This window comes from Lolium rigidum, chromosome 1 (genome assembly GCF_022539505.1).
Source record: "Lolium rigidum isolate FL_2022 chromosome 1, APGP_CSIRO_Lrig_0.1, whole genome shotgun sequence".
In the NCBI taxonomy this organism is placed as follows: domain Eukaryota; kingdom Viridiplantae; phylum Streptophyta; class Magnoliopsida; order Poales; family Poaceae; genus Lolium; species Lolium rigidum.
The window spans coordinates 312,896,320-312,967,562 of NC_061508.1; the positions used below are offsets into that span (position 1 = coordinate 312,896,320).

Consider the following 71,243-nt stretch of genomic DNA (forward strand, 5'->3'; position numbering starts at 1 on the left):
ACCCCACCGTCTCTCCGATCCGTTGGCGTGCGAAGGGAAAAGATACGGCTGGCTTCCCAGAGCCATTATAGATCTCATGGTTAACGCGGTTTGTACGGCGCTAGAATCACCTGGACGGCATTGGTAATTAATCCTAGGGTGATATGAACCCATGCAATGGAACCTCCACCATATCAACACATACCATGGTTCCATTGCCCACCACATAGTCATATTCATAATTGTAAAATAATATTTGCTTTTCAATGCATGAGTGATAAGTATAATACTTGGCATATAGTTTGATAAAAATAATCAAATGACATGAGCAAGCGATGAACTTGCCTTTCTTGACTGCAAGATTATGCGAGGCAAAAGCTTCGATACGTGATAACTCCAAATTCTGAAATACCATCATCGTCCGGTAAGGACAATGTTTAAAGAACTGGCAAAAATGCTATAATGCATAGTATGAGATGCAATCGTCCCGAGCGTAACCTAATCTCGATGATTTAGGATGGATGAGTTGTAAAGATTTCTTTAGGGTGTGTTGCACTTTTAGGATGGTTCTCAAACAAGGTTCTTATTAGGGTTTGGTTATATTAGCATCATATACAAGTGATATAAGACATCTTAACAATCATACACATAAAGAATAGTGGTGGAATAATATATAAAGAACAGTTGTCCATTTTAGGTTACTGAGAACATGGTTGATGAGTACTTATACTATACTTCAAAAGAATAACTTTTGAAGAACATGTTGTTTAAGAAATAATGAGTATTCAAAGAAGGATTGGGGCTTCTAAGGTTTGATTGGCATTTGTACTTCAAAAGAATAACTTTTGAAGAACGAGGTTAAATAAGAATATGAACTACTATACATAGGAGCTAAGTGCTATTAGGGTTTACTAATAGGACTGGTTGGTGCTTAAGTAGAAGTGATCTACATGTAGAAAGTATTAGTAGGTTTATTACTATGGTTTCTCCTAAGCATTATATCAAAGGATGGTTATCAAGGTGTTGCTATGAGTTAGGGTTTACTATGACTTCATATTTGCTTTACCAAATAATTTCTAATAGTTTCTAAGCTAAGTGGTTTATCATTTCCTAAGTAAGGTTTAGTTGGATAGGAATATGTGATGTGATTTGCTACACAAAGTTGATACCAGGGTTTATCATTATGGTTCTACTAGGGTTTAATGATTGAGGTTGATCTTAATGGTATGGTATATAGGAGTGATGATCAATGGTGCTAACATGTGGTAACAAGCTAGGGTTTATACCTAGGTGATACTAGTGAATTATATAAGTTTTAATTAAGAATAGGAACATGAAATGATAATCTCATGTGAATTGGTTTTATGTGGGTGGATCATGAGTATGCACTCTTTGGTTGTTTATTAAGTTTCTACACTTAAAGGTGAGGTGGATATAATTATATGGGCTAAACCCCTAGGGTTTCAGGGTTGCACTAATTTAGGATGATCACATGAAATAATGAGATCAAGGTTCATGTTTATGTTAGAATTAGGGTTTCTAAATTATGGTACAACTCTACAAATGATAATTGACAAGATAGGTGTGATTACTATTTACTTTGAAACAACATTAATAATGGTTTGACATTTTATTCATGTTCACAAGAATTAATAATTAGGGTAACTCATGTTTAGGTTTAATTTAGAAATCGGGGTTTAACAATTATTAGGAGGTTTTAAAATAATTAACTTGTTAACTAAACATGTCTAAGTAAATAAGTTTTGATTTACCAAAATAATATTAGTTTATAATATTTTCTTGAGTTATTACTATTTAAAGAAAATAGAAAATAGTAATTTGCAATTAGGGTTTATGAATTACCACTAATAATTAAGCTAATGCAAATTTGGTAAATAAAATTAATCCTAACATTTTACTTAGTTATTGAATAGTTAAAATTTAATTTTGAAACTTCATTAATTATTGAATTCAAATTGTATGTTAAATAATTGAAATGGCATAATTAATAGGGTTAAAAATAAGTGAATTTTTATTTTGACACACATTTTTGTTTTATATTTTATTTGAATAGAGTTTATTTTTGTGAGCATTTTGATATATTATTCATATTTTTCTGAGTTGAAATGGATTTTATACAATTTTGCAAAGTTTCGGTGATTTTACGGAATTTATAAATAAGTGGAAATACTAAATCTACCCGGTACAGATCTAACTCTAGCAGCTGACTAGTGGGCCATAGGACACGTAGGCTGCCATGTGGGAGTGGACCAGGTCAAAGACACTCGCGGGGCCCCACGGCCACGTCACCCTTGCCGGCGGCTTGACGCCGGCGGCCAGATGGTGGGCGCGCCGCTGGTTTAGGGTTCCCGAGACGCGAGGCTAGCATATTCCGAACCCCCACACCCTACTGAGCATGATGGTGGTGGTGGTTCACCGAAGTACCCACCGGAGCATCGCCGGAGAAGACATCTGCGGCGGCGCTGCTCCGGTCAAGCGGCTAACTCGAGCTAGGGATGATGCTTGGAAGCAAGGAATAGCTCATTCGACGCGTAATCATACCCTGAGTCTTCTGAGTTGGTCGCCGAGGTGGATTGTGGACGGAGACGGCGAGGAATTCGCCATTACCGGCGAGGTGCTTGCGGAAGGGATCGATGAAATTCGTCGGCTTGAGGAGGTTGCGGCTCGATTCCTTCCTCCCAGATGCTCTACGGCGCCAGGCGCTCCTCCCCGACCTCACGGTGAGCTCCGGGGTGGCTCCAATCGTGACCTTCGTCTTCGACTCCGGCGACAGTGAATGGATGATGGTGAGGGGCAGAGAGGGTTAGGGAGTGAATGAAGGAGCTGAGATGAACAAGGACATCACGGAGGTTCTGTAGGTGGTTTTATAGGCCACGACGAGGTCGGAATCGTCACTTCACCGACGGCGACCGCCGGGATGCAATGGCAACAGTGAAGTGAGCTAGGGCGTGAATCTTGATGCTCCTGGATAGGCTCGGACGCAGAAGGATTGGGCGAGGTTACGAGGGACTCGTTGACGTCCGGCGGCGTTCTTATCCTTGTCGAGGACGTGGCCGAGCTCCTCCTCTGCGCTTGTCGACGCCGGGGAAGAAGGAGAAGAGAGCTTCTCTCCTTTGCACGATTTTTAAAGACACGAAACGGTATCGACTTGGAGCTGGGCTGGTCTTGGGCTTCGATCTTTGGGCTGCTCGAGTGCTGGCTTGGGCTGCTGCGGCTGCTTCGGTGGACGAGTAAAGTTTTCCCTCTCTTTTTCCTTTTTAAACTTTTCTATTTTATTTTCTGGTTTGAGTTTACTATTTGATTTCAAATTTGAACTCTATCTTATTTTGCAGGTCCTAAATTATTTGAGTATCAAGATAACTTAATACTATTATTTACTGCCTAGTGTTACTTTTTAAATACATATTCATTTTATTATTAGGTTGATATTGTGTGGGGTTTTAATTGAAATAGGAATGGGTTTTTATATCCATCTCAATTCCTTGTTAATTTAGGAACCAGATTCATTTCAATGGTTTGAAATTTGATAACAAGTGAATGGTGAAAATATTATTAGGTTTAACTAATGTGCTTAACAACATTGATTGTTCATATCTATTTTAATTTTGATTAGAGTTTAAAGTAAATGGTGTTGAGAATAGGATTGGTTCATGATTTCATGTGGAGAATTACTTCTAAGGGTTTATGAAGATGGTTGGATCAATTCTATATTCTCTACTCTTGCTTAGCAACTACTACTTGAATTATTTAAAATAGATCCTAAGCTTATTATGGTTAACTCACTTGTTAAGGTGACTTTATTTTTATACCCTACTATTTCATTTGGTTCATTCAACAAGGTATTTGGATAGCAAAGTAAAATAGGGTATTGGTTTCATTCTACTTACCAAAGGCATTTAATCCATAAGCATATGTGGCTTGGTTTATACTTGTGATCCATGATGCACAAGTTGGGACATATTATTTTATGTGGAGTGAATTCTATGTGAAAGGTTTAGGGTTTTGCATAAGCTTCACTAAATTGAAGTATAAATAGGCATGAGGTATGGCAGGGTTCTAATTATAATCCAAAGTAATCCATGAGTTGGAGTTCACATGTAGTTTAGGGTTTAAGTAGTGATCACCAATATGATACACATCTAGAATTAGGATATGGGCATAAGCTTGGGTTATGTTTCACTAATGGAACATGGCTCTCACCTCCAAGATTAATGGTTGGTTTGAACAAGTAGAATTTAATACTACTCTAATATTCTCTAGGATAGATATGGATATGGTTAGCATCTATAACCTCTCTCACTTCTAAATGTCTTGTAATAGCCTAGGGTCCTACTCAAGATATGATGATATGATCCTCTAAATATATGGTTTGCCTAGGGATTCTACCTTGCAATTTTATGTAGCTTGTTCTTCAGGAAATCTGATAAACCTGCATCTTGTGGTATGCCTCCACCTCCTAGCTTCTTCATCTTGATTCTAGCTAATTCACATGGAGTGGCTCTATGTGTTTGTTCCCATGTATGATGGTACTTGAGGATCAAATGGATGAAGGGTGTGGCTCTATTTATAGGCTTGGGCAAGCTCTAGTATCATGACACATAGGTGATGACTCTTGATTTGGTTTGATGAGTAAGGTGCTTGGTTGTCATGCCCTCATCCATAGCAATCCTTTGGGCATGAGGTGGCATAGCTTGGAAAGCAAGTCATGTAGATATTTTCATCCCATGTGGCAAGATCATTATCCACTCATATGATTTATTTTTGGATAGCCAAGTGGCATTTGTTACTAAATATCTTGTGGATGGTTTTATTATTGTTGATGAGTCACTATATTATATTTGATTGGATTTATATTATAATATTGGTGAAAAGGTGGAACTTGAAGGTTATTCCTCAAATTTGGATAGTTTTTGTTTGATTTCACCAAGGCATGATCATATGAGTTTCAAAGTACTCATAGTTAATTTTATTCAAATAGTTTGAACTATAATTCGTAATGTAAATGGATTTAGTTTTATGATATTCCATATACTTAATAAGTTATGATTTAAATGAGAATGTGTGGCTTTTATGCACTTTAGACCCATGTGGTTTAACTTATTTATAAATGAATTAAATTACACACAAAGGTAGTTGCTAACTTTTAAGTGTTAATAAGTTAGGGTTTGATTCTTAAAGAATGTGTTGTTGTAAATATAATTCCATTTGATCTAATCCATAGATCCAATCATCTCTACCCAAAATAAGGTTTTAGCAAAGATCACAGTGAAGTTTATAGCGCTTGACTTGATGATCTACTTCAGTCCCTGAAGCAAGTAGAGTGAAACTTCGGTATACGTGGTAAGTTTTATTTGAAAACGCGAAAAATTCCACGGATTTTTCTATGCATGGAATGAAATGCACACTTTGGTGTTCTCTCATTTTGTTGCCTCTAAACCTGGGATATTTACACACCGCCGTCCGACTCGGAGAGCGAGGGCAAGTCGCCCGGATTTCTGCATTGGTGGGAACCCCTGCGACGCTAAGCGATCCGGGCTCCACGCCCAGCGACCCTGCCTCCACGCCGAGTGAGGACGAGGAGGACGGAAGCGGCAATGGCAGCGAAGGCCAGGAGGAGGACGGAGGCGGCGCTGCCAGCGACGCCGAGGACGAGGAGGAGGGCCAGGAGGAGGAGGAGGACTCCGACAACAAGTTCGCCCGGTTGGAGGCGCAGGAGGCGGCGGACGACAAGGCGGCGGCAAGGAAGAAGACCAGGGCGCTGGCGCGGGCGGCGCGTCGTCGTCCGTTCACCGACGACGACGACGAAGACGCCATTTCTTCCAGTTTCAACTCCTCGACGGGCGCGTCGTCCTCCGAGTTCCGACGAGGAGGTGACAAGCAAGAGGCGCAGGAGTTTCGACGACGAGGCAGGGCCTTCTAACAAGAAGGCCAAAAAATAGTTTTAGTTTATATGTTTATAATTTTCTTCTTCTTTGTATGTTAAATATGTTTGAATCTAGTCGATTGAAGTATCCGGTTAATTGTTTAGGCTATAATCTATTCGATTCAACCAACATGACATCATTGAGTACAACTTTTTCGCGTTTAAAACTTGATCATTCAACAAAATTGAAAAGAATTAGCACCAAAAAAACACTTGCATGTCCAAAATGCATCGAACCGCTGGAGGTAGCCCCCGACGCAAACATAGATTTGCCGGTGTAAGGAATGTGCAAATCAAAGAAGCCTACCAAATCCTCCAACATCAAGGACTTATTTAATAAGTGTGACATTATAGACAGACGAGTTAATCGGTTATCTCATTATTAACTCCCTCCTAATTGTCCAGTTCACTTGCATCATTGGATCGTGGCAAGGCAATCAATGCAATGCATTGGATCGTGTCGAGGGACCATTGAATGGAACCACAACGAGAGAGATGGTCGCCAATGTACCATGCAGGTACTGGCCCCACTTGCCATGACCCGGCCTGCCTGCGTGAAAATGGATTAAAATAGCCTTTTTAGGAACTCTGGAACAAACTTAATCAAATTTGTGAAACTTTGTTACAGAATTCCATTGTTTTAATAATGTCCGAGCTAGGAGCCTAGGACGCCATGCTAGATAGCTTGACGCTTAGGTTTGAGACGTTATGCTAGATAGCATGACGTTCTTGGTTGAGTTGTGTGAAATTTTTGTAAATCCTCACACGGAGAAAGCCGCGCGCCTTTTTTTTTTTTTTTACATGGCGTCTCGGCTGATGCTTTCCCTCACACGATCTCCTTGCTCGCGTCGTACTGGATCTACAGTGGAGACGCTCATTTCGATATAGAAGACCTTCTTCATGGTCCTACTTCCACTTCCACACGCTGTTCACCGTCCACTTGTTACTTTTCCATTTTTTTGCCAAGCAAACATGCAGTTGTAAGGCTGGTGCCAACGCGGGCGGTAGCCGGGGCGCTACCGCCCGGGGCGGGGCGGGAGGCGGGTCGGGAGGCGGGCGGGACGGGAGGGAGGGGCGCCGGCGGGGGCGCCCGGCGGTAGCGCCCGCTCCCGCCCGGCCTGGCGCCGCGTTGGCGGCGGGAGGGAGGCGGGAGAGGGGCGGGAGGCGGGGCGGCGCGATGGCGGGGTTGGGCGGGAGGCGGGCGGGCGGTAGGGCGGGCGAGAGGGCGTTAGGCGGGCGGGAGGCGGGGCCGGATGCGGGCGAGAGTGGGCGGGAGCGGGCGGGAGTGGGGCGGCAGTGCCCAACGGCTAGCCGACGTGCCGCGACGCGATTGGTCCACGTCAGCTAGCCGTTGCTGATTCAAAAAACCCTATAAATACCCCCATATGTTTTCAGCCATTCCACACCTCCACTCTCCATTTCCACTCCACTCTACACCATGTCTTCATCCAGCAGCGAGTCTCGAGCGACGGAGTGGAGGGTGATTTCATCGCCGCATTCCAGCAGGGAGTATGAGGAGGAGATGCAAGCCGAGGAGGTGGTGCCAAGACGTCGGCGCCGCCGACAGTTCATCAGGCGTGATCGTGTGGGTGCCCACGATCGGCTCTTCGAGGACTACTTCGCCGACGACTGCAACTATCCTCCGAGCTACTTTCGGCGAAGGTATCGGATGAGACGATCCCTCTTCCTGACCATTGTGGCTAGATTGGGTGAATACTCTCCGTATTTCACCCAAAGAGATGATGCTCTCAACCGTGCTGGTTTCTCTCCCTCGCAAAAGTGTACTGCGGCTTTGCGTCGCTTAGCTTATGGAGCCGGTGCGGATACAATAGATGAGTGGCTTAAGTTAGCTAGACAAACTTCATCGATTGTCTAGATAGATTCTGTGAAGGCATCATTGATTGTTACGGGGAGACGTTTTGCCGTCGCCCAACCGTGGAGGATACTCGGCGGTCGTTAGCGAAAGCCGAGGAGCGTGGCTTTCCGGGCATGTTAGGGAGCATCGATTGCATGCATTGGCGGTGGAGGAACCGCCCGGTGGCTCATGCTTGGCCAATTCACAAGGGGAGACATCAAACACCCTACCATAATCTTAGAAGCCGTTGCGTCGTATGATCGTTGGATCCGGCATGCCTTTTTGGAGTGGCCGGGTCCAACAACGACCTCAATGTACTCGAACCGGCCGCCGTTGTTCCACCGATGTGCTTAGGGGAGAAGCACCCGTAGTGAACTTCACGGTGAATGGACACGAGTACAACTATGGTTACTACCTTGCCGACGGCATCTACCCCTCCTGGCCGGTGTTCATGAAAGGTGTTACTCTTCCACAAAATGAAAAGCGGCGAGTGTTCACTTCTCGCTCGGTCGGCGCATCGCAAAGATGTCGAGTGTGCCTTTGGAGTGTTGAAGTCTAGGTTCAACATTATAGCAGCTTCCGGGACGCTCCTACTCCGGGCGTACTCTTGGATTGATCATGCGTGCATGTGTCATTCTCGCACAACATGATCATTGACGATGAGCGTGGACAAAATTTGGACAACATCTATGAGACAAGCTTGCTTCAAATGTCGGCCCCGCAATACACCAAGCATGCACCACCAAGCCTAGCAGCCAGGATTCGGATGGACACCGAAATGAGGGAGTCACCGATGTATACACAGCTCCAAGCATGATTTGATGGAGCATGTGTGGGCTAATTCCTAGATTATGTAATTTTTTCGAGATTTTTATGTAATCTTTTCAGATTTTTATGTAATTTTTGTTATGATGTAATCGGTAACAATTTTAGTTCAATAAAATAATTTCCTTGCATTATTTATATTGTTGTAACGTAAACAAAGATATGCTCATGTTGAAGAGAGAGAAAAGTCGACGTGGAGGAGAGAGAACTAAAGTTGCGCACTATAAGCGCGTGACGTGGACGCGTGTGGTGAGAGTGGGGTGAGAGTGGAGTGAGAGTGGGCCAAAAGCTGACGTGGCGGGGCGGGAGGCGGGCGGTGCGTTGGCACCAGCCTAACACGCGTAGCTGCAGCCCCAGTACGTGTACGTCCTGCACGTTTGCAGCAAGACAGCCCAATAATTCGTTGCAGGAAAACAGAGCTTGTCGTCTCCGTGTCTGTCGGCCTAAAACTCCGCGAAACGAAGCGAAAACGAGACGAACGTGGGCTTCCAACGTGTTCGCATTGAATGGAAGGATATGCCGTCCCCTGTCTGGAGCAGCTCCAACTAGCGGCTCGTAATGGCGGACGGTCGTGGTTGGTACGTGAGCAGGAGAAGACGAGGCCCGCGGCGTCCATGGCTCTATCTCTTGTGTTTGTGTGAGTTCCGACTGTCACAAGGTGCCAGCCCTCGGGAAGCTGCGGATTCAGTCCGACTTCAACATTTTGGCTCCATGCGATCCAATTTCTTGGAATTTAAACGGAATGTGTTTTTGACACATGGCACCAATCCTCTTTTCACTTTTAGATTTTTAAAAAAATATGGCGTTAAATATATAGATAGATATATACAGGAGGGGTGTATGAAAAAAAGTTCCGTTAAAAAATATTTTGTATTTTGAACAATATGAAAAAGATAAATTTCTAGCAGTAAATGGCAGTAAAATAGTATTACAATACGGCATTCTTTTGTTAGAAATTTGTTTTTTGTATTTTCCAAAATTTAAAATATTTTTGACCAAAACTTTTTTGCATGCATTTCTCATGTACATATATATCTACATATTTAACATCATAATTTTTAAAAATATAGAAGTGTGAGGTTTTAAAATTTTGAAAAAACTGAAAGTGAAGGAGCATTGGTGCCCATGTGCACCAAATCCCAGTCCGAATTTAAACGAAAACATTATTCACTTCTTCAAAAAATTTAAAAGCTCATGGAGGTATGATATGAAAGAAGAGACCCTGGTCAAAAGAGGGACAAAAAAAAGTCACTTGCACAAACAAAAGGTAGTGCCTGTTGGACCGCCAGCCAGTTTCGTGTGCACGTTCAGTTTCAAACTAGGTACGCAGCACAAAGATAGCGCCCGAGTTATTTCACCTTTCACTTCCAGATCTCAACGCTCAGCTTCACAAGAACAAATCTTGTGATAACACGATGTGATGATTCCAGTTTGCTTTTCCTTTTGAAAAAAAGTTCCACTTTACTTTGACTTCTCCATTATCATTTCAAAAAGCACTTATAGTAGCCAATATATGACGTAACAGTGTGGCAATTCCGGTTTACTTTGACTGCTCAATTAGTTTTTTTCGAGCCCTAGTTTTTTCCTTCTAGGCAAACACTGCATCCAGCTTTCATTTACAGCTAACATCCTCCAGCTTCTTTCCTCCTATCATCATGGAGCTGCAAAAGTTGCAGAGTGAATACGCTGTGACAAATGGCATACAAGAATTGGATGAAGCAGGCCTCTTTCACCATGTCATCAGGGAGCTGCAACGTAGCAAAATGAATAAGCTGTGAGAAATGACAAGCAACAAAGAAATGACACGCAACAATACGTTGGAGGAGAAAGACACAAACGACACTGAATTTGTTCGATAAGCAACATACCTCAGAAGAGAAAAACTATGAACAATTGATGATGTAATCTCGACTAAACAGAAGAGACCAGTAAAGACAACTGACTGCGTCTTCCACCCAACTACCCAAAAATTCCTTGAGTTCTCAAAACACATGGCTAACATGCCTCTGTGGCGGTTCGTCCATCGGTATCTGAAAAAGAGCTTCGTGTAAATCAAATGCCGCAAGCTTCATAATAGGAAACCCAACAGATATGAACATTATTATAGCTATATGCAGTTTCTCATAAAAAAGATACTGTAGCGCAGAATGTGCGCTCAATATAATAGTATAATAGTTGGGACATACTGTAAGCAAGCAGGTCCTAATAACAAAATTGCAATGCCTTGGAACAAGGAAGCAGCAAAATCTTGTTGTGCCTGACATCAATTAGATGCTAGGGATAACAGACTAGCACACATGCCACGGCTTGTGGATGATGTAAAAAAACAAACTAAATGAGATTTGCCTAAAAGGACAACGGAAATATACAGAACCAGAAAACCCAATTGTCTGTGACCAAACATTCTCAAGAAATAAAACAAGGAGCTTATCCGATACACTTCAGTCAAAATTTCATGAGAAATCCAAAAGCATCCAGACACAGAATATGCACTCGATATAATAATTGGTAACATATTGTAGCAACCACATCCTAATAACTAAGATATCATGCCTTGGAAAAAAAAATCAAAATCTTGTTGTGCGTGTCATCATTTAGATGCTAGAGATAACAGACTGCCACATATGCGACACCTTGTGGATGGTGTACAAAACCAAATGAGCTCGCCTGAAAGGCCAACAGAAATCTAAAGGACCAGAAAACACAATTGTCTGTGACCAAACATTCTTAAGAAGTATAGGAGGAAAGTATTTCACACCTGTCCAATTGTCCATTTTTCCTTCAGCCAAATACTATCATCCTGATTTTCATTTTTCTTGTCTCTGTTGAATAAAGATAAAGTAAAGATAAGCACAAGCAATCAAACTTCTCCATGATACCTAATAATAATGCTAGAAACTGAGTAATCAAAACTGACAAAAGACACATTATATTGTGGCTAAGCAGCCAACTCTGATTTAGATATGTTATTATACATTACATTATTAACTGAGTAATCAAAACTGATAAAAGTAACAAGGTACTTTTTATTTAGCCGAACAAGGTTCATTATAATGTGGTTAATCAGCCAACTCTAATTTATATGTTATATGCTCCTAAAATAATAGTAGCAAGGAGAAAAATGTCATCTAAATGGAGTTTAAATATTGATTCCAACTTGTATAAATACTAAGAAAATGAATACACTTCACCACATTGATTCCAACTTGTGCATCGATTTTCTTATCAGAAGGTTACAGTTCTTGCCCAAGGTACATTTAAAATAAGAACTATCACAGAACTTACTCAACAGGTGCCTCCACTGCACTTGTACGAGCTGTCATCCCACTAAGTAACTCTTGCGATTGCCTATCAATGTCTCTGTTATTGGAAGAAGAGGTAGAGTTTGGAAAATTGCTGTTACTGGACATGCTCCCAAATGTTTGCCTTGGCATCTGGTTTCCAGATGCATCTGCATGTTTCGAAAAAGTTAAATGGCATTCCAATACAACAATATTTAAAGATCTCCCAAAAGGATAATACAAAAAAACATCCATAAGCATAAGAGAGAGACGAGAACTATATTATCTATTTCAAACAAGATTTATAAATGCTTAATATGCAAGGCAAAGACAAATCTTTAGAACAGGTGCAGCATATTTAAGGTAATACATATGCCTATCAAGTGGTAATAGTTTCACTTGATGCTAGCCAAAACGCCATCTTCTTTCATGTAACAGTACAAATTCCAGGTATGGTCTAACAATTAAGGCGATGTTAGGAAATTTAATATTGCGGCAATGTTAGGAAATTTAATCCTTCGTATATATCACTGCTCAAAATAGTTTTGTCATGCATCAGTATAGGACAAGGAATATGTACATTCTCATTCCCCTCTTGGTTCCACACGGTGCACCATATGAAGAAAACATTCTTTATAACCTTACCAGAAGTGATTGTCATAACAACACCATTCATCAATAATTACCAAAAATTAACTAACAGAAATATGAACAGACGAACAACATCTAGACATATGACAGTTACAAGTAATCAGATTCATCTCTGGCAACACATCTATGGAATCACTCTTTATGGTGTATTCCTGCAATCACTTCAGGTTTGAGTACCATATTAACATGGAAAAGCTCAACTTACTCTATGCGAGAACAAGTTGTTTGAGTTCAAATGTATTCAGTGCCAAGAGCTTAATATTGACAAACAAGAGAAAATTTGACATATGGTAGGATAAAAACTTGCATTTTCCAAAATGCAAAATAATTTCTTTGATTTTTTCTTCAAATGGACTTTCATCTTGATCATTTCACTATACCCATTTGTATGAGGTGTACAGATGATTCATGACAGTTGGGGTGGGGGCAACAGGTAAAAGAGAAAAGGTATAGTACAATTTCTAGGCCCAACACATAATAAACCTTATTTCCAATTGCTCTACTTGTTAATAAATATACACACCAGAATCATGAAACAAGATGGAACATGGAAGAACAAAGAACTAGAAGCATAGTTGCATAGATCAATTAAGACATATACCTTGAACTCCAAATTTCATTCCAGCATTGCCAAAAGTAGGGGCAGCAAAGGATGGTGTAGACGTCGTAGACTGACCAAAAGTAGGTCTGGTAGACTGACCGAAAGTAGGTTGGGTAGCCTGACCAAAAGCAGGCTGGGTAGGCTGACCAAAAGCAGGCTGAGTAGGCTGACCAAACGCAGGCTGGGTAGGCTGGCCAAACGCAGGCAGGGTAGGCTGACCAAAAATGGTATTTGTTGGCACTCCTGGTGTGGTAGTTCTGCATAAGATGAATTTGTTCAAGTTATACACACAAGCAGACAATAAACACAACCAATCATATCGAGGCAAAGAAAAACATGACGAATCCTATTCAAATAACGATTTATGGTCAGTGAGTATTCTGAATAGAGCCAGCTTCTAACAGAATCAACAGTTCATTCAAGACCATCGGCAGAGGATTACCTTGCCCCAGACCCTAAATTAGTTGCAGCTCCAATTTGATTGAAACTAGTAAACACGGGGGGTCCATTAGTTTGAGAACCCCCAAATGATGCGTTATTTTTCACTTCAGGAAAGGAGCCGACAGTTGGAAAGCTTGGAGTTTGTGATGCACGTGTACTGCTCAGCAAAGTATTGAACTCCGCTAACTTTGCATTTTGGAGATTTCTTTCTCCCTCAACCTGAAGAAAGAGAAAACAGCGAATGAGAGGTTGTTCTTTAGAAAATCAGAAACAACTAATTCAAAGTTAATCATGACCAGACTCTTTTTTTAACTAATACTACTTTTTTGGGGGAAAACCACAAATAAGAGTAGGAATACTTTCATGGGCACAAGACCAATGTCTAAGAAATTTTTTCTCATATGTCTACAGCTCCACCAAAAGACAATAAATCACGAAAGGGGAACACATCGGACTCTGTAACCATTTGCTAATGCAACAGCATTGCCCTAGTCCCTTTGAGGTCAGAATGTGCAGTTGCAGTTGAATTAATGTTTGACCACACATACTTCAGAGCGCAAAACAAAAACCATGGAACAGGGAGAAGAGAGGGGTGGTTCTGCTTGTAAGCTTACTATTGACTGCAGAGGATGCCCTTGCTTGCCCTGTTCGTATGCCTTAGCTCTCAGCTCCTCGTAGCTAACATCCCCCGTGATGTCACAAGGACCACTGCGTGTGAACAACAAACATAATGTTAAGTGTTAAGCGCATAAACACTCTAGAGTGCCTAAAGCAACCCTGAAGCATCAGGAGTATTTTACCTTCTGAGATGAGCATAACAAGTAAGCTTCCAGAGCGGAGCCTCGTTCTTAAAATCGTCCGCTATCTGCTGCCTGCAGGACGCGGGGTCTGTACAGGATCTGAGAAACAATAAAACTCACAACATCAGTGACTTGCCCATAAACAGGAACAATCGAGCAAGATCAAGAGTATTATAGCATTGGCAAACTGCAAAAGGGACTCACGTGTGGGCTGCCTGCGCCGCTGGCTGCGCCTCCGGCTGCTTGGTCGTTGCCGAGGGATCCCTCACCCACTTGTTCTGAAAGGGCTGATAACAACAATTCACTAGTCACACACAACGATTGATATAAACGGTAGAGCTATGCAATTGCTGAAGAACCATATGGAAGAGGAAAACTATCTTCCCCACTGGCGACGACTAACCATTGCCGGGCCAGCAGCGTTCCGTGGCTGGGAAGCACCGCCGCCTTGCACCCCGAACCCAAACCGGTTAGGCTGCTGCTGCTGCTGCTGCTGAAACTGTTGGGACTGCGCACCGAACGGCTGCTGCTGCGGCCTGCTGGCGGCACCGAATCCAAAGGGGTTGGGCTTCGCCTGCTGCTGCTGTTGCTGCTGCTGGTTGGAGGTGGCGTGCAGGTACCTGCACTGCGCCCCATACTTGCAGCTGCACACAGGATTATCCAGAACCAGAACCCAGCGTTACAATCCGCAGAACGAATCCTTCGGAGGTTAGGGCGTGGAACAGAGCGAGAGCAACGAATCGGAATCGGACAGGGGTGGAGGGAGGGGAGGGAGGGATCCGGTACCTGCCGCGCTGGAAGTTCCTGCAGAGCTCCTGCCGCCGGTTCATCGCCGGCGAAGGGTGGGGCGAGTACCTGGATGGCTGTGGGTTACTGGGTTCGGGGACGGTGATGGGGCGGGGAGCCTCTAGGGTTTAGGAGCCTCGCTGCTGCGGAACACGAACACCCGCTCCCCTCCTCGCCAGGTACCCTCGGCCGCCACGGAATTAGCGTGGACACGACGCAGCAGTAGGCGGCGGCGGCTCTCGTCGCCGTGAAGAAGCCGGAGTTGAGTTCGGGTGGCGGGCGGCGCGGTGATTGGTGGGCTTGCCTTAGACTCTCAGAGGAAGAAATCGACCCGTTCGAGGCGGTGGGCTCGTGGGCCGTGTTTCAGTACCTGGTGGGCTTCTACCGGGCTGTCAAACCGTTCCTCTCGCCACAGCAAGACGCGCCCTCACCACACAGAGTCCAGCGAGGCTGAGTGGCTGGCCAGAGCAGAGCAGAGACCACGAGCCAAGGCCTGGCCACGGCGCTGCGCCGGTGACTGCCATCGACCCGTCGTCGTCGTCGAGGACGAGCGAGCCGCGCCTTTGTATCGCCAACTGCCCCGGCGATGGCGTGGCTGGGCCTCGCGCAGGCGCCGGCGGTGGTGGCGTTCGCGCTGGCGGCCACCATCCTGTCCACGCCGCCGCCGGGGCCGGAGACCTTCTCCAACATCCCGCCCACTCTCTCCGGTACGTGCGCGCCTAACCCCATCCCATGACGGCGCCACGCGCCGGCGGCGGCACGTGCATTAACTGATCGGTGATGTGGTGGAGCAGGGGACGACAAGGCGAGGGTCCGGATCAAGCACCCCAAGTCGGCCAAGGCGCTGCAGTGCGTCTCCAAGTGCGTCGCCACCTGCATTCGCGGCGGCGAAGGCCCCCTCAACGTCAGGAAGCCCCTCGTCGTCTTCAAGGACCAGTTCCGCAGCCGCCAGTACTGGTGCGAAACCTGCATTCGATTTCCATATTCCTTACTGGTGAATTGTATCTGAATGTGCTTCTATGCAATTTGTGCAGCCTGACAGAGTGCTCGGAAATCTGCAACCTCATCAAGGACGGCGAGGATGGGCCGTGACCACGAGGAGAGGTTTCTTCCCAGGAGGAGCGGCAGGTACGTTCGGGCTTCAGAGATAGATGATGATGAGGGAATTGTTCATAGGGAACCAAGCGCGCCTTCAGCGAGGATTGCTATGCGGTGCACAGATCGTAGTAGGTTGTAAATGCAGAGCTGTTAAATTATCCATGAAAACTGCTTATGGAATGAAGCATCTTGCACCACAGCACCAAGTAACAGAATCTCTACTACTCACTTCTTTTTCCCTTTTCTGTTTATAATTGTACATGACACATCATGCAGAACCAATACAATTTTGCCATATACATTTCGTCAGGACCATGAAACAGTACACATACAAAGACCATGAGTAGATGTCTTCAACCGGGAGCTTCTGTTTTATTTAGTAGACATCATATACAACATTTTTCACTGCTGGATTCGACGAGAAGTCGAGGAGAACTAGCCTACTGGAACATGGTCAAGATTTACATCTGACATCATAGGATACCAGTCCTTTAATCCAGCTGTTGCATGGTTCGGTGTTGAAACAGACCTTGTGCAGTCCCCTGATCACTGAATATACACCTGTTAATCCGAAAGACACGTGTGACCTTGCTGGAGCAGCTTGGTTCAACCGCCAACAAACAGGGCTTGCTTGCAGAGGCGATGACGTTGTTTTCTCCTGTGAGTCTGTTACGGCATACATATATGTCAGCAGGCAAAATGGAAATACACCAAATTTGCTTAAACATTCAGAATAGAGGTTTTAGCCGCTGAAAGATTAGTATAGTTTACCAGTTCAGTTTAATGATCCCATATCAGGCAGGAAGAGGTACCGGAACCGAGAATCAAACGGAATGATGCCGAAAGTCCGGGTGCCCAGGAGGCTTTGCCGCCTCCGAGACACGCAGTGCTCAACAAAAGTAGCCTGCTGCTGAGGCAGAAAATGTGATATCCAGATGGGGAAGCTGTTGTCGTCGACAAATCCTCGTGCAAAACAGTGCAGCATTTTAGGGATCAGAAGCTTCCCCTTCCGGCTCACTCCTACTGATGCTCTAATAAAATCGCGCTGAGCATCCTGGAGCTCTTCCCTTACGTTGCTGGCTGTGTATATCTTCACCTGCAATGATAATCAGTAACCAGTTAAGTAAAAAAACAATGTTGCAATGCATGTTTCTTTTGTGTAAAAAATGGTACTGCCACATTGCAAATATTTAAATCATTAGAAGGATCTAAGCTTACCGCAGGAGATGAGTACATTCCACAGCTCAGAGCAAACGTCAGAAGTGGTTCAGGTGCTGAAATGCAGAACTTTTTGTGCTCCTCGGGTGCCTTTATCTTCTGAAGAGCAAGAAGCAGAGCCTTCAACAAAACACAGAAGAAACTGTCATCAGTTTGCATCCATGAACAAAGGGTAATCAAGCAAGCAATTTTGTCAGCAAGATGCACCGAAAAGTTAGCGTACCATCTGCGGTCTGTGATTCGGTGGTTTCATCTTTAGAATAACATATTCGATGAATGCTGCACTGAATGAATTCCCTCCAATCGTATACGCAGCCTAGAGAATTATTGCAACAATGTTAGACATGAAGCATCACAAATTATGAGTACATGGAAATTAGCTAGACTAGTGCCTGGTTTAATAGACAATAATTAAGTTCTTGGAAAAACCTTTTGCATTAGTGAGAACAGTTTCATATCACTTCGTGGAACACCGTAAGCAAGATAAGCCTGTACAGAAAGGGCAAATCATCATCAGTAATTTTCAGCATGAGATGCTACACAACTGAAGCGAGTTTGTCAGATCACCGTACATGCATCAACAATGCGTTGTACAAGTTGATCCAAAACGCAAACCTCGCATCGTCATTGAGATGCACAGGGTTTACTTCTGCCAGCTGCTCAATTAGCAACCTGCAGTCCAACAAGTATCTATCAGAACTTTGTAGTGAATCCTCAATCAAGACTAAAGCATCACGAGAGCTAAGAACTCTGTCCACGTTTTATGGTATTCAAACTTGCAATTAGAGAAACGGAGAGAAACCTATTCCTTGGCTAGAGAGTGAATTACTGTTTTGTTTTGAACACTGATCTGCAGCAGTTAGTAGACTCTGACAATAACAAAATATGCTGATCAGTAGCATCCATCGGCACTTTTTAGTGAATCCGGAATCAGTATAACATGAATGGTAGAAATATGACTTGTTCTATGGTATTCAAACTTGCAGCTTAAAATGTAAATCCTTGGGCTAGACAAAGTGGAATGTTGTCTTGTACTCTGACAAACAGGTATCGTTGATACCTGAATTTACGTAGCGACTCTGCAGCGTAGTCGAGCTGCTTCTTCCCGGCGGACATCCAGGAGACCTCAGAGGCGGCGCCATAGGTCCCGATGTCCGCCCAGCTGAGCTTCTCCCTGGCCTTGTAGGGATCGAAGACCGTCTCGGAGGCGAGCAGGCTGTTGTTCTGGTTGAGGTCGACCTGCGGGCTCTGCACCCAGGAGGAGATGGCGGAGGGCTCGGCGAGGGACCAGAAGGCGGAGATCCCGCTGGGCGACGGGACGGACCGCTGCTGCCGGCTTTCCGCCGCGGAGGAGTGGTTGCTGCTGCTGGCCCTGCGGGAGTCGGAGAGCGAGATGAAGATGTTGCGCATGCAGCGCACGATGTCCTCCGACAGGCGGCTCGGGTCCGCGCCGCCGCCGAGGGGTTTGGACGAGAGCTGCCGGTGCAGTGCTGGCGCGGCGGCGCAGGGGTGGACCTTGTCGCCTCTGCTGGGTTTGGTATTGCTTGCCGCGTCCTGGATTGAATTCAGAGTGCGGGGTTCATTCGCATTTGGAGGTGATTCAGGTATGGATACAGTGCGCGGATTAGTTTGAACAGAAACAGCGAGAGAATGCGGTGGGAGGGAGAGGGTGACTTGAGGAGGAGGAGGTGGAGGGCGTACGTCGGATTCGGATTTGGCGGCGCGGTGGGAGCAGACGGCGGCGGGCCGCTGCTGCTGGTTGGCGCGGTACTCGACGAGGCGGCGCTCGTTGCGCTCCTGGATGAGCTGGAAGTGCAGCGCGACCATCTCCTCCTCGAGCTTGGCGACGCCGGCCTCCATCGCGGAGATGGTGGCGAGCAGCTCCTGGGCCTGCAGAGAGCACAGCGAGAAGGCATTCATATCCACCGGCGAATTAGGACGCGCCCGCGCGCCGGCGCGAACCATGGACCGGTCGGCAATGGGTGGATAGAGAGCTTACGTGGGCGGGGAGGTATGACATGTCGGCGAGCGTGACGGCGGCGTGGTCGAGCGCGTGGTCGAGGATGGCGTGCAGCGCCGTCTCCTCCCGCAGCACCTCCTCCAGCCGCTCCACCTCCCGCTCGAGCTTCGACCTGCTGCCCTTCCTGGGCGGCGCCGGCCTAGCCTTGCTACGCGGCAGCGGCATGGCTGTGTTCGGGGAAGACGGTCGGAGCGAGCAGCGACGCGGAGCAGCTGGGGGGGGGTGAAATGAAGCGTGCGTGGTGCGGGCGGGCGGGGTGTTGGACTGTTGGTTGGGTGAGCCTATTTTGGTGGAGGAGACCGGAAGACTGCGACGCCGCAGCAGCGGGCAGTTACTGAGGGGAGAGAGGCGTGGAGAGGAGCTTCAAAATTTGAAATGCTCCCTCCGACGTGTCGCTACCGGCGTCTATTCTATGGCGCGTGGAGAGTGGGTGGCCGAACTCGCGACTCGAGGCGGCGACACGACGAGCGACCTCGCTGCCCACTCCCGAGTGCCAGTGCCACAGACAATGCCAAACCGATCGAACCTCACCTGGGGACGCTGGGTAGGGATGGGGGCTAGCAGGAGCAGGAGGTGGATTCAGGTTCGAGGCCGCTACCGCGCGCTGGCCGCCGAGCCCAAGGCGACGCGCGCCGTGGCTTTGTCCGGCGCGGTTGTTTGTTCCCGTGCCACGCTTTTGTTTCTTCTTTTAACCCTGCCGCATTGTGCATTGTTTATCGTTACCGCGGGTAGTGGAGCGGTGGTCGCGCCCAGCTTTCCTGTCCCTCCCGCCCCGCCGGCCCGCACGCCGCCCGACGACGAAGACGACGACGGAGCCCGAGACGATCCCGATCCGTCGCCACCCCAACGGACGCATCCGTTCAAAACTTCAAAACCTTCCTTCCTTGCTCTCGACGGAAACAAACCGTAAAAAACCAAACAGTCCCTGATCCTTCTCGCGCGCGCTGCTGCCAGCTGCGGCAACACGCAGGCAGAAACTGCTCCTCCCGACCAGGCAGAAACACGCATGCGGCCGAGCAGCAGCTACGCTATGGCAATGAATACCGGAGCCCAAGTACACCTACCGGCTACGGGCTAGTTTTCTTGTAGTGCACTCTCAGACGTCCGTATTTTCGTAAATCTGTATGTAGCAGGCTACTTCTGTGCTTGCTCATGACATGCATGGTAGATTTTTAGTGCTACGCTTTACTTTTGGTAGACATCCTCGGGACTCCCCAACCATCCCGTCCTCCTCCCGAGCCGCCCCCGCGTGGTGGCCGGGGGAAATCTACCCCGCCATCGCCACCTCCCCCTTCCCTCTGTCGCCGCCGCCAGGGGGCGCGGTCTGGCAAAGGCCGGCCGGCCGGCGGCGGCGGGGATTCTTCGTCATCTCGCGCGAGGAGGTCGGGCGTGGGTCGTCTTCCTCAGGCCGGAGCGCGGCCCTTTCGTCGGGGAACTCGATGGTGGCGCCTGGCCTTGGCTCGGGGACGCCATGACGGACGACGAGGTGGTGGAGTGCCCTACCGGCGTCGGAGGGAGGGGTGGGGGCGGGTTGCAAGGGGAAACCCTAGGTCCCCTTCTCCTCGCCTCTCGGCGGGCGGCGGTGGAGGGTTGGCTTTCGGCTGCAGCGGTGCCTAGGCGTGTGCGGTGTCTTCATACTACGCAACCTGCTTGGTGTCTCCGGTGGTAACCATGGCCAGACTAGGATGGTCGCCGGCGTGGGGGCCCGACCTGAATAAAGGCGGTGGTTCTAGGGTCTCTCTTGGGCGAAGATGAAGACCTGCCGGAGGCCTGCCCTTCATGATCTGGCCGGAGTGTCGAGTTCCGGAAGACGCCACCGGCGAATGTAACAGTGCTTCTATTGCCTGGAGTTTGCTGGATCGGTGGTATTCGGTCGTGCGAGTCCATGCTTTTATTCTGACAGTTTGATTTTGGAGGGTGCTGCGCGAAGCTCTTTTCTGTGTTGACACCAAGTGACAGTCGATCCATGGTGAAGTAAAAGAAGAGAATAACATGAAGGTCGGATTTGGAGTACTAGCTAATGGAGGTTCAAGTCTTTGCGCTGTTGAGAGGCTTGCTTGGTGTTCTGGACTTCGCAACAGTGGTATGAAAGTGGGGACGGCAGGACATGTGAAGTTCGGAGTCTTACCTTTTAGGGTGAAAACCCAATGTCTGGCCTTAACTGGTTGTGTCTGGCAATGTCCTTGTTGAAGGCATTGTTTTGAGAGCGGAGACTATCTTCAGGGTGAAAACCTAAGATCTTTGATCGGGCGATGACGGCGGTGGTGCATTGTTCCCTTCTTGGAGGCGTTGCTTTTGAATAACCTAAATTCCAGGTGTTGTCTTGGTGGCGGATGTATTACTATTGGTAGGACTGGGATACTGTAGCGGGACTTTTATTTCTTAGGGTTTTTTTTCTCTTTTTTGGTTGTGTGCATCCGTAATGTTATTAGGATATTGCGTTGTTGCTGAGGCTGGGTGTAATTGGTATCTTCTGATATTAATATATTCCTTTATCGAAAAAGCTACGATCGATTATCCTCATATTTGTTCTTCCGGTTTGTTTGCGGGCTTCGTAACTATACTTTCGTTTAATTGACCTTTGGAATTTGCCCGATTTGGTCAGATGCAATATTTATGGTTGGATTGACTCAACATTTGGGGATTTATGCACTGTTTAGGGTTTTATATATGGCTTATGATTAATTCGCATTATGTGTCCAAGATCCCACTGGATTGCATGAATGCAGGACTACTATGATAGTATGATTGATCTTAGACACACGATGCTAAATATTAGATAATTTTATGTTGCCACTGCCGATAATTAATCTACAGCACTTGTAGGTGAAGAGATGGTCGTGTCGACCGTCTCTTTTGTTTTCCCTGTGCTATCCATACCTAGGCAAACCTTAACACATGTAAAAAAGACATGTAATCATTGGCAATAGAGCAAACATAGTGCCTCACATGACGACACACAAGGTAAAGAGATTCTCAACATGATCAGGTCGTGGTGCTCAGGCACCAGCTCCTTCCCCACACAAACCCTAGCGCCATCGCTCGCTGCCCACCATCTCCCCAAGCGCTCCATGGACGGTTCTATGGGTCACGGTCGCGGTCGCCGAGGCAGAGGCCATTGGGCAGGATCCCCACCTCCTGAACGCTCGCTATCACCGGACTGCTTCCCCGAGTTCTTCGAGTTCGTCGTCCTCATCAAGGAAGACCCTTTGGGTTCAAACAGGCTCCTGAAGAAATTCGCGCAACATCTCGCCGTCTGGAGCCGGCTAGCATGCACTTGCGGGATGTGAGCTGCTGCTTCTATCGGTGGTATGTCGAGGTGTTGTTCGAGGGGGGAGGCCACATGTTCCTCCACACTGGCTGGGACACGTTCGCCCGTGCCCATAACCTCGAGGTCGGTTGCTTGGTGAACTTCAAGTGGGAAGGCGACGACGAGCTCGAGGTGAAGGTGTTTGACGACACTTCGTGTCGTAGGCACTACCACAACGACAACAACGACGGCGGCATCGCCGATGAGTACGTTTCCGGATGTTCTTTTTTGCAGCGAAAATGGTAGTGGCCAATTAAAGCCACTAGGTTAGGTTTCTGGATGCTCTTCCTCTGCAGCGATGAAGGCGCCCCCTAGTTTTGGGTGATCGGGTGTTCTTTCTTCGCATCGAAAAAGGCGAGGAGGATCACCAGCCTCTGGTATAGGTTTCATCGAAATTTCATATTTTGCAATAATGTAAAATGAAGCCTGCGTAATATTTCTATCTTAAAATGAAGGTTATGTAATATTTATATCTCAGTCAAAATTTGTTTTTTTAAGATTTTTATTAGGATTGGCAGTGTGTGCAACCGCTCCCTAAATCGAAGAGGAGATGCCGACGCCCTTCATAAGACTGTGTTGGCACCCTACCAGCGCCTATTTGAAAGGCGGTGGTGGAGATGCTCTGAGTTGCACGAGGGAAGAATCACGGGAATGGCCAAAATGTAAAAAAGAAAAACACAAGCCTTAGAGCATCTCCAGTCGCGTCCCCCAAAGAGGTTCCCAAACGGCACCGGATTTATCGTTTGTGGGACGTGTTTCCTTCGTGCCGCGCTTGGGGAACGTCGCTCCCCAGCTGCGTCCCCCAAACGCGCGCCCAAAAATTTAAAATATTGTATTTTTATTTTAATAGATAGAAGAAATTTGTAGGTACGGTGTAGGTAACGATGTACTAATATTTAAAGCGTGCAACATAAAAAATTACATATAAAAACTTCGAAAAAACATAAACAAATTACATATAAAAATTTAAACTACTTCTTCTTTGATGGCCCCGTCTCGTCGTCCTCGCAGTGGCGCTTCCTGCTCGTCACCTCTTCCGAAGAGGCGGTGTCGTTCGACGCGTCGGAGGAACTTGTGTCCTCCTCGTCGTCGACGGTGCTCGTCGGTTGCGCCTTCGCTTTCGCCTTCGCCCGGGCCACCGCCGCCTCCTTAGCCTCTTCCTCCTCCTCCTCCTCAGCCTCCCATTTCTGCTCGATGTCCGACAGCGAGGAATCATCGTTGCTAGGCGTCGCAACTTTGTCCCATCAATGGCGCCATCCCGCGGCTTACCCTCGATGTCGGTGTCTGATGGCAACTGAGAGAGGTCGGTCATTGTTAGAGAGGAGAGCTTACGATGAATGGCGCCGGTCGGTTGTAGATCGGAAGGCGCATACATAGGGGTCTTATTGAGCGCGGATAAATGGCGGCGCAGATATTGAAGAAAGCGACGGTTGCTCTTCCGCGGAGTTCGCGCTCCATTCCGGCGGTTCGCGCGTCGATCGACGCGGTTGCCAATTTGACGGTTCCCCTTCCCGGCAACTGCATCATTGCTAGGTAGGCGGCGGTTGAGCGTCTGTTCGCTGAACAGACGCATCGGCTTCGCGTCTCCTCGTCTCGGTTTTCCTTGTGTTCGGCGTGCTCGGAACGTCTCATGTGTAACGGGGACAGGCTTGGAACGCTGAACACCATATTAAACTGCGCCGAACGAAAAAGACTTTTAAAACGAGCGGCTGAGAATGATTTTTTATCTGGCGCATGTCTAAATCTCTTCAAGGACCGGTTTGAGAGAACGCAGTCGGAAATACTTTTATCCTCCGCGCGCTTGCTGCACCCACTGATTGGCAACCCAGAACGTTGCTGCTGCCGCTGCGGCAACACGCAGACACCGGCGGAGGCGGCGCGCCGAACCGAACGAACGCCGCAAGGACTGCCGCTCTCGACGGCAATGAATATCGGTAGCCATATACACCTACCGCTGCTGCCTACTGCTGCGCCACGTACTTTATGTTTACTCCTATACGTACGCCAGGCAGAGGCTCTGACTTCTGACCAGTGTCGTCGCCTCGTTGGTGCCACAGTACTACATTCACTCCGCCGAACGGGTTCAATGCAACCGACTGGAGTGACAGTTTGCGCTGGCCCCGCCGCGCCCCGCAGTAAAGACAACCTTTGTTGTCTGCGTGTGTGCTGCGCCAAAAGCAGCACCAATGAATGGTCAATGAAGTTTGCCGGCTCCTCCACGAGTCAACACAGAACTTGGTGCGTCGCGTAAAGTTACGCTAGGTTGAAAGCGCACGGCTTTGTCTGGCGATCTCGCCACCGTCCCCTGACTTTTACCAAGAGGGGTTAAAAGAAGGTGACATCGTTTCGTCAACTAGCCACCACGCTTTGTCACGTACCGTATTACGACGCCTTAAGTTGGACGAGCTTTTGACGAATTTAGGCGACGGTTTTGCTTCTGACGATGTTTGTTTGTTTTTTCTTACCGGTAATCAAGATTCCCTAGTTTCCTCGCCGCGTGCCGATTTTGGCATCACGGCCCAACAGGATCTATGGAATCTTTGTTTTTAAAATGGAATGAAAACAGACGGAAACATTGCTTTACCGTTTTTCGTTTCCGCTCATCTTTCCGGAACTGGAAACGGAATCGGAAACCTAGAAAATGAGTATGGAAATGAAAATCACCAGAGACAAACACGGAGCGGATACCGAATAGATACGTTGCGAAAACGTACATTTTTTACAGCATAATGGTGGTACAACCTTGGTATGTACACTGAGAGGCACATATAAATAAGTAGACGATAATACACGGATCATCACTCAACGATGCAAGACAGAAACCACAATGTGGTGCTAGCGTGGCCACCTCATAGTGTGGTAGGAACACGTCGCCGATGCAGCTAGACGGAAGGCGGCGTGCTCGACCGGGTCTCTTGGAGTCATCGCATTTGGTTACGTGTCATCGAGGACTGTAGGCGGCGGTCTGGCTACATGGGATACTAATTACGGTTAGTATTTAGTGTAGTGGACTTAGTATGTGGCTTGGCCTCGTTTCATGTGTAAATATAGTTTCCCTAGTTGCATGTATTCTATGAACTACCAAGAACACGGGTCTCTCTAGGTTATATTTCTGAAAAATTTTCATGTTTGTTTATCCGGAATTACTTTCTTGTTGTTTCCGTTTCTGTCAGAAATTTCTCCCCCGTTTCTGTTTCGATTTCCCTTTATGGTTGTTCCGTCTGATGAGGACATCCCTACTACACCACTACCTCCGTCATTGATAAATGAAGATGAACCTGTTGTGAAGCTCAAGTCCAATGAAGTTCGGATTGGACCAATTACAAGGGCTCGTGCGAAGCTACTTAAACAACAGGTATCAAGAGGAGACGAGCGTCGCACGAGGAGTAGAGGAGCAGCTGGACATGAAGACGAACGTCAAGATTCACGATGGCAATGGAGCGGGTTTGGACGGATATAGCAAAACCAGATCCATGCCCAAATCCATCAGCCTCGCTCTGCCCCGCCCACGAAAGTATCCATGGGCATGGATGTCAATCCAAATCCAAATCCGATGGATACCCGGATATCCATGGATATCCATGCCCATAAAATTTCAATAGTATTTAAGCAATATTTCACTTGCATTTCAGTAATAATAAGCTAACATGAATATTTTGGCAGCATTTTGACATTATTTTAGTAGCATTTCAACAATAATTATGTCAAAAATTCATAGGAATATCAAAGTAACAATATATCAATCACACCGTACTTATAATATATCAAATCGCACACAATCACACCATACAATAGCTATCTCATTTCAATGTCAAGAAACATATATAGACAATGCTTTTTATTTGAAGATTCCAACACAACATCTAATGCGTTTTATTAGAAGATTCCAACACAACATATATCCGACGAACGGACCAATACTCGGAGACGGATGTTCGTGCGGGACGGATGGGAAGATGGCTCGATTATGGCTAAGTCCTTAATTATGGCAAGCAATTACCTAGGAGGCGGAGCAATCAGCAAATTGCTAGAGTCAATTCGTACGAAGCCCAACCAGCACAAGGCTATTCCGTGAATATTTAGAGTATAAAATCATTAAGACTTAAATTAAGTGTTTGATGATTTGGGCCTCAAAAATGGCAGCTAAGCCTAGGTAAAATCGCATGTGTCACTAACATATGGGTCCCACATGTCTGCCGGATATCCATCGAATATCCACGGGGCAAAAGCTATGCCCGTGCCCGCTCCATAAATTATTGGATATCCGCCCCATGAAATCCATGGACATAATTAGCCCTCCAAACCCGTGCCTGGCGGGTCGAATATCCGTGGATACCCGGATCCGTGGATAAAATTGCCATCCTTAGTCAAGATGGACGTGAAGCTGGACATGGAGCTGGACATGAAGATATCTCATGGTCGCGCGAGGGAGGAGCGGGAGGCATGCGCGAGAGGAGAAGACGACGTCCAGGCCGGTCCAGAACCTGGTCAGACCGGCCTCCAGACCGGCCAGCCCGGTCCCTGGCCCGGTTGACCGGGCGCCAACCGGTCGCCAACCGGAAGCGGTGCATCGTACCGGGCAAAAATCGGAAAGTTGCGAAGTTTCCGGTTGCCGCCCGGTTGACCGGACGCCAGACCGGCCGACCCGGTCCCTGGCCTGGTTGACCGGATTCCAGACCGGATTCGTCCGAGTCTGACTCGACCAGATCTATTCTGGGTCGGTTATTCTTGTATCTTTTCGACCAGAACTCGTCCCGGACACCTATATAAGTGCCCAGGACGCCCCCCTAGCTGCTTTAGACTACGTTTAAGATAAACCCTAGTTTTTAGTTGTTTTAGTTGTTTGCTCTAGCAAAACTATTGAATCCCTACACCATATTGCTTGATATTGTGTAGATCCTGAAAAAGTCTTGTGTGATCTGCTGTTCCATTGGGAATTAGACGGTTGTAACTTACCGCTTCGTGGTCGGCGGCTACGTGCGCAAGTGTGTGGAGTTGCGAATATCTTGCAGGGTTGAGAGCTGTTGCATTGGCGACAGGGACCAATCGAGAGATCTCGTTGCGTCATACAAGTTATCATCCACTTCATCGTCGTGTTCCTCCGCTGCCATCACCCGTGATCATCATCACCACCGTTGCTTACTGAGAAGATCGGGCCACCCCATATCATCTTGGTATCAGATTTCCAGTTTTCCTCGGTAAGCCATCCACAATCCATCCCATAGTTGAGTTGTGAGTATTTCCTATCCAGAAAAAGCCATAAAAAGTTATGGTTAGGGTTTGCCATAGCTTTAGATTGCACTAATTTCGAATTTTAGTTGCTTTTCGTAGTTGTTTTTGCGTATCTTTTCTTTCTATCTAGTATTTTAGGGTTTGAATTTACTCTATCATCTTGTGTTACTTTATCTAGTGGTGTCAGTTTTGTTACTCCGAGTCCACATAGCGTACAGTGTGCTTGTTCCCAACCATAGACACAGCCTATCGATATAAAGTGACTAGGAACTTCTCCAGAAGAGACTAGTTTTACCGCTCGACAGGCTGCTCGTTAGGTTATCGGTGCTTTGCATATTTCTGTTGGCCGTGTTATCAAGGAGTTGTGTCATATATCAAAAAAAAAAGAGAAAATTGAAAAGAAGCAAAAAGAGCTATATAGCTGTGTGTGTTATACAAAAGAAAAATCCAAAAAGAAAAGTGAAGTGCTAGTAGAATCAAGTGGAGGCCTAAGTTTACTTTACTGCACCCGTAGTTGAGCAATCTTGTGCCTGTCTCGTTGAGCTTTGCTAGCGTCTCTCTAGTGCATTGCAACCTTTCCTACCAATAGTTGCATTGCCCCATTATATCGCCTTGTGTGAGTATCATTGGTTGTCAACGGTCAGCGCTAGAGCTTGTTATTGGTGCAAATAGGTAGCCTACCTACAGCCCCACATATACCCTGTTTTGTCGTGTGATTTGTTCTTATACCCTTGATATTCGCTTCGCTACATCCGTGCACTAGTTGTTACTACAAGTGGTAAGCAACACTAATTTACTTTGGAACGGTAAGATTTCCTTTTCTTATCAGTTTTGAGTGAGTTGTGAGAGTACCACTATATATATTTTTGATTTAGTGCACTAATCTACTAACGATGTCTGCTAGTGATCATAAACTTGTTAACCAGGAAAACAAGAGTGCTGCAGATATCATCACATGGAGGGAGTATGAGGCTCTTCGTAATGAGATGCGACGTGAATTCCGCGCTTAGGACGATGTGCTTAATGGGAAGGTTGAAGAGATCTTCCAAAAGCTGGATGCTACTCATGTGACCGTCACTACAATGCAAGATCAAATGACGGATGTACAACGCAGTCTTGCTGATTTGCGCTTAGCTGTTGAGAATTTGACTGCGCAACAACAACAAGAAGATGATGAAGATCCTGAGCTTCAAGATGACGCACACAATGCTCGTGGTGCGCCACGTGGTAATCGTCCTCGCGGTTGGGCTCCACTTGGTCGCAATGGTCGTGGACAAGATGAGGAAGATGGTTTGGGTAAGCCCAAGTTTTCTATACCCAAGTTTGAAGGAGGAGCTGATGTTGAAGAATACCTCACTTGGGAGCTGAAGATTGAGAAGTTGTGGAGCTTACATCCACATTATACTGAAGATCGGAAGATTAAACTTGCTTGTTCCGAATTTGATGGCTACGCTTTGCGTTGGTGGAATGCTTTTGTTCGTAACCGAGACGAGGATGGTGAGCAACCTATACGCACATGGCGTGCCATGAAGGAGGCGATGAATTCTCGCTTTGTGCCTACAAATTACTTGCGGAATATATATGATAAGCTGACTCTATTGAGACAAGGTGTGAACACTGTGGATGAATACTACATGGAGATGGAGATGCTTATGCAGCGTGGCCGTGTCCGTGAGTATCTCGAGATGACAGTGCAGCGTTTTCTCAACGGTTTGAAGTATGATATCAAAGGCATTGTTCGTCACTACAGCTACACCAATATGAATCAATTGTTACATCATGCTAGAGAAGTTGAATCACAGTTGGCTGACGAAGCAAAGATCAAAGGTCGAACTACAGGAGCTGGGCGTTTCACACCCCGCGCGGCACCATCTTCGGCGCCGGCGCCTTCGACGCGCTCCGCACCTTTCTCTACTCCGCCTAGTAAGCCGGTCTCCAATGTGTCTAACACAAAGAAGTCCGAATATGCTGCAAGTACGAGTGGCTCTCATGTGTCTACTGCGCGTAACCGTGATATGATTTGTCATACATGTGGTGGCAAGGGTCACTTCAAGAGAGATTGTCCTAACCGCAAAGTCATGATTATCAATGAGGACATTGAATACGAGACTGGAGATGATGTTGATCCTAATGCTCCAGAAGATGATGACTATGACACCGATGGTGAAGATGCATATCCGTCCGATGCTCGCACCATTGTTGTGTCGCGAGCGTGCTCTTAATGTGTTGCCTAGTGCATCTACTCAGCGCTGCAATTTGTTCCAAACAAAGGCTTTAGTTGGTCCTGACAAGGCTTGCAAGATCATTATTGATGGCGGGAGTTGCCGCAATTTAGCAAGCAAGGAGTTATGTACCAAGCTGAAGTTGAAGTATCTACCGCACCCACATCCATATTATATTCAGTGGTTGAGCGACAATGGTGAGATGAAGGTAAACCACATGGTGCGTGTTGAGTTTGCTATTGGACCGTATAAGGATTGCATTGACTTTGATGTCGTTCCTATGACGGTGTGTCACCTACTATTGGGACGGCCTTGGCTCTATGACCGTTCTGTGCAACACAATGGCCGTGCTAATACATATCACTTGGAGTTCAAGGGCAAGAAAATCAATTTACAGCCTATGACACCACAACAAATTGTCAATGAGTCTCGTCAGAAAGTTGAAGTCAACTTGGAGGATGCTTCATTAGATAGGCGAGAGAATTGTAATGTTGTGAGTGATATAACGAAAAGTGAGAGAGTGAATTCCTTAGTCTCATTAGCCACCAAAGAAGACATGAGAGAATTTAGTGAGGATCCTACAGCCATGCCTCTTGTGCTCTTGTACAGAAGTACGGTTTGGTTTCTAACGATATGACCCCTCTTCCTCTTGGTGTTTCTAATGTTTTGCGGGAATTTGGCGACGTGTTTCCGCACGAGGTACCCGCAGGACTTCCACCATTTCGAGGTATTGAGCATCAAATCGACTTGATTCCCGGAGCTTCGCTACCCAATCGGGCACCATATAGAACGAACCCCGAAGAGACGAAGGAGATACAGAAGAAAGTACAAGCGCTACTCGACAAAGGTTATATCCGTATAAGCCTTAGTCCTTGTGCTGTTCCTGTTATTCTTGTTCCTAAGAAAGATGGTACATGGCGTATGTGCGTAGATTGTAGAGCGATAAATAACATTACTATTCGATATCGTCATCCTATTCCCGTTTAGAGGATATGCTAGATGAATTGAGTGGTGCTTGCTATTTTCACTAAAATTGATTTGCGTAGTGGTTATCATCAAATTAGGATGAAAGAAGGGGATGAGTGGAAAACCGCCTTTAAAACAAAATTTGGTTTATATGAGTGGTTAGTAATGCCTTTTGGTTTAACTAATGCACCTAGCACTTTCATGAGGCTGATGAACCATGTTTTGCGTGATTTTATTGGCAAGTTTGTGGTTGTGTATTTTGATGACATATTAATCTACAGCCGCAATGAATCTGATCATATTATACATATTCGACATGTTTTGCAAGTGTTGCGTGATAATAAACTCTATGGTAATCTTGAGAAGTGCACATTTTGCAAAGATAAGGTCATATTTTTGGGTTATGTTGTCTCTAAGCATGGAGTAGAAATAGATGTGTCTAAAATTGAAGCTATTCAAAATTGGCCTACTCCCATAAATGTGAGTCAAGTAAGAAGTTTTCATGGTCTAGCTGGGTTTTATCGCCGTTTTGTGCCCAATTTTTCTACTATTGTTGCACCTTTGAATGAATTGACTAAAAAGGGTGTTGTCTTTGAGTGGGGCGTTGCCCAAGATCATGCTTTTGATGAACTAAAATGATTGTTAACTTCTGCACCGTTGCTTGCACTTCCTGATTTCAATAAACAATTTGAGATTGAATGTGATGCTAGTGGTATTGGAATTGGTGGTGTGTTGATGCAAGAGGGTCGCCCAATTGCATATTTTTCTGAGAAACTTTCTGGTGCTAAGTTGAACTATCCAATATATGATAAAGAATTGTATGCTTTAATTAGAGTTCTTGAGGTTTGGCAATATTATTTGTGGCCAAAAGAATTTATCATACATTCTGATCATGAAGCTTTGAAATATCTGAAAGTCCAATCTACTTTGCATAGGCGTCTTGCTAAGTGGGTTGATGTCGTTGCCTATTCGACGGTACCCCGGAGGAGGGATCCTCACGAGGGGGAGAAGAAGTAGGGGCCATAGGGCGGAGTGCACACGGGACGGTGGTACGCGAGTTACCCAACTTCGGAACACCTGCACGATGACGGGGCCTACTGCTGCTTGTCCGGAATTATCCGGGCGCTTTCGCGTTGTTACAATGAGTTGTGGTTGTGCCTCTAGGGCTCCCAGGATCCGGCTTATATAGGCGCACGAATCTAGGGTTTACATGGAGAGTCCTAGCCGGAATACAAGTTGCCTAACTACGGTACAATGTCTTGCCGTGTACGTCAAGGATCTGCCTTCCTCCAGGTACGTGCTGGATCCGGATACTTCATGGGCTGTCACGGATCCGGCCTCCTTCGTAGGTCGGTTGAGATCCGGCTTCTAGTTCCTGGGCTGGACTTCATCCTTCAGGATCTACAACAACTGGGCTGCCCGATGGGCCGCATGCCTCACCACCAACTATGGGCCACCCGGGCTTGCCGGATCTAGGCCATGCCGTTGATATACCCATAAAGTATACCCACAACAGTAGCCCCCGAAGTTCTCCGAGATTCATCATTCCTCCGACCTCATTCAGCTCGGAAACGAAGAGAATCTTGAAGAGCTTCAAAACTTCTTACTTGGTTCCGGGTTCATCCACTCGGAAATCCTTCATCTTCAGGTCACGCTTAACAATGGAAGTTCCACTCTTCCCGCGCACAACCTCCTCATTTCCCGCGCCAAATTTTCGCAGATGCAAATCTTTAGCCGGAATTTTCGGGAGTGCATGGTTAAGTTACCTCCACGTCGTTCTACCGCACTTGACCTAAAACACGTGTCATTCATCCAACGGTGCGACCGTTCCGCTTCAACCATCGGATCCGAATCCCGAATCTCCGCGCGTGGCCTATAAATACCCCGCGGCTCGGTAAATTTCCATTCTTTCACCTCTCCTCACCACTTCGTCTTCCTCCTCGCGCCGCGCCGCCCAACGGATCTCGACTCCGGCGAACTTCGCCACGGTGAGCTCCGCGCGCCGCCAGTCCAAGCCTCCCCTCGCGCCAAGATTCCTGCGGTTGAACGGGAATTTCTCCCCGCCGCCGATTCGTGGTCTTCGCGGGGCAGTTTTCTTCAAGTTCGGCGACCTCGTCTTCACCGGAGCTCCGTCGAGCCACCGCGCCATTAGCGGTAAGTGCGCCGGCCTTTTAGAAGATAGACTTAGTGTAGAAGATAGATTAAGTGATCCGGGTACTCAAACAATTTGTATGGGCGCAGCCGGAAGCATGCCACTTGATTCATCGCACTGTACTGGTAGCTCTCCGAGTAGCCCGGATCCCAATCCAGTAGAACCAATATGTCCGGATCCCATAGCATTCCTACCACCATATGTTTCCGACATCAGGCTAGCTCAACCATTTTCCGCATCTTCCAGCACCGCGCCAAGCCGGATCCCCTCCCTCAAAGAGCTTCAAGAAGAACTCGAGGGACAAGCTAGGATGGCAGCCAAAGTACAGGAGACGGAAAACAAGAAGGCATCCAAGGCCCGGATCCGTGAAGGAGAGCGGGGTCAGTGGTGGCCCTGCGCAACTACCGATGTGGAGCTTAGAGAGCTCCAGAACGAGGGCATGATCTCCACTCACTGGAGCTTCACTCGTGACTCCGACGTCCCCAAGCCTGAAGCCGGAGAAATTGTTATGACCAAGGCTTGGGTGGAACGCGGACTTTCACTTCCCTGTTCGGAATTCTTTCTCTCCGTCCTCAACACATACGGGCTCCAGCCACACAACATCTGCCCAAACTCATACCTCCTCCTGTCCAACTTCGTAACTCTCTGCGAAGGGCACCTTGGGATCCGACCAGATATCAGACTATGGCAGTTTTTCTTCCGGGTGAAGAAAGAAACCAAGGACAAAGCAATGGTGAACTGCGGGAGCATGACGTTCATGCTCCGGCCTAGCCGTATGTATCCTCCCCACGACTCGCACGAATCCGTCCGGTGCTTGGAGCGCCGGATGGTTCTATGAGAAGAACGCTTCGGTTCCGGACGTCCATGAAGGCCTCCCCCAGTTTGTCAACACGCCTCCGGAAGAACTCGCGAGCTGGAGCTTCGTTCCTTCGCTCGCCCACACCCCAATCCTGGAGAAGGCAGCGCGGAGAATCTCCTGGCTAGTCCACGACGGACTGACCGGATCCCAGCTCACACTTAGCTGGTTTTCTCGGAGGATCCAGCCCCTACGCCACAACGCACGCTTGATGTGCACTTATACCGGGGCGGACGATCTCCTCCGGGTTACCCGCCATGATCTTCCGGCCGACTCCCTGAAGAGAAGGTTCAAGACTTTGGTGAAGATTCCCAGGGGCCAACAGGTCCCGGAACTGATCAAGGATATTTATACAAACGACCAGTGTCCTCCGGTGAGCTCTGTTCTTTTCGTTGCTTCAAACTTCACAAGTTTTTTGGATATTAACTTTAACTTCTATGCATGTTCCTCCAGCTCAATACTTTGGCGGAGGAAAACTTCCGCACCATCATTCGTGTCCCTGTCAGCGGCGACGCGGCGGAGGAGGTTCCGGACGACGATGAGGAAGAAGAGGAACAGCCACCCCGCAGGGCGGCCCCTCGACCTACGAAGCGTCCCCGCGCCAACGCTTCCGGCTCAGAAGCCGGAGCTAGCGGCGAGGCCTCCGCCAAGAAGTCAAAAACCGTAAAGCCACCTCCGCTAGACTCGAGGAAAGCGGAACGTGCACGCCTGAAAATGCTCGAAACAGCTGGCAAACGCACGCGCCCCGTCATCCCCGGCGCCTCGTAAGTTTCCGAATATGGTGCACCTTTATGTTGGCGAAATTATTTCTTATTCCACCCCTTTCACTTGTTTACAGAAATCCGAGTACCACCGCTACGCAAACCGCCAGCCAAGAGCCCATTACTAAGTACATGAAGAAATCTCCGGCAGTCGGTCCTGCTACTCCCGCCCCGCCAAGTGCTTCCCACCCTACTCCTCAGCCATCTCCTCCTCAGGCGGATCAATCTCCCCCTCCTGCTACGAACACTCCACCGGAAATAATTCCGATTAGCAATGAGAAAGTGGGCGGAGAAGCTCTTAAGGCCAAGGGCCCTGCCCAAGAAGATGCAGAAGAACAAGGCCGTGGAGAGGCTGAAGTCACTTCTTCTGAGAAAGCCGGAGACAAAGCTGGTGACATGGTCGTTTTTCCGAAGAACTTTGGAGATCCGGCTGACATCACTTCCACCCCCAAAGCATATGCTACCAAGTTTTTCAACAAGTTAACTGAGGCGGAGAAATGGGAGCTTGAACAAGACCTGCTCAACGCCATGCTGAACAACGCCTGGGGGAAACCTGATGCCGCGACATCGGAGATCCAAGATTTTAAGAAGGATGTCGGCCAGTTCTTCGACAAGCTCATCTGCAAGCAAAAGGTACTCCCCAGTAGCCCCCAAGCATGTATGCGGAAACTCAAATAATAGTTAGCGCTTAGATGCTTAGAGAAAGATTACTTCCGGGAAAGTTTTTTTTTTTAAATTGGACCAGTAGCCCCCAAGCATTATGGCGGAAAGATTCCGGCAATGATGCTTTGAAAGAAACCACTGCTACGGGCGGAATTTTTACTCCTGCACTATTTATGTGTTTCAGGAACAGCAGGCGCTGCACTACGAGCTGCACAAGAACATTGCCCTGCAGCGCCGCGTTACTCTGAGTCAGGCGGAAATTATCCAGACTCTGAAAGATGCGAATGCAGAACTGAACAAACAACTGGCGGACGCCCAACGTTGGTTTCCGTCTCATTCGTCATTAGTCATATTCCGACTTTGAACTTGTTTTTAACTTACGTTATTATAGGCGCATCCTCTTCCCTTGCTACAGCCTCAACCGAACTTGAGAACCTACGCTCCTCGTACCAAAATCTTGAGACGAAACTAAAGGAGGCGGAACTAAAGAGGGAACAGGCCGAGAAGCAATTGGCGGAGAAAAACTCCGAGTACATCAGGGAAAAGGGCGAGCTGATATTGAAGAAAAATGTTGACAGCGAGACCATCAAAAGTCAGCAAAAAGAGCTTAGTGGACTCCGGAAGTATATGGAGACCGCGGAACAGCACTGGGATTTGCTCAATGAGAACATCTTGGGTACTTATACTGAAACCTTGTCCAGATTTTTGCTCCGACTTTTTACTTTATGCTCAAATTGTGTGCTTATGTCTTGACTGTTTTATGCAGAGCCGCTTGGGTATTCGGAACAGCGCCGGAATTTGTTCCCGCGGGATGACCTTCTTCAACTTGCAGGCGATGACTGCAAAGATCTCATCTCCGCCTCCCGCAAGATATGCTATAACCTATCCATCAAGAGGAGTCGCACTTGCAACGTTCGCAAGCTTGTTGGAAAGATGGACGTTCTGCCGGAGCTGGTGACGGATCTTCAAGCATCATCAGCCCGGGGCGCAGCTGCAATGGCGTTGACTATGTGCTTAGCGCATAATCCGGATCTTGATCTTGATCAGGTGACCACAGGCGTTCCTCCGGATGCGGATGTTAACGCGCTCCTGGATGCGGTGAGCGGCTACGACACCCGTATCGCGCGCAGGATCCGTCATGAAGAATTCTACGACAAGGTCGTTCTTCCTGCAGACGAGCCCTTGGAAGCTGAACTTCAAAAGGAGCTCGACGCGAAGGCGCGACCTGCGGAATCCGGAACCCAATTCACCTGGACCAGCTCCAAGGACGCTCCCCAAGAGGAACCCAAGACCAGCGCTGCAGCTGCAGAAGAAGAAAGTGATGAAGACGTGTCGTCTCCGGCCGAAGATGCCGAGAAAAAAGATCCAGAAGGCAAGACCTCTCCGGCCAAGGGGGAGTGACAACTTTTTATTCCTGCGGGAGAAACAATGCATCATTTTGGCCCCAAAGTGGGTTTGTAATAAGACTTTAAATTCTTAAGTAGCTAGGGAACGAAACGACTATGCATGGGGCGGAAACACTTATCCTGCTATCCGTTAAAATTATTCGCATGTTTCGTTTTATGTCGGAAAGCAAGTGCTGACTTCGTTGTTTTCCGGCTTGCCCGCTTGACCTTCCGCGAGCCGGAAGACCTTAGCCGGAAACGCTCGCCAGCGGCGACGAAGCCCAATGGCAATCCGTCGATAACCGCGGAAACAAGCCCCCCAGCATAGGTGCCGGAAATCGCTACTAGGAATCCACGAGTTCGCAACAGACGACAACTTAATCAGAAAACTTAAGCTTACGTCCTAAAGGACGATTTTTGAAAATCACAACTTTTATACACGCCTAGGCGGAAAATATCCAGCTCTGCGGTTTGAGTCGGAAAACATACACGATCTAAAAATGAACAAGTAAAGGAGGTAAAAGACTCAAAGAGTGAACCATAAGCTTTATTTCATTGATCATGTATAACTATTACAGAGTTTGTAACTCGGAAAAAATATGCTAAGTGTAGAAAGGACGTAGCTGTGCGATATTCCAAGGGCGATCTGTTTCATCGTAGATGTCATCCGGAGGAGAGGGGTTGCGGTACTTGTCTCGTCCAGAGTACATTGGATCCTTTCCCTTTCTTGGATCTGACGGTGGCGTCTTTGATGGTACGGGGATCGGATTTGGGTGTTCCCTGGTTTTCCTTCTGCGTTCCGAGGATCCGGTTCGCGATTCGTCGTCTCGATGGCGATTGTCGTGGGCGTCCTTCTGCGCAGTGGAGACGCAATGCTCCGGGTTAGATTCCAACTTGCGCGAAGTGTCTGCCTTGCTCTGTTGTTTAACCGCTGAAGCGACCAGCGTGCGTAAGTAATTGATGTCAATCTCCTCGTCACTTTTCTTCAGAATTTCTGCAGCTTTCGTCATATTGTCTTTTGGGGTTGCAAGCGGCTGTTGCTCTGTTGGAGTTGCGAAAGTGATCTTGCGGGGAGCTATCATCTCACGCCGGATCTTTTCGACCTCCTGGTGAGCTTCAACGACCTTGTCTTCCCAATGCTTTCGGAGTTCCTTGACTTGTGCCAATCCTGCGTCCACCTCCTGCTCACGCTGGATGAAGTCTTCCACAAAAACTGCGGCGTGCTTCCTTTCCTCCAGCATGGCGGCTGCGGTGTCCTTAAACTTCTTGGCTGTGGCCAGCAGCTCCACTCTTTTAGCTTCTAAAGCTTCTACGTCTTCGGGAGTGATGGGTTTGTTAAGAATATCCGAGCGATAAACCGCATCCATGCCCGCTTGCGCGACCATCTCTTCAGGCGACAGGAGGCTCTCCGAGGAGGAGTCCTTACGGGGCCGCTCCCGCGACATCGGAGATCCGTGGCGGGATGGTTGGGGGTCGGATTGGGTGCCTGCGTCTTCTGATCCGTTCTCTCCCAGCGCCGCTACAGTTGCAAGTACCTGCTTTGGGGGGGAGATGATGAGGACATCCCTACTACACCACTACCTCCATCATTGATAAATGAAGATGAATCTGCTGTGAAGCTCAAGTCCAATGAAGTTCGGATTGGACCAATTACAAGGGCTCGTGCGAAGCTACTTAAACAACATGTATCAAGAGGAGACGAGCGTCGCATGAGGAGTAGAGGAGCAGCTGGACATGAAGACGAACGTCAAGATGGACGTGAAGCTGGACATGGAGCTGGACATGACGATATCTCATGGTCGCGCGAGGGAGGAGCGGGAGGCATGCGCGAGAGGAGAAGACGACGTCCAGGCCGGTCCGGAACCCGGTCAGACGGGCCTCCAGACCGGCCAGCCCGGTCCCTGGCCCGGTTGACCGGGCGCCAACCGGTCGCCAACCGGAAGAGATGCATCGTACCGGGCAAAAACCGGAAAGTTGCGAAGTTTCCGGTTGCCGCCCGGTTGACCGGACGCCAGACCGGCCGACCCGGTCCCTGGCCCGGTTGACCAGATTCCAGACCGGATTCGTCCGAGTCTGTCTCGACCAGATCTATTCTGGGTCGGTTATTCTTGTATCTTTTCGACCAGAACTCGTCCCGGACACCTATATAAGTGCCCAGGATGCCCCCTAGCTGCTTTAGACCACGTTTAAGATAAACCCTAGTTCTTAGTTGTTTGCTCTAGCAAAACTATTGAATCCCTACACCATATTGCTTGATATTGTGTAGATCCTGAAAAAGTCTTGTGTGATCTGCTTGTTCCATTGGGAATTAGACGGTTGCAACTTACCGCTTCGTGGTCGGTGGCTACGTGCGCAAGTGTGTGGAGTTGCGAATATCTTGCAGGGTTGAGAGCTGTTGCATTGGCGACAGGGACCAATCGAGAGATCTCGTTGCGTCATACAAGTTATCATCCACTTCATCGTCGTGTTCCTCCGCTGCCATCACCCGTGATCATCATCACCACCGTTGCTTACTGAGAAGATCGGGCCACCCCATATCACCGTCTCAGTTCATTTTCCGCAAAATAAGCTTCATTTTCCCCTTTTCCTATATAGTTACTTTTTCTTTGGAAACGAAAGTAAAGTTTTCGTTCCGGTTTCAACCCTAGCGCCATTCCATGGCAACGACCCAATAGGACATAGCCCAATGAGATGACACACGCGGACATGTGTTTGTTTTGCTATTCGGTTGGTTCCATTTTCAACCTAAATTTAGGCTGAATTCGCGTCTAGCCAGACACGTCATGGACGGCTACGCTGTCCTCCCTGACCCACAAGACGGCGACCCACTCTTCCATTACACCCTTCCTGGCCCTCAAATTCCATGGTAGACGAGCCTCCCACCACAGCCGCCCCTGCCACCACCCCCGACTATGTCGCATCCCCGTTGAAGCCCAAGAAGGAGCTCACACAGGAGCAGAGAGCCGTCGAGAGCAAGAAGCAGGCGGACCGAGGCCTAGGAAGACAATTTGGGAGCAAAGAAGCCACCGCCGTGAAAAATGATCACCGCACCAGCACCCTTCCACCATCGATGCCATAACGGCCCCAAGTCGCGCAACATGACCTCCTAATGCTCGATCGAGGATCATGCACTGGCCTAAGCCATGGCCACCGCCAACACTATGACAACCAGCTCGGGCTTGTCTTTGAACTTCTCGCCTCGGTGGTCCGGTTAGCCAGTACCCTCATCGTCGGCCTACGGGTACCTTCACAGACACACCCCACCAACGTCTCGATTCTCTACCTGACCTCGAGACGGCTCGCTAGAGATCGATGATTTTGTGCCAATCGTCTGTGTGGTGATGTTTCTTGGTCTTAGCACCCACCTATGGTCAACGACTCACACGTGATGCAAAGGATGACCCCTCAGGTGCTCCCCCCGGGCAACCTTCAAGATGCCGCAACTTGTTCGATGAAATGCATACCCAAATGTCGGCCCCGACGGTAGCAGATCCGGCGTACGACGGTGAGGATTGTGTCATGGTGGACATGATCAATAAGGGTGTCCAAGAGTCTCAACAATAGAGGTTCTATATTGAAGATGATCCATTGTTTTCCCATGAGCTCACTCAGGAAGCTCGTGCACAAACGAGATAGCAAAGCAAGAGGACAATAGCATACATAGAGAGTGGCTACAAATTGCTTTGCCATATTGGATAATATCTAATTTATAGTGCCGAGAAAAAAAGAGAAGCATATGGCCGGGAAGATAGTCCATCACTAGTTCCATGAGCATAGAAAGTTTGATCCCTACAACTTTAAAAGCGATTAGAGTGAATTGTTGATTCAAAAGTGGTGAGGTTTATCCAACTCAAATGCACAAGTTTTGTGGTGTGTATGGCCACGTCAATGGTCGGTTTGTGAGTGGCATTGCCAAGAAAATTTGCCTTTCGTTACAATCGCATTGTGGTGTGCCACATATTCATTAGGAAAAGCTTTGTTCTTTTAGTGCCCATGCATGAAAAAAATGTATGTTACAAAAATCAAGTTTCTAGTTGAACAGACTCCCTGTGATTCTTTTTTGATACACCAACAACAAAGAGACTCAATTTCGTATGAGACAAATAGAAACAGATCTAAGAAAAAGACACTACATATAACATTATAACCCCATCTCTAGCCTTTTCTTGCTCCTAGTTCAGCAACTACAAAAAAATACATTGATCCAGTATCAGACCGTGGCATGCATTACAACAAGATAACCCTCCCGCAAAAAGAAAAGAAATAAAGCATAACCCCCTTTTTCTGCTCTCGCTTCTTCCATTTTAGACACACATCATCGTGGGGGCCATCCTTCTTTTATTTCTCCTTGCATTCCCTCACTACATGTGATAGGAAGAAAGAGGCAGAGCATGGTGGGGTAGAATTAATTACGGTGGGGAGCGCTAGTAGCAGGTGCAACTCGGGTCACTGGCGGTGCCATGCTAGATTCCTTCAATGGCAGCGCTCCCAACTTTTTTGATGAAATGCATTCCAAAAGGTCGGCTCCAACGCTGGCTCATCCAGCGTACTACGACGAGGATTGTGTTATGGCGGACATGATGAATAAGGGTGGCCAAAAGAGTCAACAAGAGAGGTTTGTTATTGAGGTTTCAGGATGAGCTCATTCAACAAGCCCTTGCACAAAATGAGACGACAAAGCAATAAGATGGGGGCATACACGGGATGAGGACAAGTTGCTTTGTCATACATGTATGAAAATTGGAAAATATCCAATCTGTGGTGCTAAACAAAAACGAGGAGCATATTTAGATGATTGATAACTACTTCCACGAGTTTGAGCCCTACAACTTTAAGAGTGATCGGGTGAATTGCTGATTCAAAACTGGTGGGGTTGATCCAATCGGAATGCACAATTTTTGTGATGGGGTATGGCCGCGTCAATGACAGTTTGTGAGTGGCATTGCAGTCAAAGACTTGTACATTTTGTAACGGTCGCATGGTGGTGTTCATATTCCTAGAATGCTTGTATTGTCTTACCCCATTGTTATAGACACATTTTATTACCCATTTGTGGTAGACACAATTTCTAGTCAACCGCCGCCACAAAAAAACAGTGGCTTGCCACAATTATGGTAGTAGGGGGCTAGCCACACCTTAAGAATTTATGCAACCAACATTAGGATTTCTTTTGTTCCTTTAGTGCGCAGGCACACAAGAAAAATGTATGTCACACAAAGCTAGTTCACAGCCGAGCAGCTTCCCTGAGTTTTTTTTTGATACACCAAAGACATATATAACATTATAATTTCATCTCTAGCCTCGTATTGTTACCTAGATCAAGAGTTAAAATAAAACATTGATCCATTTGCAGAAGGCGGCATGCATTACAGTAAGATAGCCCTCCTGCCAAAAAAACAAATAAAGCATATACCCATTTTCTGCTCTCGTTTCCTACATTTCAGACGTACATCGCCGCAGGGGCCATCATGCTTCTACTTCTCCTTGCATTCCCTCACTACCCGAGACATGAGAAAGGGGATGAGCATAGTTGGGAAGAATCGACATTGGGGAGCGCTGCTGGGAGCCACAACTACGGATGTCGGCGACGCTGCTGGGAGCGCTGCTGGGTAAAATACTCTTGGAAAGCTTGCATTCTCTTACCCAATTGTTGCAGACACATTTCCCTACCCATTTGTGGTAGAAACATTTCCTAGCCAACCACTGCCACAAAAATTGTGGCTCGCCACAATTATGGTACATGAATAAGGTAGGTAGTAGGCGCGGTTAGCCAGACCTTAAGAATTTGTGCACAAAACATTAGAAAAGTTTTGTTCTCTTAGTGCGCACGTAGGAAAAAAAAATGTATGTTACACATTGTCCAGAAAAATGTATGTTACACAAAGCTAGTTCTGTAGGGGTTCGTAGCATAGAAAACAAAAAAATTCTATCGCAAGAACGAATACCACCAAGATCTAATCTACTAGATCTAAGCAACGAGATAGATGAGAGACGTACCCTCGAAGATCCAAAGTGTTAACGAGATCAAATCTCGTGGATGATGTAGTCGTACTCTTGCCGAACTCAAGTTCGAGATGTAGTCCTTCCAGTGCTGCAAGTGGGCAGCACTTCCGTACTCGGTCACACGTACGGTGTCGATGAAGACGTCCTCTCCCCGTTCCAGCGGGCAGCAGATGTAGTAGATCCTTCTCAGAATCCCAGCAGCACGACAACGTGGTGGTGGTAGTGGAGAAGAATTCATGCAGGGCTTCGCCAAGCCGGTATAGGAGTAAGGACAGAGAGAGGATGGCGGCTAGGGTTTCTTAGTGGAAGACTTTTTAGCACCCTTGCCCCTCCCCTCTTTATATAGGGGAGGGGCAGCCATGGGATGCCATGGCCCCTACTTTTCCTCCTTGGGCCGGCCCACAAAGGGCAAACTTGACCCTCAAGTTTTGGGGAAACTTACCCCTTAAGTTTTGGGAAACTTGCTTGGGGTTGGGCTGGTTGGGCCTTTACGGCATGGTGCGCCCAGCCCATTAAGGCTAGGCAGCACCCCTTCGGGCCATGTGGCCCCTCCCGAGGTGTTAGGCCCACCGGTGGCCCACCAGAACCTTCTAGAAGCTCCGGTCAAAATACTGATATTTTTCCCGAACCTCGGAAGATGACTTCCTTTACATGAATATTATTCTACGTACCATTCTGGACCTCCTCGTGATGTCCCAGATCCCATCCGAGACTCTGAACAACATTCGGTCTCCATCTCATATCCCATATCTACTTAAACAACATCGAACCTTAAGTATGTCACCCTATGGTTCGTGAACTATGCAAACATGATCGAGACACCTCTCCGATCAATAACCAATAGCGGTTCCTGAAGATCCATAATGACTCCCACATATTCAACGATGACGACATGATCGAATGAACCATTAACATACGATACCGATTTCCTTTGTCGTGCGATACTTTACTTATCCGAGATTTGATCATCAATATCTCTATACCTAGTTCCATTAAAGAGAAGTCAACAGCTTTTTTCAGTAAAGGAACTTCACATGTAGTAAAGCAAGTAGTCTTAAATACTCTCGGTACACCACGTGAGTCCAACAATGAGTGCTTTTTGGGTTTTCCCGTTCATCTCGGAGCCTCAAAATCCAAAGAGTTTGAATATTTGAAAGAGAGAGTTTGGCAGCAAATCCAGGGTTGTAAGGAGAAGCTTATGTCAAAAGAAGGTAAAGAAATCATGATAAAAGCTATCGTACATGCTATACCTACTTATGGTATGTCGTGTTTTGATTTAACAAGACACTATGTGAGAAAATTAGTGCCATGATATGCCAATACTGGTGGAATCAACAAGATGAGAAACACATGTGTGATTGGATAAGTTGGGAAGAGATGACAAAATCTAAACATGACAGTGGGATGGAGTTTCGAGACTTACACATCTTTACTCTAGGAATGTTCGCAAGACAGTGTTGGAGAATGTTGCAAAACCCGGATTCTATGTGTTGTACAGCTCTAAAATGCCTCTATTTCCCTAATTATTCGATTCTGAAAGCAAAACCTCAACCTAGTATGTCTTATACATGTCGTAGTATTTAAGGGGAGTTGACCTGCTAAAGGAGGAAATTACCTGGAGAGTTGGCATGGGAGAAGATATTGATGTCTAGAAAGATCCTTGGTTACCGGAACACAAAGACCATATGTTGAAGATGGGGATGAACTGAAAGTTGCTGAATGATGGATCCTATTACAGATCAGTGGGATCCAGAGCTTTTGTATTCAATATTTGAACCTGAAGATGTTAAAGAAATTCTGAAAATACCAGTTAGAGGAGGCATGGAGGACTTGGTAGCGTGGAACCATGACTACAAGGGCATTTTTTCTATTAATTCTACTTATAAGATGTTAAAACAAACAATGATGCTTGTACATCTTTAGCTGTGTCTCTAGTGCCATCTTGTTGGCAGCATATTTGGAGACTGAATCTGCTGGGCAAAATCCGATTTTTCTTATGGAGGTTGGCGTAGAATAGCCTTCCTTTACGTATATTAGTAGGAAGTATATTAGTAGGAAGAAGGTGGAGCTTTACACAAGATGTCCTATGTGTGGCCGCCATGATGAGGATGTGGGCACCTGTTTCTGAATTGTAATAAGGTAAAGCAAGTGTGGAGAGAGTTGTTCCTTAATGATGTGTGTCTACTATTGGTTGAAGCTGCAAATTTGATGCAAATGTTTGAAAGTATTTGGGCTCACTCAGTCTCGATTCTCTTGTGGGACTGGTGGACAGTAAGGAATAAGGTGAATGCACGAGAGAGGGAGAAGCTGGCGGCTGAAGTCTGTAGCCTGATACAAAGGAGCTGTTTGGATTTTAATATGCACTTGGCACCATCCTCTGTCAGAGGCGAAGAAGCTCCAGGTTTGCCTACCTGGAAAAGATCTTTGGAAGAAGACGATTCGGGATAATGTGAAGATCAATTTCGATGTAGCTCTTGTTGAGAGATCAGGTGATGGCATGAAGATTTATAGCCAGATCAAATACAGTAGAATTCATTGCTGCAGGTGCGGGAAAACTTCAACATCTTCCTAGAGTACTACAGGCAGACGCTGAAGCTTGTGTTGCAGCAATTGACGGCGCAGAACTTTTGGAATTAATAGGGCCGTGTTTGAATCTAATTGCCAAGTGCTATTTTCAAGATTGAAGGCAAAGTCTCATGAATATGTGTTGGATTTATTCGTTGTTTTAATTTTGCTTTGAGCTTTTTAGACAGCTGTGTGTTATGCAGTCTGAATGTAAAGCTTAAAACTCTTTAAGTAATAAAACATTCTTTATCGAAAAAATGAAGTTGGTGTTCTGCTGCAAGAAGCACCTAGCAAATGTAGTCAGGCGTTGAAGTTTACAATTCAATTCATTGTCGTTGTGGATGTAATATGGTGGCCCATGCTTTGGCCCAGTATGGTTATCGGGCTGACACAGAGTGCTCAGGATGGGCCAATGTGGCCTCTCCCGCTTGTATCTATTTTTAAAAGCCCCTCTTGTATCTATTTTGGTTACGAGTGATATTGCTGAGTACCGTCATTAATTGAAATTCTATTCCCTTTCAAGAAAAAAAACATGAAAATTCTCTATTCCCTTCCAAAAAAAAATCATGAAAGTTCAGGAGTTCAAGAAATAAAACTAGGTAACCGACCTGAAGTCAAGAAATTAAGTTGGAAATTCAGATTACTACTGCATTGATCGCAGCAGCAACAATAGCAGACATACAAAAAGGAGCCAAAAGCATTGCTCCACACTGAACGCCATCTCAATGGCGATCACCAGCCTACTACGGTGCTGCAATCCAGTCATCCAGCACCACGGTCACCCTATCATGCTGAACCACGGAAGAAACATGCAGTAACGCTAAGACCTACCACTTGCAGCAGTAGCACACACAACAAAATGGAGGAGGCGAAAGCATTGCTCCAGTCTGAACGCCCCCTCAGTGGCGATCAGCAGCCTATTTCGGTGCTGCAATCCAGTCATCCAGCACCATGGTCAGCCTACCATGCTGAACCACGGAAGGACCATGAACCTGAGGGGTGGCACAGGCGAGCACGAGGTTGTAGTGGACGTACTCCATTTGGCAGAACCTCTTATGTTCAGCTAATGTCCTGTTCCACCGCCCAACATGCAGCTTCTCAGATAAGCTCCAGTCGATGTTGTACCTGGTAGCGCCGAAGCACGTCTGGCTCAAGATCCGTTTCGCCACGGTTTGCAGATCCGGCGTGCGAGCCCCATGGGTCGACCACCATTCAACTGCGATTTCAGGTAAAACACGGTCTGAAAATTATTCCTGTATTTCAATACGAGGAAGTCATAATGATCTCAGACGGATAAATTCGAATTTGGAAGTTTAAAGTGAAAAGAAAAGCAGAGATGGTTCTGATGCAATTTAAGCAGGCCATATATTCCAGTTTGCAACAAGCAACATCAGAGGGCACACTAACTCCTCGCAAGCAATTTAGTTGTATTCCTTTTAACTTCCACCGTTTACTTAGATAACTATGTTGACAAATTAGACTTATACAAAGAAAACTTGATCATTTTACACAGACGGGACATTCTGACTTTGAATGGAAGTGCATCATGGCATGATATATTTGTGCCATGTAGACACACTAAATATGTTGGCACACTTTATGTTACAGTGCAAAAAAGAAGATGTGAGATTTGTGGACCTCCTGACACTACTCCGGCTTGGTATAAATATTTTGAAAAATCAAGTGCATATGCCCCATATTTGCAGTATGGCCACACTGACTTATTAACGAGGGGAACTTTGTAAGAAATCAGGCTGTAGTTTTTATTTATTTTTTTGAACAAGATCAGGCTGTAGTTTACCTTGTGGTATTCCCATTACTTGCTGATTTGCAGGATCTGAATCGAAAGCACCCAACCTTTGTTGGTACACTTCCAATTGTGCAGCCGCTTTTCTGGGATTGTAATGAACCTGTCCCAGTTGGATTATACAGGTTGTGATGCCGCTGCTGATCTCAGTATCATGACGGAATCGGTCCGAGTAAAATATCCTTGGGTTTAGCATATGACCAGCAGCATGGAGTGGGGAATGCAAATAAACATCCCATATTCTGTCAACCAAAGCCCAATATTCACCATGTTTATCTCCAAGATTGCGCTTTATGTTTTCTTTAGCACCATCCATGGCGTCATACAAAATACCCATTGGACAAATGTCAGATTCCAGTTTATACAACACACTGAGAAGTGGATTTGTAACCTTCACAACGTCAGCAGCAGCACGCCAAAATGCATCATCTGCCTTTACTATACCAGAGATATGTCTGAACAAGTCACTAGAAGCCGCCCAAACAGAGGAATCCCATGCAGGGGAGTTAAGCATATTCACTAGATTTACTCTGGCAGAAACTAACCTCTCTAATGTGATAAACACTGCAACAAATTTCAAACGAGAACTGCTCAGAATCTCCTCCTGAATGTACCTTCCCTTCAGTTCTACTGGCAGTGCACGGCTATATATAAATCTTGTAATTGCCTTTGCCTTCCTTAGGACCTCGCAGACATCCTTAGACGCTGCTATTTTCTCAAGCAGAAAGTTGATGCAATGGTCAGCACATAGCACGAAGAAGAACGCATGGTCATGATACTTTAGCACATAGTGCCGTGCAGTCTGCATATATGGCGACACATCATTTGTGACAATCTGAACAATGTTTTGGGCACCAACATCATCGACCACACTAAAAAGCATTGCCGTTAGCAAATCCACGTCCTCGATGATGGCTGAGACATCCATGGATCTGAGGAACATCATACCTTTGCTGCAATAAACCAAAACACTTATGAAGCTTTTGCCACATTGGCCCTTCCGACTATCCAAAATTACACTGCAGCCACTTCCTCGCCACTCTTGCCTGAGTTCCCTTTCACGATTCTCTGTTTCTCTTAGCTGCTCCTGCAGAATAGATTCATACGTAGGCATTGGAACTTCTGACACATTGTGAAGCACAGCAATCATCTTCTTGAACGATGGAGCGTGCAGAACACCAGGCTCAAATCCGGCTTCCAAGATGAACTTGCCTATTGATTTTGCTGCCGACAAATCCAAGTGATCCTCTGTCTTCACTAAGGGCTTCGATTCACATGAAGCTTTTGTGGTTTCCATTTTCACAGGATCCATCAAATCCGGTGTGCACTGAAGAAAGCAGTGCTTACTGGACGTATTTGGCTGCAGATGTGATTGCTGGACTTCGGTGGATGTAATGGCTGGGCTTCCTGTCGGAGGAACCACATCATGTCTCAGTTTGTTCATTCTTCTGAGCATCCAATCTTTCTTGCGATCTTCGAGTGAACTCCTCAAGCTTGCCCCGACACTTTCAGGTACTAGGTCGCAGGGAGAAACATTCCCCCTGATGCCTGCTAAATGATGCTCCAGACGGTTGTACCCCTGAACCACCTTTCCACAGTAATTGCAGCTGACCTTCAAGCCTTTCTCATCGATGTTTTTTCCATGCCTTTCCTTTTCACGATTCCTTGTCTGACGATCTTGTACGGAATAACCCTGAAAAAAAAGCAAGAGATAGGCTTCTGTGATGCAAAATAAATAAATAGATAGGCATAATTCCGAAAATTATGTGTAACACACATTGACAGCAAATGGTGATTCTCTTGACCATATGGAAACACAGAAGACTGAGATCCAACCGAACACACATTATTACTTGATCGAGCAGTTTATTCGTATAACTGACTTCAAGAAGAGCACAGTGGAGACATGGTCTACAGTTCACAATGTACTTACCACTTGCAACAGGTTGTAGACTTGAGCTTGTTTAGAAAAATAACAAGTTTCTTGTCACCAGGGAAACAAACCACTGGGCATCAGTACAATGAATTAACAGTACCAGTAACAGGACAGTTCAAGAATAGGCCATCTTCATCATGCTACATTCCAGAAACATGCAATAGAAACTGCATTTGTTGATACATAACTCGGTCATTAGCAATTCACAGATTAGTGAAAAGAAACCAGTGGCGTGACACGAAATTGACTTTTTTTTTTCCTGCAAAAATGTAAATCCCACAAAACCATACGAGGTTCCGAAAAAAAAGTCCCCATTTTGATTGAAGTTTCAGCTACTCCTTGTGCGCTATTCGCCGCTAAACAAACGACCCTCGCCATCGCCCTCTCTAATTGGCTCAAAGGCCTTTCAGAATCCAACACAAGGCTACCCGGATCGAGAGCAGCCAAAACCTAAATGGATAAAAGGGGATTCTTCCTGAGCGCACTCTAATTCGGCCAAATGTCCTTCCATGCGCAGCACAGAGCCCTGAACCGTGCCAGGAATCGCAATCCAAGGATGTCGTGAGAGATTTATTTCTTACCATCTTTGTGCCGTCCCGCGCGAGGACCAGAGGCGGCCGCCGCGCCGCTGGCTCAACGGGGCTGGGGCTAGGGGGCGCTGCCGCCGGGGCTTGACGGCGATGAGCCCAGCTTCGCCACCCGCCTCCTCTCCTTGCCGGCCGTGTTGCGGCCGCCGGGTCTCTGCTGCGCAGCCTAGGCTATAGACTGCTCTGATCAGCTGGCCGGTGACGGGGAAGAGGTCGAGGAAGGGAGTGGGGTTTTGGAGCGGCTGTGAAAGGTGTTTGACCATTAGCCGTTTCTGGACTGGAGGGAGATAGACGAGGGGACAGAGGCTATGCCCGCTGACAGCATCTCCAACACGCGCGCTAAAACAGCCGCGGTAAAAAAACTATCGGTTTGACGCGCGCGGGCGTTCGCGGAAAAAAAACGCGTGCTAAAATCTTTGCCGTGCATTCGAGTTTGCGCTATCCCGCGCGGTAAAATTGTCGCGTCCGCTGCCGAGCGCGCTATAAACGCGACACGCGCGAACGCGCCAACTGCCTGAAGTTTCCACGCGTCCGCTCCGTCTCTGCGCCGCTCCGCCTCTCTCCCCACCTCTCCCTCCCGCCGACGCTCCGCCTCCGCGCCGACACTCCGCCTCCGTGCCGGCCGACGATGCCTCCGCGCCGCCGCCCCGCCTCCGGCTACCACGGCGTTCGGGCGCGGACGAGCGGCCGGTTCGACGCGGAAATCCGCTCCGGCGACGAGCGGATCCGCCTTGGCACATTCGATACGGCGCACGAGGCGGCGCGGGCGTACGACACCGTCGCCTGGCGACTCGGCCGCTCCCGCCGGACCATGAACTTCCATGACGTCTTCACGCGGGAGCAGGCGGAGATGCTCGCACCGCCGCCGCCGGTCATCACGCGCGAGCAGCAGCGCCGACAACGGGAGCTGGAGCAGCGTCTCCTCATCGCCGAGCGCGACGAGGCCCTCCGCCTCGAGTGGGCGCGCCGCTTCCCCGAAGACGTCGCCGCCACGGAAGCCTTCTACGCGCAGAAGGAGGAGGAGAAGGCGGCGGTCAAAGCGAAGAAGAAGGCGAGCCGCGAGAAGCGCCGCGCCGAGTCCGCCGCGAGGAAGGCGGCAAGGGCCGAGAAGGCGGCGAGGAAGGAGGAGGAAAAGAAGAACGACGCAGGGTCGTCCACCATCGTCCTCTCCTCCTCCTCCTCCTTCGAGTGGACTACGATGCCGGTGTCGGAGACGACTCCGAGCACCCACTCCTCGGACTACGACTGGGAGTCGGAGGAGTAGTTTAGAACTTTTAATATATTTCGTATTTTCGTCCTCTATGTCGCGATGTATCGTTGAACTTTTAATATATTTCGTATTTTCGATTAAATTTTCATAGTTTGTTTGAAAAGAAACGGTCGAATTTAGCCGTTCACAACGCGCCGCGCGCTGCAAAATAGAGCGTCTGGCGGAGGTGTTTTTTTTGCGCGCCAACGCGCGCTGCAAAATGGAGCATCCGGCGAAAAATATTGGTCCGGCACGCACCAGCGATTTACAGCGCGGCGAAACAGAGGTTTAGCGCGCCGGCTTTTAGCGCACGTGTCGGAGATGCTCTGAAAAAGAAAAGCTAGAAGACATGACTGGAGACTGACGTATTATGTGTTCATGGCATCTCCAGCGGACCGAGTGTTCGGCCGGGTGAAATGGGCGTGATACCCGACTCAAACTGATTGGCCTCTGCGGGGCCGTATTTGCGGCCAAATTCGTCTTTGTGGACACGTCTGTCTCAGTGCTCTTCGGGTCCGTCTACCAGCGATCGTATGTGTTTCGCCTTACGTGCGCGAGTAATGGTTCCGGCGGTGGTTCGCTTCCTCGTGCCGTGTCAATAGCGATGTCCCGCCTCCATGCGCACCAGTGTTGGTACGGACGGCGCTTGGACATCCCGCTAGCTGAAGGCGGCGCCCGGCCTTTAAAAGAGGACCAATCGGGCCACAGCTCGCCTACAACCAACTGCCACCGACATCGCCATGGGAAAGGGCTAGGCGTAAAAGCATGATGGCAAGGCTGGGTCCTTCGGCGCCAATAAGGAGAAAACCCGGCGCAACCGCTGGTACGTGTCGGTGGAACTCGCCCGTCGGCGTTCTATGAGAACCGGCCGGTCCCTTAGCCGGATGCGGGCCTGCCGAGCGGTGGCCCAACCACTGTTGTGTCCCAGTGCCTCTGGTACCGCACGAGGCACGCCAGCGGCAGTACGAGATCCGTTGTCGTCGATTCATCCTCCCACCAGATGTACGTGACGATACAGTCTTTGCCCTCGACTCGTACAACTGGTCCACCTTCAGAATCTGGGAGTTCAACCACGCCACCGCGAGGGTTACCTAGGCGATGTCGAATTCTTCAACGGGGAGCGCCGCACACGCCTGGACGACGATGAGGAGGGTGCCTTGAAGGAGGAGGACGGATTCCAACCGCCAAATCTCAGGAAGGATGAGTCCATGGAGATGGCCATCGCTAATAGCAAGCTCGACGACCTCGCGAAGTGGGATGGCCACACCATCCAGCTGTAGGTTTCTTCGCTGGCCAAAGGGAGGCCATCGTCCCCTCCGCCGCATCCTCCCGTACCAGCACCACCTCCGACGCCTCAGCAACCTCTGCATTGGCCGTGTCCTTGGGCGCATCCAGTCTATATCGACCTCGTCGAAGACGACGACAAGTAGGCAACCATGGTGGACGCCATTGTTAGCTAGGGCTATTTTCTTGTCCTTTTTACTTTCGGCACTATGAAATATGAATGGTTATATTATAAATGAAAAGAAAATTTGGCAAAAAAGGCAATGAGGCTAATTCCCTAAAAAAAGGCAAGGATGCTAATTTCGTGTCCGTAGCCCGACCAAACGAGCGGAGGCGTTCACTTTTGGTGACCGGAATGCGTTGAGCCCCTGGAGATGCCCTCACCGCCCCACCATGATAACTAGGCTCCTAGTTAGTCCAGCTCGGGTTAATTACAATGGGCATATCTAGCCTCCTGAACTATTCCAGACATTAAATATATTCGTTTTGATTTATGTAGATCTGGATGCAAACAACAAAATCGGTAGAATTGGTCCTTCAGTCCATTTGTGTTGGGTAGCCTCAGCAGGCTGACGTAGATCTAGATCAAGTCTGCCCTAGGTAGAAGATGAAGTTGGGGAAGGCTAATAGGATCGAAAAACGGATCCGAAGAAGACCCCCTCTGCGTATTGGGCAGCTTCCCCTCCTTTTATAGAGGCACCAGCGCTTCTCCCCAAGAAAACTTGGTGTAGGGGTAAACACAGGCGTGCCGAAGGAGGAGGCCATGTGTCACTAACTATGCTCGTGGACCTAGTACATGGCCACTCCAAGCATCTTCGTCAACATGGAGTGGTTGTGGATGATGTCGACACTCCCTGCTGCACTGCACTACGTACACCATCCACCCGTAACCTTTATGAAAAGGAGCAACGACCATCCTGCTTTATGCAGGCAAACTCGGGGCTTCTCTTATCTTCTAGCGCGTCATGGATGACGTCATGTTTCTTATCTTCGTTCCAACGCAACTGGCTTGCGAGGGATCCGGTGCAGTGTCTCATGGCACCTGGTGTGCCCTTCTCGTGAAGGGAAGCCTCGCAAGGTCTTCACGTCCTCTGGAAACTGCTAAGTCTTGGACCCCTCGTGAGTGGTTCTTTACGAGGTAGTCCTCCTCTCGCGGAGACCACCAGTCTCATGGAGAGGTGAGCCTTTGTCTTTTGTTGATGTGCCGCCGCGAGGGCCAAGCAGCAGGTGGACCGTGGTACCCCCCACTACACCGACACAAGCATCGTCCTTGGACCCATCAAACGGTACTAGGTCAAGTTGATTCACATTGAAGCTTGAGATCACTAGACACTCGAGTAGTGGGAGCTCAAAATGAGAAATCATATGGTGAAGAAATCGCTTCAAGTAACCATCACAGCAATCTTCCAACAATAGGGTATGCAAGGGATGGATTATCCAGGATTCGATATGAACTCGGACGGGCACCAATGAAAGGGAGATTGTTGTTTTCACTTCTGATATTGCACTCGTCTATCCACATCCATGATATGAAGCTCCACATTGCCAAACCAGGCTTCTCGGTCATGAAGTAAGCAATAGTGCTTCTCGAGATTTCAGGGCAATTATCTAAGGAAAGGAATAGGTGTCTCATAGCGTGCGTCACCACAGTCCGCAAGGATGCAACTGTGATGGTGATGACGCTCGCGTATATTGTCAATTCGTTGGGACTCAAAGCGCAGAATGTTGTAGCAAGAGAAGTTTTTCCCACAAGGGCGACTCGAGGATTTATATCGAACTCTCGGGTAATTGGCTTAGAGTTATCTCCTCCTTCTCCTCTTCCAGCAATCCCGCAAAGAAAAGTTTTGCCTTGTGTCCCCAATTCCACCGTGTGGTTTTCAAGCACAAGGTTTCGTATTAGTAATTGTACATAAAAGAGAAACTGAAAGTAAAGTAAGGTAAATAAACTAAGTAAAGTAGATAAAAACATTAAAGGGATAATTGTTCTTGGGTTTTGTGTGTGTTTAAGTAAAGAAAGTTTTTTTTGTATTTTTGGATTAAACTATTGCAGAAAATGTAAAGTATGGTAAAAGTGTTGGAAAATTGTTTCTTATGATTAAAATTGGACCGATGTTTATGGATTCACTTCTCTACTCTATTTTTATGTTTTAGTGGACACTAACAATTCATTAATGACATAATATTGGTGGAACTTCAATATTGTCTTGATGAGCATTTATATGGGCATCACGTCCTAACACAAAGATGATGCAACACATCTCTCTTATACTCCACAAGAAAGGGAAAAGTCCAGGCAATCTTGTATGAAGAATTAATAGAGCATAGCCTTAAGTATTTTGACATGATGTTTGAATATCAAATATCCTACCTTGAGTAAACAAGATTATCACAATTGTTACATGATAAACATAGCATATGCATTCACTTTATCCCTAGTGATGCAAAGAAAGGAAAATGTAAAACCATAATAGATCATGAATTTGTTGTCACTATTCAATCATTACAATCATGCTACTCCATCTAATACACACTTCTCTCCACACATGTTCTTGCATACAAGTTGGATCAGAACAAGTACTTAAGAATGAGTTTCACTGTCCTGTAGAGTTATAACTCAAATAAAGGGGATCATTGCTAAGTCCCCAAAAATCAATATAAAACATGGATATAACATGATATATGTTGCAAATATGTGGGAATATGTGTTAGTCAACTACAAAGTTCATGCATGCATTTTGCATGCATCAGATGGGTGGAAAATCCTCGATGTGGAGAGCGTTAAATGTGGTGCATCTTCTATAGATTTCAAGAATACCATTGTAGGTGATGATCAGACATCCCAGTAGACGATCCAAAAATAAGTCAAGAAATGCCTTGTTGTAAACCTAAATCATTTCCAGTGACATGTTGAACACCTGAACTAGCAGCACAACCACTTGATAACCAAAACCATATTCCTACAAGAAATGTCAATGACATTTTTCACAAGCTGGGTGTTGTCTAAATCATGTCCCTTCAGCTCCACATGATTCTTTTGAATTGCATTTTGACTCATGTTTCACCATTCTCCAAACATAACAATGACAAGCTTCCAACATAAATAAGATTAACCAAGCATCGTACGATAACTTCACCAACTATATTTACAAGTTACAACGTTGATCATTTCGAAATAAGAAAAAGAGGGGAAACTATTGACCTCCTTAATATATGAAAACATATATTAATAAAAAAAATATAAGACTCATAATGTGTAGGACACTTTGTTCCTATATGTAAATACTACGACTATATTATATTTATATGAGAATACTGGAATCCCATCTTAATAAAATTAACCCAAATGGCTAACAATAAAATCTGTACAACCATATATCACTACAAGAAATGTGTTGACTTGTGACCTTCTCTCAGTGACCCTGGGTAAAATTGTCATGATTGTATGGTGATTTCTCAACAGATGGTTGTAAGCCGTTTGGGAGGGTCAAAACCATAGAAACTTACAACGATTTGGCTGAACAACATCGTAGTTTTAGTAGGTGAAATCGACGATGTTGCAAACACTTGTTGCAAGGGAGTTTGCTGCTATGTTAGAATGTTGTCTGTTTTAGCAAAAACTGAGAACACATCCTAGTAGAAAGATCTAAGATCACCTTCCTTTGATTTTGTTAAACCCTGCAACGCTCCTATTACTTTGTTAATTATCTTACTTGACAATGGCTTTTTAAATTGAGCACCTAATAGCTTGTTTCTGTAAAGATTTTAACTGTTGCACACCTGATGGAGTGTGTACTGCAGCTAAGGCCATGTCACTAGATTCCTAGGGTTTAGCGCACCTTGCTGCAACCGAAGCAACGCTATTTTTCCAGATTAGGTAAGTCCTCTGTCTATCCCATTCTCTTTGTTGCTCGGTTGATGGGTCATGATGACATGCATTATTTTGAGTCAAGTCCCTATGTGCGCTATGAAGGCTATGGTGGATCTGGTCGAGTCTCCACGATGTTATTTTATGGTTACTGTTGTATGTGTTGTGTTCTACCTATTGCTTTATTTTCGAGTTTATGATGTAAGTGATAAGTCATAATGATTTATGTAACTGGAAAAAAATGTACTTGAGTTCTCTTTTTTTCGAATTTATTGGTTGCATGATGTTATCCGGCAATACTATCTACATGGGTGGCACTCTTTTATTGGACTTGCGATCATATTCTCATTTCACTTGCAGTAGATAGAGGCGGACATGTATTGCAATCTGATGCATTTTTTTGTTTGGAAGCATTAATGTTGTGAACTCTGAAACTGTTATTGCGGCCAGTTTGTTTCCTGAATGGTTTTGTTTTTTGGCTTCACCTTTGGTTGGTCGTTGTCTTGCATGATGCATGTAATAGCCTACGGTGGAGGCTTTCTTGGAATAGTGTTGGTAAGTAGCTAGCTATTGTGATGTGATGCCGAACGGAACGGTGCACATGGGGAGAAGTCCGGCATATTGCCATGGCGATGGTGGACGGGAGAGGTCCTGGTGATGTAGCAGCATAAAGGGGACCCGGAGGTTCGGATCCGAGTCTATCTGGCTGGAAGGACATCCTTTGTCTTCTGCCGATGATGGACGTTGCCTGCTGTAGGATTGTAGTCATGCGGTGGGTTTACATTTCGTTCTACATTCAGCTTGTACATGTGATTTGAACCATGTGTTAATTATGTCTCTTTTCAAAACAATTTTGCGTATTTTTTAGTTTTGATTAAATTATCTGTTGTTTAATTACTGTCAAATCGTTGGAAAATAAAACCTAACATGGTAGAATTATGAAAATAGATAATGAAAAATGGGCTTGAATTATTGAGCGAACTGGTGGGACCAGCCCAATAAGAAATGAATCATACGCTGCAAAAATGCTAAGGCCCGAAAGGCAAATGGACCAGAAAAGTTTGTAAAAAGGCTTAACTCTCAAAATACAAATGGATTGAAAAAGGCCAAAACATAAGCAGCAAAGGCTAGAATGAATGGGCTTGGGCCGTGTAGACCATCTAAATGGACCGGGCTGATTTTAATCTAGGGATTTCTATTTTCGTGCCCCTGGTTCATTAGTTGTACTCAGTTTTCCTCAGCCGCTTAATTTTTCCTCAGTTTTCCCCTCCCTCTAGTTTGAAACCCCTCGCAGACGCTCGGACGGGAGGGTTGCCGTCTGGTCAGAGGCCTTGCCATTACCGGTGACGACTAGGGAGCCGCGGTGGTTGTGAATTGAGCGTTGTTTTTGAATGGTGTTGACTGTTGACCCAATGAGACACGTCGGACTTGCGGTCTCACTCACCCAAAGCTTTCCCCTCCGCCCGAGACTGGAAGAGCTCACACACCGCCCCTCTGCCACCACGCCGTCCTGCCCTCCTACCTTATGGCGTCGTCCGCCCCCGAGCTGCCCCCGCCCCCACCACCACCCGTGGGAGGCGGAGAGGGCTCCGCCTCCACTAGATCTACCCCTCTTGCGGTAGAGTTTGTACAACCGTCTGGTGTGCCGATTATGCCCCTCAACAGCGGAGAAGATTGGGAATCGGAGGGATCTAACGCACGAATTCCATCTGGTTAAGCATCGTCTGCCTATGTGAATTAACATTAGGCAGTTTTTGAGCGCCAATCGTTGTTGCTCAACTAACTGCATTGCTTTCCAAATAGGATTGATCCAGCGCTGGCTTTTCGGCTGGTGGTTAGGCTGGATACTAGATTTTTGCGTGATTCCATATGCAATATGAGCGGATTTTACATCCCAGCGGTGGTTGCAACCACCATCTCGTTGAGGAATTTGAAAGATAACATCTGCGCTATGTACCCCTGGGGCCCTCGCGATTTAGTTGATTTCCAATATTTCAACAGCACGAAGGGAAGATTTGTTCCACTAATTTTCGACGAGGATCTGGGAATTATTTTTTTGCTTTGAATGATTCTTGCCATGTCGGTAAAATTCGTATCCATGTGGACAAGGTCCAGGCATCATCTGGTGTTGGGGCATCATCAGGTGGTCGGGCATCATGTCTTTCTACTGTTTCTGCCTTTGCTAATCATGTGCGCCGCCGCGCTCCTTGTAGGTCCACAGCAGCACGATCTGTCCCAAGTGCTAGTTGTAGCCAAATCGTTCCTGCGGTCGATGTGGAGGACGATGCAGAGATTGAGGATTTGTATCCTCAAGATGATGAGGATGACTTGATGTTTCCTTAATTGGTAGATCGATGTAGTAAGCAAGCAATGGAGGATCAATACATGGAAGATATTGCACAAGGTGCCATATTTGATGACACTGATGATGAAGAGAAGGATGAGAACAATGACAGCCTCGTTTTAGCCGATTACGAAGGTGATGACTCGCCAACAATTGAGTGGAACAGGGAGGGTCCTCAGCTTGCAGAAGGCACTGATAACGCGTGAAGCACACGTTCGTTGGGAACCCCAAGAGGAAGGTGTGATGCGTACAGCAGAAAGTTTTCCCTCAGTAAGAAACCAAGGTTATCGAACCAGTAGGAGATGAAGGCCACGTGAAGGTTGTTGGCGAAGGAGTGTAGTGCGGCGCAACACCAGGGATTCCGGCGCCAACGTGGAACCTGCACAACACAATCAAAATACTTTGCCCCAACTTAACGAGTGAGGTTGTCAATCTCACCGGCTTGCTCGTAAACAAAGGATTAAACGTATGGTGTGGAGAATGATGTTTGCTTGTAGAAAACAACAGAGAACAGAGATTGCAGTAGATTGTATTTCAGATGTAAAAGAATGGACCGGGGTCCACAGTTCACTAGTGGTGTCTCTCCCATAAGATAACTAGCATGTTGGGTGAACAAATTACAGTTGGGCAATTGACAAATAGAGATGCATATACATATCATGATGACTACTATGAGATTTAATCAGGGCATTACGACAAAGTACATAGACCGCTATCCAGCATGCATCTATGCCTAAAAAGTCCACCTTCGGGTTAGCATCCGCACCCCTTCCGAGTATTAAGTTGCAAACAACGAGACAATTGTATTAAGTATGGTGCGTAATGTGATCAACACAAATATCCTTAGACAAAGCATTGATGTTTTATCCCTAGTGGCAACAGACACATCCACATCCTTAGAACTTTCTACATCACTCGTCCCAGATTCAATGGAGGCATGAACCCACTATCGAGCATAAATACTCCCTCTTGGAGTCACAAGTATCAACTTGGCCGAGCCTCTACTAGCAACGGAGAGCATGCAAGAACATAAACAACACATATATGATAGATTGATAATCAACTTGACATAGTATTCAATATTCATCGGATCCCAACAAACACAACATGTAGCATTACAAATAGATGATCTTGATCATGATAGGCAGCTCACAAGATCTAAACATGATATCACAAGAGGAGAAGACAACCATCTAGCTACTGCTATGGACCCATAGTCCAAGGATGAACTACTCACACATCAATCCGAAGGCGGGCCTGGTGATGTAGAGCCCTCCGGTGATGATTCCCCTCTCCGGCAGGGTGCCGGAGGCGATCTCCTGAATCCCCCGAGATGGGATTGGCGGCGACAGCGTCTCCGGAACTTTTCCGTATCGTGGCTCTCGGTAATAGGGTTTTCGCGACGGAGAGTATAAGTAGGCGAGAAGGGCGGAGTCGGGGGCGCTCGAGGGCCCACACCATAGGGCGGCGCGGGCCCCTCCTTGGCCGCGCCGCCTTGTGGTGTCGCCACCTCGTGGCCCCACTTCGTATCCCCTTCGGTCTTCCGGAAGCTCCGTGGAAAAATAAGACCCCGGGCGTTCGTTTCGTCCAATTCCGGGAATATTTCCTGTGTAGGATTTCTGAAACCAAAAACAGCACAAAATAGGAACTGGCGCTTCGGCATCTTGTTAATAGGTTAGTGCCGGAAAATGCATATAAATGATGTAAAGTGTGTATAAAACATGTGAGTATTGTCATAAAACTAGCATGGAACATAAGAAATTATGGATATGTTTGAGACGTATCAAGCATCCCCAAGCTTAGTTCCTACTCGCCCTCGAGTAGGTAAACGATAACAAGGATAATTTCTGAAGTGACATGTTGCTATCATAATCTTGATCAATACTATTGTAAAGCATATGAGATGAATGAAGTGATTCGAAGCAATGGTAAAGACAATGATTAAACAACTGAATCATATAACAAAGACTTTTCATGAATAGTACTTTCAAGACAAGCATCAATAAGACTTGCATAGGAGTTAACTCATAAAGCAATAAATTCTTAGTAGAAAGTTTTGAAGCAACACAAAGGAAGATATAAGTTTCAGCGGTTGCTTTCAACTTGTAACATGTATATCTCATGGATAATTGTCAACATAAAGTAATATGATGAATGCAAATAAGCAAGTATGTAGGAATCAATGCACACAGTTGACACAAGTGTTTGCTTCTAAGATAGAAAGAAGTAGGTAAACTGACTCAACATAAAGTAGAAGAAAGGGCCCTTCGCAGAGGGAAGCATGGATTACTATTTTTGTGCTAGAGCTTTTATTTTGAAAACATAGAAACAAGGGACAACGGTAGTAATAATTCATATGTGTTATGCATAAGACATCCTATAAGTTGCAAGCCTCATGCATAGAATACCAATAGTGCTCGCACCTTGTCCTAATTAGCTTGGATTTACATGGATTATCATTGCATAACATATGTTTCAACCAAGTGTCACAAAGGGGTACCTCTATGCCGCCTGTACAAAGGTCCAAGGAGATAAATCGCATTTGATTTCTCGGTTTTGATAGATCTCAACTAAGGACATTCATACCGGGACAACATAGAAAACAGATAATGGACTCCTCTTTAATGCATAAGCATTCAACAACAGATAATATTCTCATAAGAGATTGAGGATTAGTGTCCAAACTGAAACTTCCACCATGATTCATGGCTTTAGTTAGCGGCCTAATGTTCTTCTCTAACAATATGCATACTCAAACCATTTGATCATGATAAATCGCACTTACTTCAGACAAGACGGACATGCATAGCAACTCACATGATATTCAACAAAGGTGTAATAGTTGATGGCGTCCCCAGAAACATGGTTACCGCTCAACAAGCAACTTATAAGAAATAAGATACATAGCAACATATTCAATACCACAATAGTTTTAAAGCTATTTTCCCATGAGCTATATATTGCAAAGACAAGGAATGAAATTTTAAAGGTAGCACTCAAGTAATTTACTTTGGAATGGCAGAGAAATACCACATAGTAGGTAGGTATGGTGGACACAAATGGCATGGGTTTTGGCTCAAGGTTTTGGATGCACGAGAAGTATTCCCTCTCGGTACAAGGCTTTGGCTAGCAAGGTTGTTTGAAGCAAACACAAGTATGAACCGGTACAACAAAACTTACATAAGAACATATTGCAAGCATTATAAGACTCTACACTGTCTTCCTTGTTGTTCAAACACTTCACCAGAAAATATCTAGACTTTAGAGAGACCAATCATACAAACCAAATTTCAACAAGCTCTATGGTAGTTCTTCATTAATAGGTGCAAAGTACATGATGCAAGAGCTTAAACATGATCTATTTGAGCAAACAATTTCCAAGTATCAAATTATTCAAGACAATATACCAATTATCACATGAAGCATTTTCTGTTTCCAACCAAATAGCAATCAACGAAGCAGTTTTAACCTTCGCCATGAACATTAAAAGTAAAGCTAAGAACACCAGTGTTCATATGAAACAGCGGAGGGTGTCTTTCTCCCACACAAAGAATGCTAGGATCCGAGTTTATTCAAACAAAAACAAAAACAAAAACATACAGACGCTCCAAGTAAAGCACATAAGATGTGACGGAATAAAAATATAGTTTCACTAGAGGTGACCTGATAAGTTGTCGATGAAGAAGGGGATGCCTTGGGCATCCCCAAGCTTAGATGCTTGAGTCTTCTTGAAATATGCAGGGATGAACCACGGGGGCATCCCCAAGCTTAGACTTCTCACTCTTCTTGATCATATTGTATCATCCTCCTCTCTTGATCCTTGAAAACTTCCTCCACACCAAACTCCAAACAAACTCATTAGAGGGTTAGTGCATAATCAAAAATTCACATATTCAGAGGTGACATAATCATTCTTAACACTTCTGGACATTGCACAAAGCTACTGAAAGTTAATGGAACAAAGAAATCCATTCAACATAGCAAAAGAGGCAATGCGAAATAAAAGGCAGAATCTATCAAAACAGAACAGTCTATAAAGACGAATTTTTTAGAGGCACTTAACAGGCTCAGATGAAAAAGCTCAAAAATAATGAAAGTTGCGTACATATCTGAGGACCACGCATGTAAATTGGCAGATTTTTTTTGATTCTTCTACAGAGAGATCTACTCAAATTCGTGACAGGTAGAAATCTGTTCTCGCGCGACAATCCAAATCTAGTATCAACTTTACTATTAGAGTCTTTACTTGGCACAACAATGCAATAAAGTAAAGATAAGGAGAGGTTGCTACAGTAGTAACAACTTCCAAGACTCAACAAAACAGTAATAAAAACATACATGGGTTATCTCCCAAGAAGTGCTTTTCTTTAACGCCTTTCAGCTAGGCGCAGAAAGTGTGAATCAAGTATTATCAAGAGATGAAGCGTCAACATCATAATTTGTTCTAATAATAGAATCAAAAGGTAACTTCATTCTCTTTCTAGGGAAGTGTTCCATACCTTTCTTAAGAGGAAATTGATACTTAATATTCCCTTCCTTCATATCAATAATAGCACCAACAGTTCGAAGAAAAGGTCTTCCCAAAATAATGGGACAAGATGCATTGCATTCAATATCCAAGACAGCAAAATCAATGGGGACAAGGTTATTGTTAACTGTAATGTGAACATTATCAATCCTCCCCAAAGGTTTCTTTGTAGAATTATCAGCAAGATTAACATCCAAATAACAATTTTTCAATGGTGGCAAGTCAAGCATATTATAGAGTTTCTTAGGAATAACAGAAATACTTGCACCAAGATCACATAAAGCATTATAATCAAAATCATTGACTTTCATCTTAATGATGGGCTCCCAACCATCTTCAAACTTCCTAGGAATAGAAGTTTCAAGTTTTAATTTATCTTCTCTAGCTTTTATAAGAGCATTTGTAATATGTTTTGTAAAGGCCAAATTTATAGCACTAGCATTAGGACTTCTTGCAAGTTTTTGTAAGAACTTAGTAACTTCAGAGATATGACAATCATCAAAATCTAAACCATTATGATATACAGCAATGGGATCATTGTCCCCAATATTTTGAAAAATTTCAGCAGTTTTATCACAAACAGTTTCAGCAATTTTAGCAGTTTCAGGCAGTTTTGCACGCTTTGCATTAGGAGTAGAAACGTTGCCAACACCAATTATTTTACCATTGATAGTAGGAGGTTTAGCAACATGTGAAGCATCAACATTACTAGTGGTGGTAATAGTCCAAACTTTACCTACATTATTCTCTTTAGCAAGTTTTTCTTCTTTTTCTTCTCTTTCCCACCTAGCATGCAATTCAGCCATCAATCTAATATTTTCATTAATTCGAACTTGGATAGAGTTTGCTGTAGAAAATGACTTAATATATTTATCTTCATTAGGCATAACTTTCAATTTTAAAAGATCAACATCAGCGGCAAGACTATCAACCTTAGAAGCAAGAATATCAATTTTACCAAGCTTTTCCTTAACAGATTTGTTACAAGCAGTTTGTGTACTAATAAATTCTTTAAGCATGGCTTCAAGACCAGAGGGTGTACTCCTATTATTGTTGTAAGAATTACCATAACCATTACCATTATTAGAAGGATATGGCCTATAGTTGTTACCAGAATTATTCCTATAAGCATTGTTGTTGAAATTATTACTTTTAATGAAGTTCACATCAACATGCTCTTCTTGAGAAACCAATGAAGCTAAAGGAACATTATTAGGATCAATATTAGATCTACCATTCACAAGCATAGACATAATAACATCAATCTTATCACTCAAGGAGGAGGTTTCTTCAACAGAATTTACCTTCTTACCTTGTGGAGTCCTTTCCGTGTGCCATTTAGAGTAATTTATCATCATATCATCAAGAAGCTTTGTTGCGGCGCCTAAGGTGATGGACATGAAAGTACCTCCAGCAGCTGAATCCAATAGGTTCCGTGAAGAAAAATTCATTCCTGCATAAAAGGTTTGGATGATCATCCAAGTAGTTAGTCCATGGGTAGGGCAATTCTTTACCAAAGATTTCATTCTTTCCCATGCTTGAGCAACATGTTCATTATCCAATTTCTTAAAATTCATTATGCTACTTCTCAAAGATATAATTTTAGCAGGAGGATAATATCTACCAATGAAAGCATCTTTACATTTAGTCCATGAATCAATACTATTCTTAGGCAAAGATAGCAACCAATCTTTAGCTCTTCCTCTTAAGGAGAAAGGAAACAATTTCAGTTTTATAATGTCTCCATCTACATCCTTATACTTTTGCATTTCACAAAGTTTAACAAAATTATTAAGATGGGCAGCAGCATCATCAGAACTAACACCAGAAAATTGCTCTCTCATAACAAGATTTAGTAAAGCAGGTTTAATTTCATAGAATTCTGTGTAGTAGCAGGTTGAGCAATAGGAGTGCATATAAAATCATTATTATTGGTGCTAGTGAAATCACACAACTTAGTGTTCTTAGGAGTATTCATTTTAACAGTAATAAAAATAAGCTAAGTAGAACAGAATTAAATAAAGTAAAACAAGTAACTAATTTTTTTGTATTTTTTATATAGAGAAAGCAAACAAAGCAGAAAATAAAATAAAGTAAAGCAAGACAATAACAAAGTAAAGAGATTGGATGTGAGAGACTCCCCTTGCAGCGTGTCTTGATCTCCCCGACAACGGCGGCCAGAAAAAGAGCTTGATAACGCGTGAAGCACACGTCCGTTGGGAACCCCAAGAGGATGGTGTGATGCGTATGGCAGCAAGTTTTCCCTCAGTAAGAAACCAAGGTTATCGAACCAGTAGGAGATGAAGGCCACGTGAAGGTTGTTGGCGAAGGAGTGTAGTGCGGCGCAACACCAGGGATTCCGACGCCAACGTGGAACCTGCACAACACAATCAAAATACTTTGCCCCAACTTAACAGTGAGGTTGTCAATCTCACCGGCTTGTTGTAAACAAAGGATTAAACGTATGGTGTGGAGAATGATGTTTGCTTGTAGAAAACAACGAGAGAACGAGATTGCGATAGATTGTATTTCAGATGTAAAAGAATGGACCGGGGTCCACAGTTCATTAGTGGTGTCTCTCCCATAAGATAAATAGCATGTTGGGTGAACAAATTACAGTTGGGAAATTGACAAATAGAGATGCATATACATGTCATGATGACTACTATGAGATTTAATCAGGGCATTACGACAAAGTACATAGACCGCTATCCAGCATGCATCTATGCCTAAAAAGTCCACCTTCGGGTTAGCATTCGCACCCCTTCCAGTATTAAGTTGCAAACAAAAGACAATTGCATTAAGTATGGTGCGTAATGTAATCAACACAAATATCCTTAGACAAAGCATTGATGTTTTACCCCTAGTGGCAACAGACACATCCACAACCTTAGAACTTTCCGTCACCGTCCCGCATTCAATGGAGGCATGAACCCACTATCGAGCATAAATACTCCCTCTTGGAGTCACAAGTATCAACTTGGCCAGAGCCTCTACTAGCAATGTAGAGCATGAAAGAACATAAACAACACATATATGATAGATTGATAATCAACTTGACATAGTATTCAATATTCATCGGATCCCAACGAACACAACATGTAGCATTACAAATAGATGATCTTGATCATGATAGGCAGCTCACAAGATCTAAACATGATAGCACAAGAGGAGAAGACAACCATCTAGCTACTGCTATGGACCCATAGTCCAAGGATGAACTACTCACACATCAATCCGGAGGCGGGCATGGTGATGTAGAGCCATCAGGTGATGATTCCCCTCTCCGGCGAGGGTGCCGGAGGCGATCTCCTGAATCCCCCGAGATGGGATTGGCGGCGGCGGCGTCTCTGGAACTTTTTCCGTATCGTGGCTCTCGGTAATAGGGTTTTCACGATGGAGAGTATAAGTAGGCGGAAGGGAAGAGTCGGGGGGCGCTCGAGGGGCCCACACCATAGGGCGGCGCGGGCCCCTCCTTGGCCGCGCCGCCTTGTGGTGTCGCCACCTCGTGGCCCCACTTCATATCCCCTTCGGTCTTCTGGAAGCTCCGTGGAAAAATAAGACCCTGGGCGTTCGTTTCGTCCAATTCCGAGAATATTTCCTGTGTAGGATTTCTGAAACCAAAAACAGCACAAAACAGGAACTGGCGCTTCGGCATCTTGTTAATAGGTTAGTGCCGGAAAATGCATATAAATGATGTAAAGTGTGTATAAAACATGTGAGTATTGTCATAAAACTAGCATGGAACATAAGAAATTATGGATACGTTTGAGACGTATCAGTGCACATCGTATTTCAAACGATGATGGAATGCCGTAATGCAATTACTACATATTGCATTCTCACCAAGAATGATTATGAGGTTATTAAAAGTGAGCCGGGTAGGTTCACGGTTAAGTGCCCATACAAGAGGTGTAGATGGCGGCTGCATGCATCCACAATGCTCAGAAGCACCGTGGTTCAGGTACTACGCCAACCAGTTGTGTATTTAAGATCACGGTGTAAAATTTGTTAACTGTTACTGATATCCCTTATCATTATGTTTCAGATAAAGAAGAACTCGATCGACCATACTTGTCCACCTCGAGCGGGAGAGCCAGAGGAGAAATCAAAGCTAGCGAAGACTAGGTGGTTGGCGAGATGCAATCATAGATTGGCTGAGAGAAACTCCATCACTTGGTCCAACAACACTCATAACCAAGATATCTGAGAAGTTTGATATAAAATACCTTACATGAGGATGTTCTATGCAAAGGAAATGGCTCTTGATAGGATCAATGGTCCATCGAATGAAAGCTTTCAGTTGCTTTACACTTTCAAAGATGAAGTGGAGATGGCTAGTCCAGACAGTGTTGCAGCGATAGACAAGCATACAGTTCCCTACAAATTGAAAAGCGGGAGGATAATGCAGAAGGAATGTTTTAGAATGGCTTTTCTTTGTTTTAAAGCTTGTTCGGAAAGGCTTTCGGACGGTTGCGAGTGCCTTATTTGGCCGTGGATGCAACAACTCTTCATGGCAGGTTTAAAGGACAACTAGTTGTTGCTATCGTAGTTGATGGTCATAATTCGATGTTCCTTGTTGCTTATGGAGTTTTGGAGGTTGAGTCAGAGGAAAGTTGTACTTGGTTTCTGCAGAATTTGCGCGACCTTATAGGTCATCCACCAGGACTTGCTATCCACACGGACGCTTGCAAAGGTTTGGAGAGTGCAGTAGAAGCAGTATTCCTTGGAGTGGAGCATAGGGAATGTATGCGACACTTGGTACAGAATTTTACAAAGAAATTCAAGGCTAAAGTTTTTACTGACAACCTATGGCCAGCTTCATACGCATGCATTATTAGGAAGCATCTGTTTCATTTGGATGTGTTGTATAAACAAAAACATGGGGTGAAGGAGTACTAGGATGAACATCATGGTAGGGTGTGGTCAAGAAGCCAATTCAATGAAATTTGCAAGGTAGACTATGTAACAAGTAACCTTGTGGAGAGTTTCAATGGAAAGGTCAAGTCATTGAAAGGGCTTATGTTGTGGCAAATATTTGATAAGATTAGGCAGATGATCATGATAAAGATTGATCTGCATCAAATAATTGCAGCCACAAAATATCAAGGCCATCTCATGCTCCCATCTTTGATTAATTCTTTGCATGCCAGGGCAAAACAATTTAAGATGAAATGCATCAGAAATGGAATGGAGGTTGAGGTAACCTACACTGACGAGTAAAATAGGCGAGTGGAGGTATCCAAGGAGTTCGGTTGATAGGACATGCCATTGTAGGCAATGGAAGATCCGTGGGATACCCTGCATACACGCATTGTTTTTCATGAGTGTTACAGGGGGTGCAGAAGGTGAAGTTGATCAGTATGTGTCAGAGTATTTCTCTATTGCCAAATTTAGGGCTGCATATGCTATGAATGTTCCTACCTTGTTGGGAAAAGACAAATGGATGAAATTCGATCTAGGCTTCAAACTGTACACTCCATTTTTTACTAGACCGGCAGGTAGGCCGAGGAAGAATAGGATCAGAGCTAGTGCAGAGGGTGGTGCACCGATTCGACGACTTAAGTGCAAACGTTGTGGAAAACCCCTGGACACATTGCTAGGCTTTGTAAAAATCTAGTTGACCCAGCTTTTGGAATGAAATATCAGGCGGAAGCAGCAATTCAACATGAGGAGATTGAAGCAATGAATCGAGAGCTGCTTGAACCGATGTATAGAGAGCTGCTTGAACCGATGGATCGAGATCAGATTGAACAGATGAATCGAGAGCTGCTTGAACCAATGGATCGAGAGCAGAGGGAACACATGGATCGAGAGGCCCTTGAAGAAATGCATAGAGAGCTGAGTGAAGCAATGGATCGAGAGCTGGGTAAACTGATGGATCAAGAGCAGATTGTAGAAGCAAGGGAAGAAAATGCATTAGAAGAAAGACCACAAGCTTCGTATGATATGGTTGTCTCAGTCTTGGCACAACCCGAAGAGAAGAAGAAGAAGAAGAAGAAGAAGAAGAAGAAGAAGAAGAAGAAGAAGAAGAAGAAGAAGAAGAAGAAGAAGAAAGAGGGCAAAAGGAAGGTAGACACCGGCAATATCCATGGTAGGGTTACCCGGAGTAAGGTGGTGGACCCAGCGCGGTCACACCATGAGCAAGAGAAAGATTTGAACAATTAATTTGAATTTGTATGAACAATTTGTATTGGGGATCCCTTTGTATTGAATTCAAACTAGTGTGACGTTCCCAAGTTCGTATGTTGAATAATCACAATAATGTATGTATTATTGCAAGTGACTAAACTCCAAAAAATATTGTTTTGGGTTGATGCGTGCAGTTAACACACGTCCGTTGGGAACCCCAAGAGGAAGGTGTGATGCGTACAGTAGCAAGTTTTCCTCAGTAAGAAACCAAGGTTTATCGAACCAGTAGGAGTCAAGGATCACGTGAAGGTCGTTGGTGACGGAGTGTAGTGCGGCGCAACACCAGGGATTCCGGCGCCAACGTGGAACCTGCACAACACAATCAAAGTACTTTGCCCCAACGTAACGGTGAGGTTGTCAATCTCACCGGCTTGCTCGTAAACAAAGGATTAATTGTATAGTGTGGAAGATGATGTTTGTTTGCGAAGAACAAGTAAAGAACAATTGCAATAGAGATTGTATTTCAGATGTAAAGAATGGACCGGGGTACACAGCTCACTAGTGGTGTCTCCGGAAGGTTTTCCGTATCGTGGCTCTCGGCACGAGAGGGTTTCGCGACGAAGGCTTTAAGTAGGCGGAAGGGCGGAGTCGGAGGGCTGACAGGGCCCCACACGCTAGGGCGGCGCGGGCCCTAGCCCGGCCGCGTGGCCCTAGTGTGGCGGCGCCTCGTCGCCCCACTTCGTGATCCTTTCGGTCTTCCGGAAGCTTCGTGGAAAAATAAGACCTCGGCGTTGATTTCGTCCAATTCCGAGAATATTTCCTTTGTAGGATTTTTGAAACCAAAAACAGCGAGAAAACAAAGAATCGGCTCTTCGGCATCTCGTCAATAGGTTAGTGCTGGAAAATGCATAAATATGACATAAAGTGTGTATAAAACATGTGAGTATCATCATAAAAGTAGCATGGAACATAAGAAATTATGGATACGTTTGAGACGTATCAAGCATCCCCAAGCTTAGTTCCTACTCGCCCTCGAGTAGGTAAACGATAACAAAGATAATTTCTGAAGTAACATGCTATCATAATCTTGATCAATACTATTGTAAAGCACATGAGATGAATGCAGCGATTCGAAGCAATGATGAAGACAATGAGTAAACAAATGAATCATATAGCAAAGACTTTTCATGAATAATACTTTCAAGACAAACATCAATAAGACTTGCATAAGAGTTACTCATAAAGCAATAAATTCTTAGTAGAAAGCTTTGAAGCAACACAAAGGAAGATATAAGTTTCAGCGGTTGCTTTCAACTTCAACATATATATCTCATGGATAATTGTCAACACAAAGTAATATAACAAGTGCAATAGGTAAACATGTAAGAATCAATGCACACAGCTTTACACAAGTGTTTGCTTCGAGATAGAAAGAATAGGTAAACCGACTCAACAATAAAGTAGAAGATAGGCCCTTCGCAGAGGGAAGCATGGATTACTATTTTTGTGCTAGAGCTTTTCATTTTGAAAACATAGAAACAATTTTGTCAACGGTAGTAATAAATCATATGTGTTATGTATAAGACATCCTATAAGTTGCAAGCCTCATGCATATAATACTAATAGTGCTCGCACCTTGTCCTAATTAGCTTGGATTAACATGGATTATCATTGCATAGCATATGTTTCAACCAAGTGTCACAAAGGGGTACCTCTATGCCGCCTCGTACAGCAGGTCTAAGGAGAAAGTTCGAATTGGATTTCTCGCTTTTGATTATTCTCAACTTAGACATCCATACCGGGACAACATAGACAACAGATAATGGACTCCTCTTTTAATGCATAAGCATTTAACAACAGATAAAATTCTCATAAGAGATTGAGGATTTGTGTCCAA

General features: G+C 45.8%; 3 protein-coding genes across 3 annotated transcripts; 1 reads left to right on the top strand and 2 right to left on the bottom strand.

The window, feature by feature from the left end:
- Positions 1-10,082: 10,082 nt before the first annotated feature.
- LOC124684162 (zinc finger CCCH domain-containing protein 46-like) lies at positions 10,083-15,297 on the bottom strand. The gene is made up of 11 exons (XM_047218544.1): positions 15,164-15,297; positions 14,781-15,021; positions 14,582-14,664; positions 14,378-14,476; positions 14,192-14,285; positions 13,579-13,796; positions 13,137-13,393; positions 11,889-12,054; positions 11,362-11,425; positions 10,472-10,633; positions 10,083-10,351 (listed from the first exon to the last, which is right to left on the bottom strand). Exons 1-10 carry the CDS (start codon positions 15,205-15,207, stop codon positions 10,586-10,588), a joined length of 1,314 nt encoding a protein of 437 aa, XP_047074500.1. The 5' UTR covers positions 15,208-15,297; the 3' UTR covers positions 10,083-10,351; positions 10,472-10,585.
- Positions 15,298-15,749: 452 nt separating this feature from the next.
- On the top strand, positions 15,750-16,581 carry LOC124661588. Its single transcript, XM_047199466.1, has 3 exons — positions 15,750-15,870; positions 15,958-16,120; positions 16,198-16,581. The coding sequence occupies exons 1-3, from the start codon at positions 15,750-15,752 to the stop codon at positions 16,253-16,255; spliced, it is 342 nt and encodes a 113-aa protein (XP_047055422.1). The 3' UTR covers positions 16,256-16,581.
- A 455-nt stretch (positions 16,582-17,036) lies between these two features.
- Positions 17,037-19,664, bottom strand: LOC124684163. Its single transcript, XM_047218545.1, has 8 exons — positions 19,479-19,664; positions 19,121-19,369; positions 18,540-19,033; positions 18,052-18,151; positions 17,909-17,968; positions 17,703-17,795; positions 17,480-17,599; positions 17,037-17,357 (listed from the first exon to the last, which is right to left on the bottom strand). The coding sequence occupies exons 1-8, from the start codon at positions 19,662-19,664 to the stop codon at positions 17,037-17,039; spliced, it is 1,623 nt and encodes a 540-aa protein (XP_047074501.1).
- Between the last annotated feature and the right edge of the window lie 51,579 nt (positions 19,665-71,243).

Bases quoted from the DNA above. Each gene is read 5' to 3' on its own strand.
- LOC124684162 (XM_047218544.1), bottom strand. From the start codon at position 15,207: ATGAACCGGCGGCAGGAGCTCTGCAGGAACTTCCAGCGCGGCAG. The intron at 13,797-14,191 runs GTAAGCTTACAA...CTCTTTCTTCAG, and splicing joins GGCATCCTCTGCAGTCAATA to GTTGAGGGAGAAAGAAATCT. The intron at 10,634-11,361 runs GTGTGAAATACT...GCTCTTTTTCAG, and splicing joins AAAAATGGACAATTGGACAG to ATACCGATGGACGAACCGCC.
- LOC124661588 (XM_047199466.1), top strand. From the start codon at position 15,750: ATGGCGTGGCTGGGCCTCGCGCAGGCGCCGGCGGTGGTGGCGTTCGCG. The intron at 15,871-15,957 runs GTACGTGCGCGC...GTGGTGGAGCAG, and splicing joins CATCCCGCCCACTCTCTCCG to GGGACGACAAGGCGAGGGTC. The intron at 16,121-16,197 runs GTGCGAAACCTG...CAATTTGTGCAG, and splicing joins TTCCGCAGCCGCCAGTACTG to CCTGACAGAGTGCTCGGAAA.
- LOC124684163 (XM_047218545.1), bottom strand. From the start codon at position 19,664: ATGCCGCTGCCGCGTAGCAAGGCTAGGCCGGCGCCGCCCAGGAAGGGC. The intron at 19,370-19,478 runs GTAAGCTCTCTA...TGCTCTCTGCAG, and splicing joins TGTCATACCTCCCCGCCCAC to GCCCAGGAGCTGCTCGCCAC. The intron at 18,152-18,539 runs GTATCAACGATA...GTTGGACTGCAG, and splicing joins GAGTCGCTACGTAAATTCAG to GTTGCTAATTGAGCAGCTGG.